The following is a 60,948-nucleotide window of genomic DNA, read 5'->3' on the forward strand; positions in this document are numbered from 1 at the left end:
TTTAAATACTAAGTGAAGATAGGTCAGTTAAACCTAATTCTCTCCAAAGTGTCCAAAATCTTTCCTTGTCTAAAGGTTTTGTAAAGATATCTGCTAATTGGTGCAAAGTATCAACAAATTCTAGAACTAGAACTTCCTTAGCGACATGGTCTCTAATGAAGTGATGTCTTATTTCAATGTGCTTAGTTCTAGAGTGTTGGATGGGATTTTTAGTGAGACAAATAGCACTACTATTGTCACACTTGATAGGAATGTTACCTACTTCAATTCCATAATCAAAAAGTTGTTGTTTCATCTATAAAACTTGTGCACAACAACTACCGACTGAAATGTATTCCGCTTCAGTGGTAGATAATGCAACACAATTTTGTTTCTTTGAAAACCAAGAAATCAGCATATTTCCAAGGAATTGGCAAGTACCGGAGGTGCTTTTCCTATCTAATTTGCAACCTCCATAATCCGCATCAGAAAAGGCATGCAAGCTAAAGCTAGAGTCTCTAGGATACCAAAGTCCTAAACTAGGAGTGTCCTTAAGGTATCTAAAGATTCTCTTAACAGCTAGTAAATGTGATTCCTTACGGCATGATTGAAATCTAGCACATAAGCAAACACTAAACATAATGTACAGTCTACTTGCGGTTAGATAAAGCAAAGAGCCAATCATTGACCTATATAATTTAACATTCACACATTTACCTCCTTCATCTATGTCAAGCTTTGTTGATGAGCTCATTGGAGTATCATGAGCTTTCCTATTTTCCAGTCCAAACTTCTTAAGCATATATTTGACGTATTTAGCTTGATTGATGAAGATGTCATCTTTTCTTTGCTTGATTTGGAGTCCCAAGAAAAATGAGAGCTCCCCCATCATGCTCATCTTGAATTCACTTTGCATTAGCTTAGAAAATTCTTGGCAATGAACATCATTAGTAGAAGCAAATATTATATCATCAACATAAATTTGAACTACTAATAAATCTTTACCTTTATGCTTTAAAAACAATGTAGTGTCAACCTTCCCTTTTGAAAAACCTTTTTCAATTAAAAAATTTGACACTTTTTCATACCAAGCTCTAGGAGCTTGTTTTAAACCATAAAGAGCTTTTGTCAATTTAAGAACATGATTTGGAAAATTTGAGTCTTCAAAACCAGGAGGTTGTTCCACATACACTTCTTCTTTTATAAAACCATTCAAAAATGCACTTTTAACATCCATTTGATATAATTTAAATTCATGAAAACATGCAAATGCTAATAACATTCTAATTGCTTCCATTCTAGCTACGGACGCATATGTTTCATCATAGTCTATGCCCTCTTCTTAAGTATACCCTTGAGCAACAAGTCTAGCCTTGTTTCTCACTATATTACCACTCTCATCAATCTTATTCCTAAATACCCATCTAGTACCTAAAGTAGATTTATTACTAGGCCTTTCAACTAATGTCCATACTTTACTTCTCCTAAATTGATTTAAATCTTCTTGCATAGCCATAATCCAATGTTCATCATTTAATGCTTCTTTAATATTCTTAGGCTCTATGCATGAGATAAATGCAACATAATTACAAATATTTCTAAGAGAAGATCGAGTTGTTACCCCTTTAGATGGATCACCTATTATTTCACATCCTTGACATAGTTGTATTCCCTTGGGTAAGAGACTTCCCTTTCTTCAATGGTTGTATTCTCGAGAGGATATTGAGTTTCCTCATCTTTCGTTTCTTCCTTTGATGATGGGTCTCCAACGTCATGTCCAACGTCATTTATATTTATAATGCCTACATCATCATTCACACAAGAATCCTTCCTCGGAAGGGGATTATCATCGAAAACAACATGTATAGACTCTTCTACAACTAAAGTTCTTTTATTAAATACTCGCTAAGCTTTAGAATTCAAGGAATAACCCAAAAAAATTCCTTCATCACTTTTAGCATCAAATTTGCCAAGATTGTCTTTACCGTTGTTTAAAACAAAACATTTACATCCAAAAGGATGAAAATAGCTAATGTTAGGCTTTTTATTTTTAAAAAGTTCATATGGAGTTTTCTTCAAAATATGCATAATCATTACTCGATTAATAACATACCAAGCGGTATTTGTGGCTTTTGCCCAAAAATATTTTGGCAAATTGTTTTCACAAAGCATGGTTTTAGCCATTTCTTCTAAAGTTTGATTTTTCCTCTCAACAATTCTATTTTGTTGAGGGGTTCTAGGTGCTGAAAAATTATGGATAATACCATTAGAATTACAAAATTCAGTAAATCCAAGATTTTCAAATTCAGTTCCATGATCACTCCTAACACTAGTTATAGAGTAACCTTTTTTTGTTTTGGATTACTTTTGAAAACGTGATGAATTTTTCTAATGCTTCATCTTTAGCAGTTAAGAATAGAACCCAAGTATATCTAGAATAGTCATTTACCAAGACAAATGCATATTGTTTTCCACCCAAGCTAGTAGTCCTAGATAGCCCAAAAAGATATATATCGATTACTAGTTGATACATCATTAATGGACTTAAAGGAAGCTTTTCTATATTTTCCTTTAGCACAAGCATCACAGATTTTGTTGTTATCAAATTTCAGCTTTGGCAACCCTCTAACTAAATCTCCTTGAATCAATCTTTGCAAAACACTCATACGAGCATGTCCTAGTGTCCTATGCCATAACCAACTATCATGCTCATCCTTAGCAACTAGGCATAAATTAGTCATATTAATAGAATCTAAATGCACCATGTAAATGTTTCCTATTCTATGACCAACAAGCATAATCAAAGTAGATGCAATGTCAATCAATTTTGCAAACACTTAATTTAAAATAAGACATTGTATCTTTTGTCAAATTCATCTAATCGGATTATGCTTTAGTCCATTCACATACAAAACATTATGCAATGTTGATTATCAAGATTAAAAGCACATGCATAAAGTTTTTGAAAATGTTATGCATTAAAACTAAAAAAATGCATAAACATTAAGAAAAATTTAAGGTCAAAATTTTGAAAAAACCAAAGTTCTTGAAAAAAACCGATATCAATTGTTAAAGATATATCAAAAACAATTTTGACCAAAAATTAATATGATGAACTAGAGTTTATAAAACATTACCAAAAATTACTATGTTCATCAGACAATATTTTTCAACATACATGAGATAAAGGATAATCATTTAGAATTATTCAACATTTAAAACCTCATGCATGCATAAACTAAATGAGCAACCAAATAAAATAAAAACATTAAGTTTAGAGGTTACCCATTCCTTTTTCATATGTGGCTAGAGCATCTTGAATATCATCATCTTCATCATCATTGCTCCCACACACCTACAAGAGACATTTAAGTAGATTTTGGTATCCAAATTACTTTGGATCCTTGAACATTAGTTTCAATGCCTCTTGTTCCTTTTATAACCCATACTTGTCTAATTTTAAATCGTTTTCCTTTCTTTAAAGGAAAAGTATGTTCCTTATGACCATGATAATGACAATGTGAACATATTGTCATTATTGAACTAGATGAATTATTTAAAATGATATCTTTTCCTTTTTTTAAGCATTCAAGCTTAACTTTCAAATCAAAAATTTCTTTTTCAATACTTTCAAATTTCATTTTTGAAAGCTCTAAATCCTTCTTCAAGATTTCATTTTGATTTTCAAAATCCATTTTCGTTTCTAGAATAAGTTTGTTTAATTTGAAAATTTCTTTTTCAAAGTTTTCAGATTTTATTTTTGAAAGCTCTAACTCCTTTCTCAACATTTCATTTTGATTTTCCAAGTCTGTTTTAGCTTTCAAAAGAAGATCATTTTTAGCAATAAATTTATAAATCAATTTATTGTATTTGGAGTTCATGGTCTCAAACTCCGAAAATAATTCATCATAAGCATCTTGTAACTCATTAAAAGATTTTTGAATTTAATCTATTTGAGTTAGAAGATACCTTTGGCTCTGTGAAAGCTAATAGAGACGTCAATTTTATTGGTCCTTCTTCTTCCTTGTCTCTATAGATCTCCTCAAGCTTATCCCACATATCCTTGGCATTTGAACAAGAAGAAACTCCTTTATATTCATTAGGATCAATTTCACAACACAACATGTGCATAGCCTTTGTATTTTGTTGAGCTTTCTTACGTTCTTGATCACTCCACTTCTTTGCCTTCTTTGTAGGAGAAGAATATCCTTTCTCGATCATCATCCAAGCTTCCATATCAAATGCTTGGATAAATATCATCATAAGCTTCTTCCAACGACGATAATTTGTTCCATTAAAGTGTGGGGGCACGTCAATTGGTCTGGATTCTTCCATGGAGAATGAACCGGAAGTGGACGGCATCTTTATCAATTATTGAGTTAATCGATCGATGGAATTGGCCAAGAGGGGGGTGAATTGGCAATAAATATTTTTGTGGAAGCTTTTGCAGAAAATTGAAAATATTTGCACAACGATTTAGAGTGGTTCGACTTTCTCAACCAAAGTCTACGTCCACTACCTTAGCTATCCAAACTAAGGATTTTCCAACAAATTCACTAATTTGTTCTTTCTTTTGAGGACAAATAGTAACCTTGCAACTCCCTCAATAATTATACCCCAAATTCTTGAGCACACTCTTTTTCAAAGAGAAATACACAAATTTGCAAACTTACAAGGAAAACCTCACAAGGTAGATTATTTGCACAATTCTAGAATAAAGAAAGAACACTCAAGGATAAATACAATAGAGCTCAAATGGTGTTCTTGAAAGCACAATGAATATTGAATGAAAAATAGGCTTGAAGTACTCAAAAAATGAGTTTGATGCTCTCTTTGATTCTCTCTCAATTCTTGATAATTGTTGTTTCTTGTTTTTGATCAATGGCTTCTAAGCTTGTTTAAATACTCCTTCAATTGATTCTAAACGTTGGGGATGATTAGTGGAGTCAATGGAGTCGTTTTAGTGTGAAATCAATTAATAAAACAACTTGGAGCGTGGGGGGAATATGTACCCCCTCATAGGGAATCGATTCCCTAAGTGTAAAATTTAAATATTTCGACCGTTGATCAGGGGGAATCGGTACCCCCTTGGGGGGGAATCGGTTCCCTCCGAGCATTCTGTTTTTCTCGGAGCCAAACCATTCAAGGGGGAATCGTTACCCCCTTGGGGGGAATCGGTACCCCCTTGGTGGGGAATCGGTTCCCTTTGGACAATCTGGAATTTTTTTCTTTGAAATGGTTCAAATACTTTGTAAAATTGTTTTGAAATTATTTTAAGATTAAAACTTAATTTTACACTTGAGTAAGGATTAAAAATGACATTTGAAAGATTTGGAGTAATATTTTGATATTCGAATAATTATATCGAATTTACTTAGAAAATATTTTGTAAAATATTAAAATTCTTTTAACTTAATTTGTTATATTGAAACATCAAAATGTTTTCAACAGTTATTTTTCTAAATTAAATCAGAACTTAAGATGTATCTGGACTGATTTCCAGCTTTGTTCATGGGAGAGACAAGCTATTAATATCAGGAGTTACAGGAGTTATCTGATTTAATTTTAGGAGTTATAACTGTTGAGTTTTTATGCAATGAACCTGGTCTCTTTTTTAGCTGGATTCATTAAGACATTTCAGGAGTACAAAAGAATTTAAATTCAGAATTAAAATCAAATTTAATTTGATTTTCTTATTGGATGAATTTACCCTTACTTCTAGCCTATAAATAAATAGCTGAATTCAGCTTCTCAACTCACTCTCTGCATTCAGAATTCACTCTCCAAGTGTTTTCTAAAATTGTTCTCTTTGTGCTTTTCGATCATAAGTCCAGCATTCCACTCCGGTTTCGAGTGTACAAAATTTGGAGCGACCGTGTTAACCTCGAGCGACGATTTGCCTATTGGAGCGATTACACACATTGGGGCGAATTTGTTTCTAAGGTAGTGGTTAATACCACGACACAGTAAATTGGTTCTTTATTAATATATTTCAGTATATATATTTTCCAGTCAATACTAATGCCTCTTTTTGCATCAATATATTTTTCCAACATTATAAACATCAAACATAGAAAGAGATGGGTTTCTATAATCATATAAGTCACACTCTCAACATTAGTCAATTTTAGAGGTGTAAATAAATCGAGCTTCAATGAATAAGGTTATGTCTACGCTTTTTAATTTATTTTTGAAGACGTTCGCTTTTAATTAAATTTTTAATATCGTGTTCATGTTCTCTTATTTATTTTTGAAGATGTTCGTGTTCGTTTATTTATTGTTCGCGAATATGTTTGTTTAATGTTCACAAACACGTTCGTTTAGTGTTCATTTATCATTTTATATATGTTCAATTTTTAATTTCTCTTTTATTTGCAACCTAAAGGAAAATAATAAAATTATGCCACTAGTACTTAAATTCCTTAAAATTTATAGTTTAAATTTCAACTTTTACCATATGTTCAATTTAGTCCCTATTTTCACTAATATTTAAAAAATAAAATGAAATGGAGAACCGGGTAAACGAGTTGATAAACGAGCTTATAAATGAGTTTGTTCATGAACATTAATGAATTGAATACACATATGTTTGTGTTCGTTCATTTATTAAACGAACATATATTTTTTTGTTCATACTCATTTATTTAGTTTAGCAAAACGAACATAAATGAACATTATACGAATGCTTCACGAACAGTTCACCGAATGACTTGTTCATTTATACCCTAGTCACTTTCCTTTTCCCTTCTCCTACAAGACGCAAAAGAAGAAAAAATTAGCTTTAAAGTTTCCATTTTCAAGTTACATTGACCTTTAAATACTTTTACTTTTTTTTACTCGGTAAATTCATTTCTCTATTCTGATGTTTTCAACTAAATAAGCTTTGCTTCTGGTTGATGCTGGTGAATGTGTGCCGTAAAAGCAACCGCGTACGCTTTTTATCTGCCTTATATTGGTGTTTGTTTATTGTTTCAAGGAACAAAATAGGTCATCAATTGATTTTGTTGCCTGTTATTTGTTAGTTTTTGATATTCTGGTTGAAATAGAATTCTGGGTTTTGATAAGGTTGTCGAAGTACTGTAAAATAAAAACTGATTTTACTAAACTAATTTGTAGTAATAGTGAGATCAAATCGAATCCCAAGAGAGTTGAAATTAGAATCTCAATTTTAAAACAATAAAAGTAAAATGGGGGTTTTGGTTTATGAAACTAAAATCAAGAAATAAAGCTAAAAATAAAATAACGAAAATCAATTATTACCAAACGTCCAATTCAAAGGGATTAAAAGATCGATTTTTCAATATCCGAGTAATTAGTCACTTGCTTGGAACCATAACAAGTACGATTCCCCTTTTATAATTGATTAGCCTACTCATTTGCAACAAGCATTCAAATCAAATCTTACCGTTAATGATAGCATTAAGAATTCTGGGAACAAATAAAACAAAATCAATTAATTTTGAACTTTTGTTTCCTCAGAGATTATCATGTGCGATGCGAAGTTGGGATAATAAACAGTAACAAACACAAATAATGAGACTTACCCCTTGATACTTATGATTAGCGATAGAAAACTCAATATTGAATTAAGGCATCAATTTAATCAATATCAAGAATTCATAAAATAAGAATAAGAAATAAAGATTACTTGGATTAAAGGAGAAATACTAGTTTAGCACAAGGCTCACAAAATTACAACGGAATCGTTTCACCCTTGAATCGAAAATAAAAGCTTAGCCTCATGGTGGAATAGAAATACCATATAGAAGAAGTTGTGCGGTAGAAAGATATATAATCCCTAAAGAGGAGAATGAACACTTTATATAGAGAGCCAAAACCCTAAAAGAAAGATAGATCCATTTTAATAAAGTCTAAATGAAATAAGAAAAAAGCTAAAATAAAGGTAACTCAAAATAAATAAAGTCCTAATAGAAAAGAGATTTGATTCTTGTCCAGATACTTTCAAAATAATGGAAATATCCATAAAAGTGAGTTTCATGCCATATTTGCTTCCAAAAAGTCAACTCTTCATATCAAACAACAGTCGCATGTAAGTCAAGGCGTGGTCACGCCTTATCAAAAATGGTCTTCTGACTAGATGCATATTAGACATCAGTCGCGAGTTATTTATAAGGTGTGGTCACATCTTATCGAAGGTAGTCTTCTACTCAATTTCATATTCACCCAAAAGATTTGATTCTCACATAAAAGGCTAAAAGTATGCTTTTGAGTCAATTATCACCATTACATCCATATTTCACCTCCTAAATCAAAACAAACATAATCTTCATACTTAAACTCAAATTATAATAAGGATATGGAGGAATTAAACATAAAAAGATGTATCTCATTGCAACTTATCAATATTTCATCCCATCCTTTTACTAGTGTATCCATTAATCACTTTAACCTGTTGAATATTTATGTCTTTCTTTTTTTTTATTAGTTATGTTGATCACCTTGGGTTTTGTTTAAATATTTTTACTTTTTTTACTCGGTAAATTCATTTCTCTATGTTGATGTTTTCAACTAAATAAGCGTTACAAAAGAAAAACAATCTAATTGGAGACTATTTTTTATCCAATCTCCTTATAGATTTTGAACAACTCATCCGTCTTCTTTTCTTTGTGCATGTTGGCTGCTGATGAGGAGAAATCTTCTAGGGACCACTGCTTTGTTTGTTGATGGCGTGAAACACTCAAATGAAAGGGAATCAATGCTCGGTTGCATGCGTAGAGGAATCTTGCTGGGAAAGGGCCATCGTGGCGAGGGGGACCATTGCTGAAGGCTTCTTGCCTGGACGTGGGAACCACCAGCGTGGATAGTCCAGGAAGGCTGTTGGTGGCGGGTTCTCGTTCCATGGCAGTTAGGGTTTTACCGTAACCCTAAATCAAATATTAGGCAAATAGGCCTCCTTTGGGTCTGGGTTTTTTGTGATGGGTTAGATGTTTAATGGATGAGTTAAGTTATAATGGCTTATTTGAATGTAAACGGATAAAATGTTTGGGCTTTATAATGGGTATGGGTTTTGATTTGGTTACATGTAAAAGGACTTTAATATGGTGTTGAATTTTTAATTTTTTGGGTATTTGGTTAATGGTTTGTTTGGTTAAGTTAAATTGACTGTTGTCGATATTTAATTTTTGGTAATTGGTATTATTTAGGACCTCAGTTTCCTAAAATGGATATATTTGATCTCTAAACCCTCTTAAATGAATGCTCGAAACTCATCAAGTCCCAAAATTATTTCACTTCCATGTAATAAAGCCACTTAAACTAATTTGATGTCGATGCACAAAAATCCTTCAAAATTTCCCTCTAATATTTTCGGTCCGATTTCATTGGTCGGACAAAATTAGAGTATAACAATGTGTCTATAGATCCTTTAAAGAATTCATCATCAATTAAGTACTAAGATCAGAAGCTGAAAAGAGGCCTTAACAATGATGAATCACAACATGTAAGAAGCCGGTTGCGTATTTCTATGAAAGAGCACATACAATTGGTATATGTAACCCCCTCAGACCGTTGTGGATGGCCCGATCCGGGGTGTCACATTAGAGTCACCGAAACGACCCATCGTAGAAAATCTCAGAAAATTGAATTTTTTTATTAAAACATATAAAATCATAAAAATTCATTTATAAATACAAAAGTAAATTTTACAGTATTCGGAAGTAAAACAAATTTCAGACTCATATGTAAAACAAATTACAACCTACATGCTCCCTAATCACCTGCATCGTACTCTGCAAGCAATGCCGGTGGAACTCCCCTGTTGAAATAGCTAGTCGCACTGGTACAATTCTTTTAACCTGAAATGGTGAGTAACAGAGTGAGCTTTGGAAAGCTCAGTAATACAATACTACCAGTTGATGCTACGAACATGCAGATAAATGAAAAGCCGTAAAATTTCATTATTGACTAAACTTAAACACATTTTCGGGATAAGCTGCAGTACCACTGATATTTATTCGAGTAACAAGCATGAAGATTACAGTTCAAAGGAAACAATCAAAGATCCAGGTTCAGAGAATCATAATAGTTTGTCTAGTGTGTTCCAACCAAAACCAGTGAAAAGATATAAATCCTTTAGGACAATAATTGTTTAAAATATATTTTCAAAACCATAGTGGAACCCTTCAATCGAACACCGTTATGCAATTTCCCAGAACTGCATCCATAAGGGTTTTCCCTAAGCACACAGCAGAGGGAGCCACCCTAAGTGAATGCCTTGGAGCCCAAGAGCCTACCCAAGAAAGTTACTCGGGGCCACAGGGCCTACCCAAGAAAGATCTCGGGGCCTCGGAGCCTACCCAAGGGTCACCTTAGGGCCGTAAGGATTTACCAGCTGGATCAGGGTTGAACCTTCATTACTCCAAAATCCTACCCATATAAAATCCAGTAGAAATTAGTTTTAACAGTAAAACATAACATCTAGATTGTGATCCAGTAAAATCTCGTAAACGTGACATTAGAATAAACCATATAATTGTCCTCCACCTGTACACCGTATATAGTCCCATGATTAACCCAAGGGAGTGCCTTGGGGCCTGAGAGCCTACCCAAGAAAATTTCTCGGGGCCTCAGAGCCTACCCAAGGGTCACCTTAGGTCCGTAAGGAATACCAACTTAATCAGAGTTGAACCTTCAACCTACCCAGATAAAGTCCTAATAAAACAGTTCATGTATAACTAGTGAAAACAGAAAATCATAGTTCATAAATTAGTAAATTCCATGATTCCATAAATCATGAACAAATCATATTTTTTCGTTGAAAACCGTAATCGAAGAACACATACCGTGTAGCCATGGTTCATATGCCAGTAAATCAATAAATTTCGGTAAAACACATTTTAAAACATATAAAACATTCATGTAGTACATGAGGAACACACTAGAGGATTCAAGTATTTTTCAGAAGCACTTAGTAGTTATTAGTAAAACATGAAATTTTTGTAATTTGATCTGACTCTGGGAACGAGGTACTATTTAAAGGAATCGATTACTAATGGAACTAATCAGACATTTAAAGTTGATACTTTATAATTCCGCTATAATTTCAGGTGCACCAGAAAGGTGTTCAAGAACCTTTATACATAATAATTTTAGATTCAGATTTACTGAGAGTGATTTCATTACTTAACAATTCAGAGGTATTCAACATTATGAATTGAATTATCAGGATTTTAAGTCCAATTGAAACAAATGAGATATTCAGAATCATTTGCATCTAAGTTACTTGTGTGATCAGATATGACCGGAGTGATTTGAGTTGATAAGGGAGAAACCAAGATTTAGGACATTTACAATCTGTGTCAATCTATCGGATTATCGAGTTACTCGAGCTGAACAACTCCCAGAACTAATGCATGCTTATCAGTCAATTCATTGCCCTTCTATGGTATTCACTTTTTAATACCAACACTTCTTGTCTATAGATCACCTTCAGTATCATCGCTGAATATATCTTATGGAGACGAACATATATTCCAATTGCCTTTATTTCATTTCCACAGTGCAACAATATCAGAAATTGTTGACGTACTTAATTCGTGGTTCATAACCCATACAGACAGTACATCAAGCAAGATCGTTAGTGTTTCCAGACTTATCCAAGTCATTCAATTAATTCAAGGTCATCGGGATACTTAATTCAATTAGTATTCCAATTTACCTTGGTCGCTTAGGAGTTTCCTGAGTAATTCGGTCGTTTCCGCAAATTCGAATACATACAGTACTTCCATTCCTTAACTTGGTCAAATAATATAGTCATATAGGTATTCGAGGTTAATTTTTTTATTTCAGAGCTTGAGGCTTTAGACATTCCAGGTCTTGGAAATACTTTAGATCATTTTACATTTTAGGGGCATTTCTATAAATCCAATATAGATCTGGAATTTAAATAGGTGATTCCATGATTCAAGTGAATCAAGATATGAGTTCTCAGGTCGTCTCCATTATCATAGTCATCCATATTGCTTTTTTGCTCTTTAAAGGTATTATCGTAATTTCATCCAATTTCGGCAGTGGCATTACTTCGGGTAACTTAGGCTTGAAAGTATTCTAGTTCCATTAAAGTTCAGATTACTTTGCTCGTTTACTCACTGGAGGTTAATTTAACCATTAGGAAAAATCTTGGTCACTTTTTAGTACAAGGGCATTTTCATAATTTTATACCTTAGGGTTATTTTAGGTAATTTCTTATCCAAATAATCTCAATATTTAACTTTTAAAGAAATTTATTAGAATTTACGGATCTTGAAACCGATTCATTTATTTATTGGATCACTAAACTTATAATTATTTTCGATTGATCTTCCAATTTCTCTTTATCGAGCTGTCTAAATCTTATACCATGCTATGTCCTTATTTCAATTTACGTCTGATTCTAATGATAGTTAAATACATTTAATGGATCAATCTTTCCAACCAAACATTTACCACCCATCCATGAGTTCCGAATAACATACAAAGGGAGTAGAGTATTACTTCGATTTTTATGCCATATCGATCAACCATTTAACTCCATTCGATTTCCCTCAAACTTTAATTCAACTTCCAATAATCCCTCGGATACAAGGTAACCAAATTTACGTCAGAAACTGAACTCAATTTAGAAACCATTTTGAATTCTGAAGGTAAAACATCGAAAAATGATTTATCAGGTGCGAATTTGACAAAACGGACTTCGAATTCGGACTCAGGATGTCGAAAAACATAAAACGTGATCTTTTTGAAAAAAGTTAACCTTTTGGTCAACGGTCAACAGTCAAAGTCAACGTGTTGACTCGGTCAAGTTGACTCAGACCGAGTTGACTCGGTGACTGGACTGGACCAAGCGGGTCGGGTCGGACCGGATAGGTGAGTCGGGCAGACGGATCGACCCGATTCTAGAATCTTTCCCAACCAAAACAAACCCACGCGCAGGTGGCGATGTGCGACGCCGACGATAGGCTCGGGGCGGACGATCGATTCTTCCTGAAGCAGCTAATCACCAAATTAGACCAACATTCAATCTAACAACATCAAATAACCCATCCAAAACAATCGAAATAAACTAATAACTTACCCACGCCGGTGGTCGATGAAAATAATGACGGTGAACGACAACCCCGATCTGGTTTTGATCGAAACTGGAAGGGAAATATGTTGATACAGGCAGTGATGCAAGATGGTCACCGGATCGACCGAAATTAACGCAAAACCGAACAGCGATTGGGGTGTTTCTGTCGAAGCTATACTGTGCTCCACCCGTCGTTTGGCGACTGATCCGGGGAAGAGAGTTGAGGGGTTTTGGTCGAGGTGGTTCACCGGTTCAATTGGGACGAGTGGTGACACTCACTGGCGGTCGGAGCAAGAAAAATTTTAAGGGGAAGGCGACGGGGATTTTGGGTGACTTCTCTCTCAATTCACGATGGACGACAACCATTTTGGGCGATCTATGGGTCAGTCGAGGTAGCCAATCGATGGCAAGCTCGGAGGATGCAACGGCGTGCTCCAAAGACGGTTGGACTGCGACTAATTTTTAGGAAGGCCGACTGCAATTAGGGTAGACAACCATTTGGGAAATCTGGTTCGATCAATCGAGCAGGGTTAAATTTTACTGACCATGAAAAAATGGGTACATTCCAGAATGGATCCCTGAATTTCTTGAAATTCCTAAAACTACCCATAAGATTCAAAAACTCATCCCCTAATTTTGGGTGTTACAGTATATGCCTCTTACCAGAATCTGGTTGAGTTCTCCCAAGTGTCTTGATGTTATTATTATTCAACTCTTCAACCACCTCAATATCCGAAGAAGAAAAGAGAAATCCGCAATGGCACGCTCATGGCAACGCTGATCAGAAATCTGCTGGTGAAGACATTGATTGTTATGTTCTTTGTAACAGTAGCTACCGCCACAGGCGACGCCCCATTCATCATCGCTCACAAGAAAGCATCCTTGACCAGACTCAAATCAGGCTCCGAACGCGTCTCCGTCTCCATTGAAATCTACAACCAAGGCTTCTCGTGCTTTTCTCTATCTTTTTTTTCTCTTTAATTTTATCCAGATTTACCTATCATTCTGAATTGATCCTCAATTTTGAGCTGAATTCTATATATTCTTCTTGTACGTATTCAATTACCTTTAAGCCTTGCATGATATGCAGCTGATTTTAATGTGAGAAAAGATTGCTCTGATTTAAAGCCAATTTCATTTATTGTTTTAGTTATTTGGATCTAGGATAAATGAAATGAAATAGTAAATCTGACTGATCATTTCAATAAATTTTGAAAAATAAGGATATTGTATTCCTTTTTGATATTTACGCCTAGAGAATACTTTGGCACACTTCCTTTTCATTTTCCATAACTTTTTATGCTCTAAAGTTTTGCATATCCATGAATATTCAATATTATTGTTATATTTCCAATTCATGTAAAGTTCTGTTCTAACCTAGTTGACTATCAATTCTAATTGGAGGTTGGTTTTACTATATGATCCAAAATAATGCTTGAAATTTATTGCTGTAAATTATAGCAACTCTGGAGTGGTTGTAAGAAGCATTGTCTATTTTCTCTTCTTTTGATGTTCCTGCCAATTCACAAGTGGAGTATTTTTGGATGTCTCTTGCATTTTTGTGTTGTTGGGATATTATCTAACATGAGGAGCAATCTTTCTGAACAAAAAAAAATGATTCAGGACAGCATATGATGTGAGTGTCGTCGATGATAGCTGGCCCCAATAAATGTTTGATATTGTCAATGGTAACACTTCACAGACGTGGGAGAAACTTGATGCTTGAGTTTTGCTTTTGTTTAATTCTAATGAATATGTTCTTCCAGGATTGAATCAACTAAAACGCTGAACTTTACTCTGCAGTGGTGCTCTTCTATCTCATCCATTTGAATTAGAGGCCAAAAAGCAAGGAATGTTCTATGGTGCCCCAGCAGTAATTACTTTCCGGATTCCCACAAAAGCTGCTTTACAGGTTTCAGATAACTACAGAGTCTGTTCTTAAAATGTAAGAGAAGAAATTGTCGAAATAAGCTCTAATGCTCTAGTTTGTTGTGTTTTTAGGAGGCTTATTCAACTGAAATTTTGCCGTTGGATGTTCTTGAAAGATCTCCAGAGAAGTTTGAGTGGGTAAGTTTCGTTTGGAATAACAGTAATCAATGAACCATAGCTATTCAATATCTTTTTTCCCTTTTTCAATGTTACTAAATCATTTTTGTGTGTGTTACTTTTGGAACACGCCTTGGTGGTCACTAACTATTGAAGGCTAAGGTATAAATGATTCCTGTTATATTTGTTAAAATGATCATATATGCATCTAAAATTTGGACGGATAGGAATTTCTTTCAGGCATTGCCATAATTGTTTCAGGAGAAAATAATATGACCATCTAGTTCTTAACCTTTGCCTCTCAAAGTTTGATTTATGGAATACATAAGCTACTACCTATTACCTATACCTTGAAATCAATATAAAGCCCTGGCTAATTATGGATCTCAAATTTCTGTGATCTCGATTGTGGTTTTGTTCATCCACCTGATTGCGATCCCGTCAAAACCCAGTGCTGCAAAAGCAAGCAAGAAGAAGCGCTGACTACTGTAGTTGAATTGAGAATAGCTAAAATCAATAGCCTGCCTGCACTTAAGGCACGGACCTTTCTTTATGTTTGCACTCAGATAGGGTTTTCCTTTGTTCTTCTTGTTCTTAAAAAAAAAACTATTATGGTTAGAACATGTTTCTGGAAATTTCTAATGAAAACTGAGTTTAGCCGAATCTTAGTTCCTAGGCCTAGTAAACTGGATTGAAACGGGGTTGTCTCATGAAAGACGGATTAATATACGGCGTTATCGGAAGCATAATAAGATATTTAACAAATTCAGTTTAGCGCTATCGGAAATGTTGAGTAATAATAATGTTGTAGGTGGAAATCATGAAGAAATATTAAAAAATTTGACAATCGGTAAACTTAGCTTGTCGGTACGTATCGATACAAATAAAATATGTATCGATCCATAACAATATAACAAGTAAAAATATGACAAAACCGATTTTATTATGACAAAACCGGTAAAGTGCTACCAGATATGTTGAAAGTATCGATTCCATTGAAATAAGTATCGACACTTCTGGAATTTAAAAGAGAAGCAGTAATAGCGTCTAAAAAGTATCGATAATTTATAAAAATATATCGATCCATAACAATATAACAGGTAAAAATATGACAAAACCGGTAAAGCGCTACCGGATATATTGAAAGTATCGATTCCATTGAAATAAGTATCGACACTTTTGGAATTTAAAAGAAAAACAGTAATAGCGCCTATAAAGTGTCGATAATTTATAAAAATGTATCGATCCATAACAATATAACATGTAAAAATATGACAAAACCGGTTTTATTATGACAAAACTAGTAAAATGTTACTAGATATGTTGAAAGTATCAATTCCATTGAAATAAGTGTCGACACTTTTGGAATTTAAAAGAAAAGCAGTAATAGCCCCTATAAAGTATCTATACTTTATAAAAATGTATCGATCCATAACAATATAATAGGTAAAAATATGACAAAACAGGTCTCATTATGACAAAACTGGTAAAGCGCTACCGGATATGTTGAATGTATCGATACTTTAATAAGTACGCGTAAGAAATTATCAATACTTTTAAAAGAAATAGGTAAATATCCTATCGAAAGTATCGATAGTGACATAAAAGTATCGAGACTTGGGTAAATGTATCGATTAAATATAAATAACATATACGGTTAAAATATAAAAGGCATAGCTAAATTTCCTCTGAAAATAGATAGAACACGACCGAGTTTTTGAATTCGAAGCGTAATTGTTGCTGCATTTCAGAATGCATTTTTAAAACGAAGTTTGTTTGTTGCTGCAGTTGAATCGAAAAGTACGTTGTTAAAACCCTAGTTTTTTTATTATTACAGGAATCGAAAATAGGGGTTTTATGTGTTTGGGATTTTCGAAGTAAAGAAGCATTTGAGACCGATTACAGGTAGAAAGTGATATTCTAGGTAGATGATAAATACCGATACTTTTATAAAATATTATAGGTAGAAAATGATATTGTAAGTTGTATAGAGTATTCCCATTTGTTTGAAGGAAATAGGGATTAGAGTTTTATGGTTTGGTTTGGGGATTTCAAAGCCAAGAAGGATTTGGGACCGATTATATAATATTATAGGTAGAAAATAAATATCGTAACTTGTATATAATATTATAGGTAGAAAATGATATTGTAGGTTGTATAAATGTGCTGATACTTATAGTAGTGTCATTTAAATTCTTTTGAAGGAAACCGTTTTACTTCAAGAGTAGTTATCGATATTTGCATATTGAATAAATTGTATGTAACCAATATTTGATTTTGATTTGCGTAAATTGATATATAAAGGAAAAATGAAATCAACGGATCTTGCAATTGTTAATTGTGAAGATGACTTTGAAATTGAGGACGAGAGTCGAAAGCAACCAAAGGGTGGATATATGTAATTCTAGTAAGTATCAATGTATTTTTGTTATTATTGTTGACATGGTAATTAGATTAAAGCATTTAAGAACTTTAAATTGATTACAAATTTTAAATATTGACAGTATGACCGAATGCCAAAGGATGAAGGAAGCTGGCAATCACGATATGTAAAATGAAATTGACATTGAGTATTATTTAGCGTTAATGTATTGATTAAGAAACATTTATGCTTAATTTTAGGTGAGAAATGATGTGTTGGAGAAATGGAAGTCGATGACTGATGCTGAGAATGAACCTTACTTGACACGGTAAAAGATGGATAGACAATAATACAAACCTTGGAGGAAAACACGTGAAAAGAAGGTATTCATTAAACTTGTAAATACTTTGATAAAAGATATATAAGAACAATAACATTATATATTTTTAAAAAATGTAATAAGTGTCGACAAGGTGCAGCATAAAAAGAGTGAATTCATTAATTGAACACCTTAAGGAGAATGAGCAATTGAATGTGCTGAAAGAAATGGGGTATGGATCTTTGATAGGAGTAAGGGATCGACCAATTCGGAGGGAATTGTGTCGATCCTTGGTGGAGCAATTCGATGTCCAACAATATATGGTTAAATATGGTGATTATTCATTTCCTCTGGGGGTCTCATGTGCTGCAGCCGTCTTGGGGGTAGAAAATAAAGGCAAAAGTGTTGTAGAAGTCAATAAGACTAGTAACTGGAAAGCACTTGCCTCCAAATATGATTTGAAGCACAATGTGACATATGCTGAACTTGAAGAGGAAATCAAAAGTGGATCTTACGAGGGGGATGACCTAAAGGCCCGAGTTTTATTGTACCTTGTCGGGATCTTTCTTTGTTCAATGGGTGATACATCAAAGAGCAAGGACAATATGAAGTTGATTTGCGATGAAGGCTTGAAAGGTAAATTCAATTGGGCTGAATATGTTCATTCGAGATTGATTGAATCAATAATCAACTTTCAAAAGGGCCACCAAAGATACTTCAAAGGGTGCATAGCAATCTTAGAGGTAAATGAGTCAAAGAACATTTTTATTTTTTATATAAAATGATAGTATAGTTATTATATAAAATGATAAATTTAATTATAAATGCAGGTTGCACTGTTCGATTTTTGGACAGACTCTAATAGTATGCCGGCATATGAAAGAACCAGAGTGGCATGCATCTATGCATGGGGGAAGGAAGAGATGATGAGAGTGATGGTGAAGTTGATATTGGATAGACCGACAAAGCAAGAAAGGGTAATAAATGTAATTAAATAATATTAAGAAAATCAACGTAATGTATTAATATTGTAATTTAATTTTGAAGGTTATTGGCAAGGAGGTATAGGAGGCAGTGGAGGAAGAGGAGAAGGAGGAAGAGATGATATTATAGGGAATGACGGTGAGGGAAAATAGAGTAAATTCGACATTTTGATGTCTGGATTGGCGGATGTAAAAAATTCCTTTTTGATATTTTTCAAAGACAATCAAGAGTCGAAGAGGCAATTGAGAGGCTTAAGGAGGAAGTGGGTGGAAAAATAGATTGAGTGGTGAAAGAAGTTGTGGAGTTAAGGGGTGAAGTTGAGATGGTGATGGGTGGAAAAATTGATGGAGTGGTGAAGGAAGTTGTGAATTTAAGGGGTGAACTTACGGGGGTGAAAGGAGTGGTTGAGAAAAAGTTGGATGAAAGGAAAAAATGAATGGTGAAATAAAAGAGATGAAGAGTTATGTAGAGGAAAAATACGATTAATTGAAAAAATAAATGATTAAGGAAGTGAGGAGGAAGGATATGGATGTGATTAATACACCAGAGAGTGTTATAGATGCAGATTTGGATTTAGAATGTCCTGCACCCAAGAAGAATAAGCAGAAGTAAAGATGAATAAAAGAAAACTTAATTCGATTTTTATTATATTATTGTGACAAAAATTTGTATGCAAAATTGTAGGTTGAAAAAGCGGAAATTCTAAGAGAAATTGATGATTACGAAGCTGCAATGTGTGATTATTTATGGAATAGTGGGTTAGAATCGTCTTAAGTGAAATATATTGTTTTGTGAGTGATATTTAAATATTTCAAGACAAAATATTAATCCTAATGCTTCATACAAATATGTTGTAATCGCAATGGGAAATCAATTCGCTACTGTATCCGACGTTGAAATGTTGAAGTCTATAACAAAAGGGCGCGATGATGTAAATATAAGGGAAATTTTGTATACGCTTTATAATTTTGTATCTGAATGTAATTATGTATGAGATGATAAAAGTTAGCAATAGGTTGTTGTACATATTTCTTATACATAGTAGGAGTTATGTTGATACTTACGATGTATGGAGATCGTTGTCTTCATTATTCCAAATATCACTAACATAATTGTCATCATGTGCGGGACTGATGGGTCTTTCCATTCCATCTAATATATCGGTTTTATGACAGAATAGGTCAACATAATGTATCAGTACTTTTTACATTTGTGTCGATACTTTTGGTCCAGAATGAATGCCTAATGAGGTGCACACATAAAGTGTCGATACATTTATTAAAAGTATCGATCCCAAAAACATCGAAACTGATAATTGTAAAGTCATAGGTAAATTTACAATGTAACCGATAAAAATATACATGTTTTATGACAAAATAGGTCAACATAATGTAATGATACTTTTTACATTTTGTGTCGATATTTTTTGTCCAGAATAAATGCCCAACGAGGTGCACGCATAAAGTGTCGATACATTTATTGTAAGTATCAATCCCAAAAACATCGAAACCGATCATTATAAAGTAATAGGTAAATTTACAATGTAACCGATAAAAATATATTGGTTTTATGACAGAATAGTTCAACATAATGTATCGATACTTTTTAAATTTGTGTCGATACTTTTGGTCCATAATTGATGCCCAACGAGGTCTATGTATAAAGTGTCGATACATTTATTGTAAGTATCGATCCCAAAAACATCGAAACCGATAATTATAAATTAATAGGTAAATTTACAATGTAACTGGAAAAATATACTATTTTCATGACAGAATAAGTCAACATAATGTATCGATACTTTTTACATTTGTGTCGATACTTTTGGTCCAGAATGAATGCCTAACGAGGTGCACGCATAAAGTGTCGATACATTTATTAAAAGTATCGATCCCAAAAATATCAAAACCGATAATTATAAAGTAATAGGTAAATTTACAATGTAACCGGTAAAAATATACATGTTTTATGACAAAATAGGTCAATATAATCTATCGATACTTTTTAAATTGATGTCGCTACTTTTGGTCCAGAATGAATGCCCAATGAGGTGCACGCATAAAGTATCGATACATTTATTTCAAGTATCGATACATAATGATATAAAAGGTTAAAAATTGATAAAACTGGTTTCAATATACAATGTAACCGGTCCATAAATATCGGTTTTGAAAAAAACGAAACGTCAACAAAGTATCGATTCCTTTATATAAAGTATCGCTAGTTTTGTAAGAGTATTCAATATAAATGCTATATCGGGGTTACAAAGGAAACCCTAATCCAGAGAAATATATAGAAAACAACCTTAGTTTTCTCTAGAGGGAAGTTAGTTGTTGTAAATAATGGTAGCTCATTTTTCGAAGGGTACTTGTTTGTTTGTTGATGCAATTGAATTGAAATGTATGTTGTCGAAACCCTAATTTTTTAGAATTTTAATTTTCAAAAATAGGGGTTAGGTTTTAAAGTTTGTTGTTTTCGAATGGACCTATTATAGGTTGGAAGTTCAATCTTTGTTCGCGAAGATGATGACCTTCAAATGGAGCCCCAGCGTATCAACATTGAAGAAATTTGAAAGCAACCAATAAGTATCAATGTATTCATGTAATTGTTCTTGAAATGGTAATTGGATTAATGTATTTAAAAACTTTTAATTGATTACAAAATTCAAATCTCTACAGTCTGACTGAATGTCAAAGGATAAAGGAAGCTCATAATCATGTTGACATCATAACCAATAAAACCCCCTTGCAAGGTCCAAATGGTAAGCTAGGAATTGGTAAGACAAGCTTCCTTTGAGGGTTTAGGGATTGAATACCTCCAACGAAAGGAGTGCATGATTAAACATTACATATAATAGTTGTATTCAGTTCTTGAAGAATTGTTTTTCATTGTATATAAGGATAGTTGTAATGATATTTGTTCACGTTTCTAGACCAATTAGTTAGATGCATGCAGTACCCTATATCCTCGAGGCAGAGCACAAGAAATCTGGCACTTAAAGATTTACCAAGAGCAGTAGCTTCTGCTCTGCATGAAGACCAAACCTAGAATCAACTTTGCAATTATGCCTATATTGCTGAAGAGAACATGCTGAATGATAGGATTTGCACACAACTGCAAGCATTTTATGGGAAATCCTGAGACCTCTGTTGCATAATTTTAGTAGAGTAGTTGGGTTTAGGGTTTAAAATTCTCACAGTTGTGTGTAAATCCTATAATTCAGTAGGTTCTCTTCAGCATGGTAGGCATAATTGCAAAGTCGATTCTAGGTTCGGTCTTCATACAGAGCAAAAGCTACATTAAAATGTGAACGAATATAGGGTACTGCATGCATCTAACTAATTGGTCCCGAAACGTGAACGTATATCATTAAAACTATCCTTATATACAATGAAGAACAATTCTTCAAGAACTGAATACAACTATTATATATAATGTTCAATCATACGCTCCTTACGTTTAAGGGATTCAATCCCTAAACCCTCAAAAGAAGCTTGTCTTACCAATTCCTAGCTTACCATTTGGACCCCCGGGTTTTATTGGCTATGCAGTCAACATAATTAATAGGCCTGTAAACTAATCGAATGCACACGAACGAAGGTATGTTCATGTTCGTTTATTTAATAAATAAACGAACATAAATGAACAATTTTTTTTTCATGTTCGTTCGTTAAGGAATATAGCTTGTTCATGTTCGTTCGTTAAGGAATATAGCTTGTTCATGTTCGTTCATTTAAATGATAAACGAACATAAAAGAACACAAACAAACGAACATAATAAATGAACATAAACGAACACAATGAATGAACATAAATGAACACAAACACAAAAAACAAACTTATTCGAACACAACAAATGAATGTAAAAAAAGTAAACAACAAGAATAACAACTTAAAATTCTTTAATATAACCTGCAACTTTAGAGTTAATTTGTTCGAATACGACAAAAACATACATAAATCATAAATAAGCTATATGAACATAATAAAGTCTTAAAGTTAATTTGTTCAACAAAACAATCTTCTTGAAATCCAAACAACTTCAATAATCTTCGTAACATATTCAACTTGCCCTCTGTTCGAACATAAATAAACGAACATAAACGAACATATAATCGAATGTTCACGAACGTAAATGAACGAGTCATTTGTTTGTGTTCGTTCATTTAATTAAATGAACACAAAATCTTGTTCATGTTCGTTCATTTAATAAATAAACGAATATAAATGAACTTCCCGCCGCACGATTCATGAACGGTTCATTGGACGTTCAGTTCATTTACAGGCCTAATAATTAACCTGGATAATCCCAATTACAGAACTGATTCCGACCATGATTTACGAGAAACTTTATTCTACAGATTATTTGGCTAGGTTAAAGCATCGATACTCCAAGAACCGGTTAAAAGTAAGCAATTACTGCATTGACACCCCATTGACGAGTTCCTTTGCTTTACATCTTTGAAGTGCATTGTATATGTCTTTATGTGTAAATCCAACATTATGAAAACCCTTTATGAGCTTTGTATAAGTAATAGTTAAATTTACAAGGTACACGGTAAAATTATACCAGTATAATGATAATATAATAAACTTTTATATATGTATCAATACTTTGTTATATCGGTCTCGATACTTTAATTTCACATGAAGGCTATTACTTTTAAGTAATATTATACACGGGAGGCTCAAACGCACGCAAAATGTATCGATATATATATATATATATATTTCATACTTATAATTCCAAAACCTATTACTTTTAAGTAATAGGTTAATTGACAATAAAAACGGTTAAATTCATTCGATATTATGAAAATATAAGTAAACAATGTTCTAAGGCTCCATCAGCTTTAACCACACACACATTATATATATATATATATATATATATATTCCATACTTATAATTTTGAAATCTATTACTTTAAAGTAATAGATTAATTTCCAATGAAAACGGTTAAAGTCAATCGCTATCATTATAATATGCGTAAACAATTACCATGTTGATAAAGCTTGATAACAAATCAAGTGATTAATCGGTTATGTTATCGTGGGATTCCTAATAACTCCATCAGTTCAAATTTTGTTAACATTTATTCCTAAGGTAAGTTTATTATAACTGATAACAAATTAAGTAAGTAATTACCTATTTTGTTATATTCGGATTTCTAAGGCCTTATTAGCTTTAATAATGCGTAACCTATTACGTTACATAAGCGCTACCTAATATGTTATTATGCTTGATAATGTTTCCAGTAATTAACCGGTTATGTTATCCTTGGTAACATTTTAGGCGTTTACCTAATATGTTGTAATAACAAATTAAGTAATTAACCTATTTTATTATATAAGCGCTACCTATTACGTTATATAAGCGCTACCTAATATGTTATTGTGCTTAATAATATTAATGGTAATTAACCGGTTATGTTATCCTTGGTAACGTTTTAGGCGTTTACCTAATATGTTGTAATAACAAATTAAGTAATTAACCTATTTTTATTATATAAGCGCTACCTATTACGTTATATAAGTGCTACCTAATATGTTATTGTGCTTGATAATATTTCCGGTTAAATGATATAACATAACCGATCTCAATTTTAACCGGTCACTTGTTTAATCAATCACGCTATTTATTAGCCGTCTTTTAATCGCTGTACATCAGAACTTCCCTATTTAAACAAGTAATGGTAGAAGTGGAAGAAGGAATATATGGTGATGAGGTGACAATTTCGAAAAGAGAAAATAACCTCAGTGACCAAAAATCCCATATAATATACGATTTTAACCAACTTTTTCCGGATTTGCCAAAATGACCAACAAAATCGCAATGCGATCGCTAATTCGCAACGCGATCTCCATTATCGCAAATTCGCGTTGCATTTTCGTAATGCGATAGTTGAAAATCACGTTGCGATGGTCTACAGTATCGTTGCGATTTTCCTAATTCGCAATGCGAATAAGTAAATCGCAACGCGAATTGGGAAAATCGCAATGCGAATAAGTAAATCGCAACGCGAATTGGGAAAATCGCAATGCGATAATACAAAATCGCAACGCGATACTGACTTTCGCAACGCGATTTACATAGCGCCATTCGTATTAACGCGTATTTTTTTTTTCAAATTCCAAACACGTATTTTTTCTTAATAAATCGGAAAATGAACCGTCCACAGTAATCGCAACTCATAACCTCAAACCCAAAAAACACAACACTCAGTCCCATCTCCATCTCTCACTCTCTACGGCGAAATCCGTACCCATCTCCGAAGATTTCCGTCCCCATCGCCGGCGAAATCCCTCACAACCATTCACAGTCAAAAATCCCTCACAATCATTCAGAAATGGAAAATCAACCTACGAGGGTTAGTTTTTTTTATTTTTATTTTGAAATTTTTGCATTATTTTAGGTTTTTCATATTGAGATTGATGATAAGTTTACTGGTAATTTCAATAATAGATTAACCATTTCACTTAGATTTCTTATTAAATTCATTCGATTGCTGCCAATACTGCTAAACTGTTTAGCCTGTGAAGTTAGTATTTGTCTTTGCTTTGTCTTTTGGTTGAAGTAATGCAGAAGAAGAATAGTTTCGAGAATGAAAATCGCAACGCGGAAATAACTATCGCAACGCGAAATAAAAATCGCAACGCGAAACCAAAATCGCATTGCGATTTTCATTTCGCGTTGCGATTTTCATTTCGCGTTGCGATTTTTATTTCGCAGTTGCGATTTTCATTTCGCGTTGCGATTGTCTGGTCGCGATAGTCATTTCGCGTTGCGATTTTCATTTCAACCAAAAGACAAAAACAGTGTTGCAAATTTTAGTTTCAAGAATAAACTACTATTTATGTTTATTGTTTTGTTTTTGGTATATCTTGACAGTATAATTTTTGGTATATCTAACTTGGTATGTTTATTGTTTTTTTGTAGAAATTTTTTTCGGCTTCATTGACATTAAGGAATAAAGTTAGCCTAGCCACTACAATTGCTTCGAAGCTTTCACCTGCACAAAGAAAATTGTTTGAAGAAACCTACTTCGGGCCATGGCTGAGAGTACAGCATCCGGGTGGAGATGCTAGTTTGACCCATTTGTGGCTTCAGACCATGACTAGCGATCTACCCGACAGTATACAACGTGGTGAGGAAGAGATATGGTTTCATTTTCCACCGGCGTATACTTGTTTTGGGCGGAAGGAGTTCTGCTTAATCACTGGTCTACGATTCGGACACGATAATGTAGGCCGGTACACTCGTCATATCACCCGCCCATCATGGTTATCCAGGGTTTTTCCTGATGAGTCAATAGAGAAGCCGAACTTACACGTCGACGACATGAAGAAATTGTTTAATAAGAAAGATGGTTTTACTCGGATGAATGACGTCGATGTTGTCCGAGTATGCCTTCTACTACTTTTGTATGCCGGCTTTCTAGGCAGAGAGGCCAGACAACCTATTCCTCAGGAGCTATTATTGGTAGAGGACCTAAATGCATGGAATCTGTTTCCATGGGGTTCGTATATATGGAAAGCTACCTGGACTAAGTTGTCGTCTGCCTTTGATGACCGCAAAAGTTTGCGGGGCGATGGGTCGAAATACACTTTGTCAGGCTTTGTTTGGGCCTTTAAGGTAAGAATTCTATATAATGTTTTCAAAATTATAATTAATTATTTAACAATTACTAATGTTTGTTATTATATTGTTTGTAGATTTGGATATTCGAGGCTTTCCCCAGTATGCGGACATATGCATTAAAATCCTCAGATGATATTCCTAGGGCTATTTCCTGGAAGAGGAAACGTATGTTGGATTGGGAAGACTTAATACCATATGCGACAATAAATAATGTAAGTTAACACAAATACTATCATATATAAACAAGTTATATAGTAGACGTTTAACTTTGTTAGTTTTTATTATATTTTTAGGAGGCCAACACTCCATTAATGAGACTGACACCCACGGAGGCTGAGCTTGCCACTGATTGGTGGCAAGCTAGTCAGCGTTTTTTTGATGGCACGAATGATGAGCAGCCTCCACTTCCTCCACTTCGAGAGCCATCACCTCACCCAGAGCCATCACCTGATCGACCCGACTATACACCTCTACAACGAGAGCCATCACCTATCCCGTCACATCATCGAGTCTCTTCTCCACCATCACCTCATGATAGGCGACCGACAAAGATGCCACGACTTCTATCTCCCTGTTCTCCACCTCCACGGGATGAGTAAAGGGAGTTACGTGATGAGGTCAACGCCTTGCGTGAGGAGATCGGTACTCTACGCGATAACGATGGTGCATGGCGTGTGGAGGTGTCTACTTTACGTGGTGAGGTTGCCGCTCTACGTGAGATGGTAGTATCGTTGCAGAATGAGGTTCATACTCTACGCAACGAGGTAAGTTTAAGATTTTCCATATTTAACTTGATGATAAATTTACTCGTAATTTCACTTAAATTAACCATTTCACTTAGATTGCTTAGTAAATTTATTCGGTTGCTGCCAAAACTGCTAAACTTTTTACTTTAACACTGTGAAGTTAGTATTTGTCTTTGTTTGTCTTTTGGTTGAAAGTTTGAAATATATTTATCTTTGTTTTCACTGTTTAAATATCATGTCTGTTTATTTACTGATATTTGTATTTTTATTTAGCGGACCGATAAGGTGGATGCTTTACGTCGGGTTTTTCTTGCACGACAGAGTTCACACATCAGACGGCGTGCACGTGCTATTAAGTCTCCGTATACCCCAATAGTGCGAAGACACCGCAAGAAGAAGCCGACTCGCCTATCATCCCTCAAGAGTCCACTCCTATCGTTGAAGAAGCCCCTATCATTCCTCGAGAGTCCCCTCCCACCGTTCAAGAGGCCACTGTCATCGTTGAAGAGGTCCCTCCCACCATTCAAGAGCCCGATTCACATGGCGTCATATATAGGATTCTTGAGAAACCCTGACGTGTCGGACATGATGGATTCAAGTTGGCTCTCGTATGAGTTACCGGCCAGTACCATACCGGTATCTGAAGAGGAGAGGAAACAACTACCGACACAATTCTGGATAACACCCTTTGGGCTAAGACTGCAGTGATTTTTATCTATATGAGCGAAGCCAGGGGTGTTTCACTGACATATGCAAGCTCAATGATGATATCTATTTGTTGCTTGATCGTCTTGGTGGGGCGTATTATTAGGGGTCGAAGACAATGGCTATTTCGATGGAGGGGTAAGTCTTATATTTTTCTTATATTTTCATTTGATTAATTTGTTTAAAAATTAATGTAATTCACTATATATGTATTTTTTTGTAAAACAGCATCGATGCGTGGGTGTCACGTCTACTAATAATTAGGAAACTTAAGGAAAAAAAAGAAATACACGGTATACAATAATGCCGACGGCTTTTAACGCAGTTCACTTGAAGAATCAACGAGATGAATCATTTGCGTTGGGCAATGGACAAGCTAAACTTTATCCTGCATGGTGGGAGGTCGATAAGGTTAGTGTTTATTTTAGATTGAGTTTAAAGGTATTCATAAATAAGTGCGCAAATGAATGAATTATTACTTATGATTGCAGGTGTTTATCCCTGTTTTGGAACATAACCATTGGCTTCTCGTCGAGCTTCAGATCCCATCCCTTAAGGCAATAGTATATGACAGCATGATAAATTACATATCATTGGCTGATTTAAGAGATATTATTAAGGGATGGAGCTCTTATTTGGCTAAATACTTGGATGCGATAAATTATTGGACTCGTTCTGGAAACAAGAAGCCAAAGAAGCTCAATATTACAGTTAGCAGAGACGAGACCGCACCACAACAAACGAAAGGACCCAGAGGGGATTGTGGTCCTCTCGTATGCTTGGCGTTGGACCGTTTGATCACTGGAAGTATAAAGTATCTACCTCCCACCGATATAGATAGAGCTGTAGTAGGCTTGTGGTTTCGACATTATATGGCTAGATCGATATATACGAGACGCTGCCTACCTGCATCCGCGTTATAAAAATGTCCATAAACAATTGGTATGTTTATAGGCTTGTGGTTTGAAAATGTTTGGTTAAGTACCTAGAATTCAATAATTTGCTGTTTGTAGGTTTTAGATGTGTAGAAAGTCTTGTTTGAGCAAATGTTTGGTTTATGCAGGTTAATCTCAGAAGTGAGCTGCGTGAAAATGATGTATGGCTGCAAAAGTTGATTCAATAGTATAAGTGTTATTTTCTCTAATAATGATTGCTTATTTTTTTATTGTTTAATTGATTTGTAAAAGGTGATTTGTAAAAGTTGATTTGTTTAATTGATGTTAACATAATTCTTATTTGTGCTTGTTTAATTGATTGAAATGTAATGGTTGATTTTGTTGATTTCAATCTGCATTATGTTTGAAGGCAAAAAGTACTATCGCAATGCGAAATGAAAATCGCAACGAGAGAATCGCAACGCGAAAATGAAAATCGCAACGCGAAATTAAATTTGCGTTGCGATTTTCATTTCGCATTGCGATTCCCTCGTTGCGATTTCATTTCGCATTGCGAAATTAGCGTTGCGATTTTCATTTCGCATTGCGATTCTCTCGTTGCGATTTTCATTTCGCATTGCGATAGTAATTTCCGCGTTGCGATGGACATTAAGATGATTGCCTATTAAGTGATAACAAGGAACAGATCATAGCAATTTTCAAACTCAAGTTACTAATACATGCCTAACTGAAAATGTTAAAAGTTCACACATAAATTACATAATACAACGTTTGCATTTAAAAATCACCTAAGTTAACAGTCCCAAAAGCTGAAGCCAGTTGTGATTGGGATTTTAAAGATGATTGTGATTTTGATTGCCTTTTCTTGACACCATATGAGCTTTGGATTTTGATGATGATCCATATTTTGGTAGAGGAAAAGATGATTGTGATGGCACTGGTGATCTACATGTCAACCTTGTATGACCACTTTCCTTGCACCGACTACATGTCGATCTCTTCTTCTTCACCCTTAGACGGTATACGATCGTGACTTTTTGGTCGGCTAGGTAGCCTTCTGTCCATGGCTGGTGGCAAAACTGTTTGTAAGTTATCTGGTATGTCCCACTCAGAAGGATGTGAAATAGGGTAGACAATCGGCATAAGTCTGTCGATATACTTCTGTAGTGTAGCAATCCATAGCGTATGTGCTTGAATCATCTTGGTTTAGATGAAGAGCAACTTTATAACATGGCCACATGGATAACCAGATGTTTGCCATTTCATACAACTACACGTCCTTGCATTTAGATCGACAAGCCATTTAAGTTATCCATTACTTCAAACAAACCTGCATGGTTTCTTTCTTGTAGTACCACTATTGAATAGAGGCTCGAAAAAACTCCATTAACATAGTAATGGTAATTTCCGTGAATGCGACTTAGAGCGTTAATTGATTCTGCACTATTAGACGTCATGAAACCATCTTGCTCCAAGTTGATGTACTCTTGACCATCTTTCAAACCCGACATCTTCTAGTGTTTGAGCACACTGAGGCAAAAGTCTTAAACAGTTTATATGCTTATTGAAATCCACTTCCCGATAAGCCTTTACAGCCTTCAGTATGTCCATTTGTGCTTTTTATACCAGCAGACCTTGATTTTAGATTTCTATACAATGAACACCACAAAGTCCATGAAAAGCATCTGGAAACCCTTCTAACAGCGTTGTCAATTGAGTTTGCCCTATCTGATATGATTGTCAGATGCTAATAGGACCTATGCAATCCCTAAGATGCCCCATAACCATGTCCATGAATCAGAGGTTTCAGATTTGCCAACCCCGTAAGCTATTGGCAATACCCATTGTTAGCATCCATGGATACTGCTAATAAGTTTACTCCAAGGTATCGACCTTTCAAATGTGCTCCGTCAACTATAATAACTGGGCGCATGCAAGTAATAAACGAACGAATCTACAAAATAATATACACAAGAAATATAATCATTTAAATGTGAAATGCATAACTAACAGAAATGAGTCAACAGAATTATATTGATTTACTAACCGCAGCACCAATGGCGATAAACAGCAACTCAAAGCGTCCATCTTATCTGTTTTGATATGAGTTACCGACCCGGATTTTTCAGCTTTAAATTGTGACAATAAGCCGGCAGTTGGGCAAACGATGCTTCTGGCGACCCCTCAACAATTCCAAGGCATAACATTTGGCTCTCCAAGCTTGAGATATGATACTAATCTTGAACCGAGCATTCATGTCAGTCATAATTTCATGTCCCCGATATACTCTGCCATTCAAAAACATTAACTCAGCCAGAAAACCACCCAACACCTTTTGTTTGCCTGTCTATGGTGAGGAAAAACTTGGGTTCTTGAACATGTATGTTTATCAATAAAAGTCCTAACTTGAAACATTGCGCAATCTTTTATGCTCTTTGCAATCATACGCCACGTACAGTTTTTGTCAATCGTACACCTTGTTTCGAAACGATCTTTGCTTGATTTGTTAACTTTTAGTTGATAGACATCTTCCACACATTTCGTATACAAAGCTATCTTCAAGTCTTCCTTTGTATCAAAACAATCATCTTTCTTGATACGAATAACTTTTGTGTAACAATCAACTGCTTTCTTTGCCAACTCTTCTTCCGGTAACTGAAGTAATTCTGGCATATTCCAGTTATACTCCCGTGGCATTTTCTTTTCTTCGGGGACTTTTTCTTCTTCTTTTTCTTCTTCAGGATTATATGAATTACAGAATGGATGTTCAACATGTTCATTCACAGTCGTAACTTCCTCCTCATTATCATCAACAACATCTTCCTCGGCAACGGGTGTTTCATCATCAAAATTCGGGTATTGACCAATATCAAAATCATTACACGCAGGGTCTGTTTCTTCTTCTGAAACATCATTAAAATCGGTATTGACCAATATCAAAGTCCGGGTATTGACCAAGATCAAATTTCGAATACTGACTAGTACTCACAATTTTTTCTCTTGGCTCATCATCGTCTAATTGGTCAATACGAAAACTGAAATTTGGTACTGAAAGTTGATTTGGATTTGGATTAGAGAAAGGCTGTGGGTTTTTTGACCCACTTAGTTGATTACTACCCGCTACTGACCCAACAATACTACTTCTAGGTTCAACAACATACAATGTAACATCATCACTTGAAACATTAATATAAGCAATGAATCGTTCAACATCTACATTGTCGGTTAACAAATAAACTTTACCATTTCTCTGATAAGATAGCCTAAATCCACTTAGGGGCTCTAAATTCAATTTCTTTGAAACACGTAACATTAGGGTTTCATAAGTTAACTTCTTTAATGACAGTTTTAGTTGAAGATTCATGGGTAAAGGCATATATTGTAAAACACCATGACCATTCTCCCATGACCCTCCAAAACACAAATCTATCCAAACATGATCAACATTAGATGATTTCATGGTTGTAACTAAACAAACGAGATGCGAAACTAAGACCTGTTGCCGGATGGGGAAGGATGTCGTTGGATATTTGAACGAATGTCGCCGGAGAGAGTGATAGATGGAGATGGAATGAGTTGCGATTTAGGGATTTAGGTTATGAGTTGTTGCTGCTGCGTATATATATACACTCAAAATTTGGCTTGCGAAACTAAAACCTGTTGCGAACTTTGAAACTCGCATTGCGAGTCAGAATCGCGTTGTGAAAGGCAATCATTTGACCATCGCAATGCGAAATGCAAATTGCAACGATAGAATCGCAATGCGAAATGAAAAAGGCAACGAGGATTAACATGCATAAACTTTTAACAATTATTATTGAATTCTAGGTACTTAACCAAACATTTTCAAACCAAAAGGAGTATATATGTTAACAAAACTTGCATTATGTGTATTTTATGTGTGCACTTTTAACATTTTCAGTTAGGCATGTATTAGTAACTTGAGTTTGAACATTGCTATGATATGTTCAGTTGTCATCACTTATTAGACATTCATTTGACTATCGCAACGCGAAAATGGCTATTGCAACGCGAAAATGGTTATCGCAACGAGAAAATCGCAATGCGAAATGAAAATCGCATTGCGATTTTCTCGTTGCGATTTTCATTTCGCATTGCGATTTTCTCGTTGCGATTTTCATTTCGCATTGCGATTTTCATTTCGCATTGCGATTTTCATTTCGCATTGCGATTTCCATTTTGCGTTGCGATAGTCTGTTTTGCCTTCAACATAAAGCAGATTGAAAATCAACAAATCAACTATTACATTTCAACACAAATTATGTACACATCAATTAAACAAATCAAGATTTACAAATCATCTTTTACAAATCAATTAAACAATCAAAAAATAATAATTATTCTTATTTCTTCATCAATTATTGAATCAATGAATCAACAACTTTGTGACCCCGTACATCCATTTCACGCAGCTCACTTAAGGATTAACCTGCAGAAACCAAACATTTGCTCAAACAAGACTTCCTACACATCTAAAACCTACAAACAACAAATTATTGAATTCTAGGTACTTAACCAAACATTTTCAAACCAAAAGGAGTATATATGTTAACAAAACTTGCATTTGACTTACCAATTAACAATGGACACTTTCATAACGCGGATGCAGGTAGGCAGCGTCTCGAATATATTGCTCTAGCCATATAATGCCGAAACCACAAGCCTACTGCAGCTTTATCTCTATCGGTGGGAGGTAAAAACTCTGTGATTCCCGTCGTCAAACGCTCCAAGCAAAGGCATACGAGAGGACCACAATCCCCTCTGGCTCCCGGTGATTGCTGTGGCGCGGTCTCGTCCTGACAACTGTGACATTGAACTTCTTTGGCTTCTTGTGTCCAGAATGACTCCAATACTTAATCCCATCCAAGAATTTAGCCAAATGAGAGCTCCATCCCTTGAAAATATCTCTCAAATTAGACAGTGATATGTAATTGATCATGCTGTCATACACTATTATCTTCAGGGATGGGAGCTGAAGTTGGACGAGAAGCCAGTGACGACGTTCCAAAACAGGGATAAACACCTGCGATCATAAGTAATAATTCATTTATTTGCGCACTTATTTATTAACACCTTTAAAAAATTTAAAAAATAAACACTAACCTTATCGACCTCCCACCATGCAGGATAAAGTTTAGCTTGTCCATTGCCCAACAAAAATGATTCATCTCGTTGATTCTTCAAGTGAACTGCGTGAAAAGCCGTCGGCATTATTGTATATAGCGAATTTTTTTTATTTTTCCTAAGCTTCCTTATTATTAGTAGACGTGACACCCACGCATCGATATGCTGTTTTACAAAAAAAATACATATATTAGTGAATTACATTAATTTTTAAACAAATTAATCAAAATCATATAATACAAATATAGTCTTACCTCCCCATCCAAATAGCCACTGTCTTCAACCCCTAATAGCACACCCCACCAAGACCGATCAAGCAACAAAAACATTTCATCGTTGAGTTTGCTGATGTCAGTGTAACACCCTTGGCTCCGCTCATGTAGATAAAAATCAACTGCGGTCTTAGCCCAAAGGGTATTATCCACAATTGTTTCCGGTAGTTGTCTCCTCTCCACTTCAGATACCGAAGGGTACTAGCCGGTAACTCATACGAGAGCCAACTCTCATCCATCATGTCCGGAACCGTGGGGTTTCTCAATACTTCGATATATTACCCCATGTGAATCGGGCTCTAGAATGGTGGGAGGGACCTCTTCAACGATGACAGTGGCCTCTTGAACGTGGGGGGGAATCTTGAGTGAGAATAGGGCCTCTTGAACGATTGGAGGGGACTCTTGAGGGATGACCGGTGAGTCGGGCTTCTTCTTGCGGAGTCTTCGCACCATTGGGTGAACGGAGACGTAATAGCACGTCCACGCCGTCTGATGCGTGAACTCCGTCGTGCAAGGAAAACCCGACGTAAAGCATCCACCTTATCGGGCCGCTAAAAAAATTAATACATAAATCAGTAAATAAACAGACATGATATTAAACAAAGACAAATATGTTTCAAACTAGCATTGTATTCACCCAAATCATTATTCTATCATAGTTCACAAAATGCTCAGATAACATTCCAGAAGTAAGCACTTATATAAACATTTAAAAGGACAACATATATAAACATTCCAGAAGAAGAATAGTTTACTTTCGCAACACGAAACTTAAAATCGCAACGCGAAATGACTATCGCAACGCGGAAATGGCTATCGCAATGCGAAATGAAAATCGCAACGACAAAATCGCAACGCGAAATGAAATCGCAACGACAAAATCGCAACGCGAAACACAAATCGCATTGCGATTTTCATTTCGCGTTGCGATTTTGTCGTTGCGATTTCATTTCGCGTTGCGATTTTGTCGTTGCGATTTTCATTTCGCATTGCGATAGCCATTTCCGCGTTGCGATAGTCATTTCGTGTTGCGAAAGTAAACTATTCTTCTTCTGCAAATTGAAACTTGAATGGATTGCATTACTTCAACCAAAAGACAAAAACAAAACCAAAAACAAATACTAACAAAAACAGATTGGCAGCAACCGAATGAAGTACGAGTATGAAAAATCTTAAACTTACCTCGTTGCGTAGAGTATGAACCTCATTCTGCAATGATGCTACCATCTCACGTAGAGCGGCTACCTCACCGCGTAATGTAGACACCTCAACACGCCATGCACCATCGTCTTTGCGTAAAGTACCGACCTCCTCACGCAAGGCATTGACCTCATCACGTAACTCCCCTAACTCATCCCGTTGAGGTGGAGGTGGAGAACAGGGAGATAAACGTCGTGGCATCTTTGCCGGTCGCCTATCTTGCGGTGATGGTGGAGAAGAGGCTCGATGATGTGACAGAATAGGTGATGGTTGTCGTTGTGGAGGTGTATAGCCGGGTCGATCAGATGATGGCTCTGGGTGGGGTGATAGCTCTGGGCGAGGTGATGGCTCCCGAAGTGGAGGCTGCTCATCAACCGTTCCATCAAAAAACGCTTACTAGCTTGCCACCAATCAGTGGCAAGCTCAGCTTCCGTGGGTGTCAGCCTCTGTAGAGGAGTGTTGGCATCCTAACAATATAAAGCTCAAACAAAGTTAAATGTGTACTAGTAATAACTTGTTTATAACATATGGTAGTATTTATGTTAACTTACATTATTTATTGTCGTATACCGTAGTAAATCTTCCCATTGCAAGGTTCGTTTCCTCTTCCAGGAAATAGCCCTGGGAATATTATTTGAAGTTTTTATTGCATATGTCTTCATGGCGGGAAAGGCCTCAAATATCCAAATCTACAAACAATATAATAACAAACATTAGTAATTGTTAAATAATTACTTATAATTTTGGAAACATTATATAAAAATTCTTACCTTAAAGGCCCAAATAAAGCCTGTCAAAGTGTATTTGGAACCATCGCCATGCAAACTTTTTCGATCATCCAAGGCACACGATAACTTATTTCATGTAGCTTTCCATAAATACGAGCCCCACGGAAACAGGTTCCACGCATTTAGGTCTTCTACCAATTTGATTAGATCATTTGGAATAGGTTGTCTGGCCTCTCTGCCTAAAAAGCCGGCATGCAAAAGAATTAGAAGGCATACTCGGACAACGTTGACGTCATCCATCCGAGTAAAACCATCTTTATTATTCAAAAATCTTGTCAGGTCTTCTACGTGTAGACTCGGCCTCTCCAGCTCAGGAAAAACCCGGGATAGCCATGATGGGCGGGTAATGTGTCTAGTGTACCGACCTACATCATCGTGTCCGAAGCGTAGACCGGTGATTAAGCAAAACTCCTCCCGCCCAAAACACGTATACGCCGGTGGAAAATCAAACCATATCTCTTCATCACGACGTTGTATAGTCTCTGGTAGATCTCTAGTCATGGTTTGAAGAAACAGGTGTGTCAACATCGCATCTCCACCGAGATGTTGTACTTTCAGCCATGGCCCGAAGCATGTATCCTCAAACATTTTTCTTTGTGCAGGTGAAAGCTTCGACGCAATTGTTTTGGCCAGGCTGACTTTATTTCTCAAGGTCAATTGAGCCGAATAAAAGTTCTACAAAAACAATAAACATACTAAATTAGATATACCAAAAACTACACTGTGAAGATATACCAAAAACAATAATAAACATAAATAGTAGTAGTTTATTCTTCAAACTTAAATATGCAACACTGTGAAGTAATCGCAACACGAAAATGACTATCGCAACGAGAGAATCGCAACGAGAGAATCGCAACGCAAAACTAAAATCGCGTTGCGATTTGCATTTCGCGTTGCGATTCTTGGTTGATTTAATAAGCAATCTAAGTGAAATGGTTAATCTATTATTGAAATTACCAGTAAACTTATCATCAATTTCAATATGAAAAACCTAATAATAATGCAAAAATTTTAAAAAGAAAATAATTAAAAAAACTAACCCTCGTTGGTTGATTTGGTTGATTTTCCATTTCTGATTGTGAGGGTGGCTCTGAGAGATTTAGATAGACGGATTTCGCCGGAGATGGGGACGGATTTCGTCGGAGATGGGTGAGAGAGTGAGAGATGGAGATGAGACTGAGTTGTGATTTTAGGTTTTAGGTTATGAGTTGCGATTACGGGATATACTGTGGACAGTTCAGTGTTCCAATATATTAATATTCATGTTTGGAATTTAAAAATAAAATACTTGGCCAGGATACTAATGGCGCTTTGAAAATCGCATTGCGATTATGTAAATCGCGTTGCGAAAGTCAGTATCGCGTTGCGAAAGTAAGTATCTCGTTGCGATTTTGTATTATCGCATTGCGATAGTAAGTATCGCATTGCGATTTTCCCAATTCGCGTTGCGATTTACTTATTCGCATTGCGATTTTCCCAATTCGCGTTGCGATTTACTTATTCGCATTGCGAATTGGGAAAATCGCAACGATACTGTAGACCATCGCAACGCGATTTTCAACTATCGCATTGCGAAAATACAACGCGAATTTGCGATAATGGAGATCGCGTTGCGAATTAGCGATCGCATTGCGATTTTGTTGGTCATTTTGGCAAATCCAAAAAAAATTGGTTAAAATCGTATATTATATGGGATTTTTGGTCACTGAGATTATTTTCTCTTTTGAAAATTTAGTTCCCGTTATGGTTATGATTATTATTGTTGTTCTGTTAACTTGTTAAATGTTGGTGAGTGGTGAAATGAATACGGCATTGCGTTAGATGTGAGGGAAGTGAGTTATGGATGACACGTGATTGTGGAAATCCTAGACTAGACTTGACTCATGAGTTGACAATGAAAGGAGCTTTTGTTTTCTGTATCATCGAAATGGTAGCTCGAAGAAGAAGCCCCTGTGGTTTGTGAGCTATTATATGCATAAGAATCGCGAGGGATACATTCTGGTTGGAATTCAATTAATTTCAGGTTTCTCATTTTTATATAGGATTATTATTTAGTTAATCTACTTTAATTCTTTTAAGGACGTCTGAGTCTGTGGTGGATCCACAGGAGCACTTGCACACCTATTATTGAGGGAAAATTAAAGTTAGTTTATTTTGTTAATGGAAATAGAAAAAAATAAAAAAAAATGCATACTCATTTTTATTTATAAAATAGAGTATTATAATTTTGGATCCCCACTTTTTAATTTTAAGATTCGTCACTGGCCTGAGCGCGTCCGGATGATTGGCTTCTCTTTTTGAATAGGTCAAATTACAGATAACACCGTTCCTTTTGAGGATGACTATTCATTCATTCATTCTTGATAAAACATCTTGCCTAGAGATCTTATATATGATCTAAATGACTTATCATCTTGTTCGAAAGACTTACAAATAACTCGGATGACTTAACATCAAGATTTATTAATTGTCCGGAGGATTTAAAATAATTTACTAGGCAAGAGATTTTGGAAGTCGTTCTCTTACATGTCGAAACAATCCTTGAAAATTTGGATCGAATCTCAACTTAAGTAAAAAAAACTTACCTTTGGAATCATCACTAACCATTTGGGTTAAGTTACAAATTGAATATCTAAATATTTTATTTTTACTGGATCTATATGTAGATTACATTTGAGGAAGGATGTGCATTCCATAACTTTCAAAATCGGTACCAACATAATTATAGGTTGCCTTAATAGTAAAAAATAAAAATTTGAAGCAAAAATTTAAAGAAAAGACCCGTTGACTTACTTTTTGAGAATATATTAATAAAAAGATATAAATAATAAAAAGATATAATAAATAACATGTTAAATTGCAAAGCAATAATAAATTTAATTAGCTAATATGGATTAAAATATAAATAGTATAAAATTAAAGGGCAAAACTAAAAACTACGGTAAATAATACAAATGATCCCCGATTATAGTATATTATTTTATTAAGTTTATTGACTATTAAAAGTTACAAAATGGTCATTCGACTATAGAATGTTGCTTTTGTTGAGTCTCTTGGCTATTAAAAGTTACAAAATGGTCACCTGAGTATTCATTATGTTTCAAACTCATCATTTTTCGTTAAAAAATTGATAGTATTCTGAGTTGAACGTTAACCTACTGGCTGTGATATAATAAAATATGATCCAAGAATCTAATACGACTATCATATCTAAGCCACCATGTTAACATACAACTTAGACAATCGTCAATTTTTTTAAAAGAAAAGGATGAGTTTGAAATATAAGAAATAGTTGAGTGACCGTTTTGTAACTTTTAATAGTCGAAAAACTTAATAAATCCATACCCTATAATCAGTGACCATTTTTGTATTTTACCCTAAAAACTAATGAATTAAAGTCATTTAGAATTAGGCACTAAATTACATTAAAAATGAAATCAGAAGGCACAACTACAAGAACTAAAATTAAATTATATGGAATAGGGATCAAATTGAATTTATTTTGAAACCCTAGAGGATTATCCCGGAGGCTGCAAAACACGTGAGTTTATCCCTGGTTGAACCAACCTACCGAGCTGAGTATTTAAACCCAAAAATCCGGTTTTATGCTTCATTTGCGCCTTCCTTCAATAGAATGAAGAGAGAGAAGTTTTGGCTTTTCTCTAGACTCTTGGTCAATCGCTGTCATTCGTAGTCGGTGCTTGTCGTGGGTTATTATCCATCGGTAATTATCGTCTGTAGTTTCATTCGATGGCTATTCGCTTAAAATAATAATATTAAAAATGTCAAACATCTCCGTTGGAAAAAATTGAAACAACTAACATAAATAAAAAATATATAATTTGGACACTTATATTTTTTAATTAACTTTTTAATAAATATTATTTATTAATAACATTTTAGATTTCTTAAAAGTAATTTTTAAATTTTTACAAAATGAATAAAAATAATTAAAATATCTGAAAATTATTCCATTTTCCTAAAAGTAGAGAAATTCCTTGGAGAAATTTTACCAATTTGGGTTTGTAAATGTGACATGACAATAAAATGGAAGAAGATGATGCTTCATAAGCTTGGCAGCTAGCTGCTGCACATGAGCATTCCTAGTACTTGCAGACTCTCACAATACAACATAATTTACGGTACACGATAAAATAATTGTATGATAATCATAAATAGCAGGGAGATCTCACACTTCTTCAATGGAAGTTATCATTAAACCCCAGCATGCAATCTTGGTGGCCACTTAAAGGTGCTTCTCCCGTCTGAACCGTCTTCAAATGAGATCAATACCATACAATACTTCAAATCAAGAAAAACTAAGACCAGCTGAGTGACTAATCAATATAAGAAAATTTGAGAACAAGTACTTGCATAAACTTAAACAAACTTAACCCATAAATTATATAGTAATCATCGTTATGTTAATGATTGAGTCCAGAATATTAATTAAAATGTAAACATGAATGGATAGAAGAGACAGATGAGAGTTACCTCCTGAAAGTTTTAAACTAGTATACCTTTTAGATATTATCTTTGTTTTTTCAATTGATAATTTGTTTTCGTCTTTTAAAATTTTCTCAAAAAAATCATCATATCCCAACCAATAGGTTGACATTCAACTCAGATGATTGTCAATTTTTTTAACGAAAATGATGAGTTTGGAACATATGAATACTTAAATGAATATTTCCTATTTTTTAATAATCATGGACTCAACAAAGTAGTGTCTTATATTAGAGGATCATTTTATAACTTTTAATAGTAGAGGGACCATTTGTCTATTTTACCCTTTTATTAGATCATATAATTTATCGAACTATTTAAAATATTATGTGTCAATTTTTTTAAACTTTCTAATGAAATTAAAAATTTTAGAGTGAAATGGATAACTTTTATAAATATTAGGGGACACTAACAAAAAATATTAAATACTAAATTGAGCAAACATATAAACCTTAGAGGGGCAAAATGTGGATTAATCCTTTTGTTTTGTTTTATGATCCTTCCTCAATTCATCATTGCCTCTTGGCGACTCGTAGCCACGATAAGAGCGACCCTATGGAACTGTGTTCCTCACCATTGCCTATCGCCGTGGCCACGACCAGAGAGACGTTCGACCTTCTTCTCTGTTTCTATTAAATTTGTGCTTTTTGTTATCTATCAATGGCCAGCAGATACTGGGTTGTGTCTCTTCCTGTTCAGAACTCAGCCTCCACTGTTTGGAACAAGTTACAAGATCAAATCTCCAAGCATTCCTTCGACACTCCTCTCTACCGAGTATCTTTCTTTCTTTCTATCTCTCAATTAATCTCTTCCCAATTAGATCTGATTTTCTAATCCTTCTTTCTCTTTTTCTATTGCAGTTCAATATACCCAATCTCCGTGTTGGAACTCTCGATTCCCTGCTTGCTCTCAGCGATGATCTCTTGAAAGTAAGTAATTTCCCTCTTTTTTACTTCAATAACCCATTCTCTATTTCTTGTCTTTCTACTTTCTGTTCACCAATTCTTGTTTTTTCTTAGATTTGTTCACTTTTTAGAGCAAAAATAAATGAAATTAAGAGAATTCCTTTGTTTGGTTTTGAGTTTTAATCATTTAATTCCTTTCTTTTGGTGATTTCGATGTATTTACAGTCGAATACCTTTATCGAAGGAGTTTCTCACAAAATCAGGAGGCAGATCGAGGAACTGGAGAGGGCATCTGGCTTGGAAACCAATGCTCTCACTGTTGATGGAGTGCCTGTTGATTCTTATCTCACCAGGTAAAAAGATAATTGCTAAACTCAATTAGTGGATGTGGCATTAATTATGAATCTGACAGGATACTATTATGGACGATGTGTTTTAATTCAAGTTGGTTTTTGGTGATCTGATGACAGGTTTGTTTGGGATGAAGCAAAGTACCCAACAATGTCCCCTTTGAGGGAAACAGTTGATGGTATTCACACTCAAGTGGCAAAGATTGAGGATGATCTCAAGGTAGTTCGTATACCTTTCTATACATGCTGCTTTGTAACTCGAATAGGTTGATTGAAACTTTGGGTCCTAAGTGTTGTTTGTTATGTTAGGTTCGTGTTGCTGAGTATAACAATGTGCGTGGGCAACTTAATGCCATAAATCGAAAGCAAAGTGGAAGGTATGACTACTGCGTTACTATGATTTTGTATATGCCAGAATGTTCTGCCATTAATAGCTGATCGAATTTGGCCTACTTTAGCTTGGCTGTTCGTGATCTGTCTAATCTAGTGAAGCCAGAGGATATCATTACTTCAGAACACCTGGTGACTCTCCTTGCAATTGTGCCCAAGTATTCACAGAAGGATTGGCTGTCAAGTTATGAAACATTGACTAGCTATGTGGTAATGGAATATCATTCTTGGTTAACTCTACCTGTCAACTCATAGCTACTTGTTATATCAAATATCAAATACTACCTGTCAGAGACGTTGTTCGTCTTGTGATGTTTTTCAAGCATATGTGATGCAGGAGCTTTTTTTTTTTTTAAAGTGTTTAATTGCTTATGTTATTTTATCATTCTTCTTATGTATTGATTATTGGACATATGACAGACAGCTAGGATTAAAACTTTATTTGCAAGAAAGCCAGCAACTTTATAATTATTATTCTTATTATTTTCTTTGAATTAATAAGGAGAAACTACATGTGTTTATAATCCTATGTTTTCTAGAGTTCCAACTTCTTTCCAGCCTTAATTCTATCGATTACTGCTATTTTCTCCTTAAACAACACGGGTCTGTGAACACCAATTTTGCTATCAGAGCCTAATTAGATAGATACTGGATTTATAGCTACATTTGTTTTTAAGCCATGGTTGGGCACATGCTAGAGGTCAAGGAACAGGAAATCAGGGTCAAGAAACATAATTGAGTGGTGTAATACAACTTGCAATTGAAGAACTTTTCGTGTGCACTTTATGCTAGGCTTGGGAACCCGAACGAAGATTCCAAAAATTCTCAACTGTACCTCTTATCGCAGCCAATTCTGTTCCTTGACCCACCAGTCTGAAAGAGCTGAATATTTTGATGTTGACTTGCTATTCCTGTTTATTACTAGTGATGAGAAAAATGGAGTTTAAAATTTTTGGGATAAAGTTTGCAGCTTTATTCATGAAAGAGCTGTTAGTTTTAGCTTCTTATTTAGAAACATTTCTTATTCTGATTGTAACATTCACTTGTATCAGCAGATTAGTATATATAGTTATTGAACTTTTTGTATGTCGAGGTTGTTTTGTGTAACAAATGCGTTTTCAGGTCCCTAGGTCCTCCAAGAAGTTGTATGAAGATAATGAATATGCTCTTTACACTGTCACCTTATTTGGCCGTGTTGCGGACAATTTCAGAACTAGTGCACGCGAAAGAGGCTTCCAAGTGAGTGCATTCTATGGTTGCATTTTTATTTTCTATCTGATATATTTTTGCCATTCCATGCATGATGTAATCTAAAAATTAAAAATATAACACTTTTGGAGGGTATTATATTCCTGTTGGTGCATTTCTTTTGATACCAGGTTCGTGATTTTGAATATAGTCCAGAAGCACAGGAGAACCGAAAGCAGGAACTAGAAAAATTGGTACAAGACCAAGATAACTTGCGAAGCTCTCTTTTGCAATGGTGCTATGCTAGTTATGGAGAGGTATCTCATATTTTCCTTATCCTTCGAGATTCTTAAGCCTTTCTATATTTTGAACTGGATTCTGAATATTTTGCTTGCTTGTAGGTTTTCAGCTCCTGGATGCACTTTTGTGCTGTACGTGTCTTTGCAGAGAGCATTCTGAGATATGGTTTGCCACCATCTTTCCTGGTAACAATTACTAAACGATTCCCATAATTGTTTGTGAACACCAACATTTGTTTGACATGTCTGACTGCTTGTTTTGAACTGATTATCAGGCATGTGTTTTGGCCCCGTCTGTGAAAGGTGAGAAGAAAGTGCGGACCATCCTTGAAGGGTTATGTGATAGTGCAAACAGGTAAGCTTAGAAAGCCTCTCTATTTTTTCTTTTGTGTGTGTGTGTTGTAAAATTGTTGAAAGTTGAAACCAGAGTGAACATGGAGTTGATCAGGTATCACGTCTATATTTTACAAACCTTCTCGGTATGTGTTTTTGTTAGAATTCCTAAGATTAAGGACAAAATACTTACCTCAGTCCTAGGAGTTACCTTGTATAGTAGGATCTAATCTTAGTCTCTAACTCTTAGGAAGTTATTGATTTTTAGGGATTGTTTCCTTATTTGTACTTAGTTCTCCTTATAAAGGCTGTAAATTAATTAATAAAAAGTAACAATCTTTTGTTTAAGTTTGTTCATGGCATTAGAGCTTTAAGAATTTTTTGATCCTGTCATCTCTAATCTCTAATCTCTCATCCCAAACGTCCCTCCTCTTTAAGCTCTCTTGCCTCCTGTTTTATTCCTTCCCATGGGTGACATTGTCGAAACTTTATTTAAGACTGAAACCTCACAAATGATTCCAAATATCAATCAAGGAACTCCTCAAGGGGAACTTAATTCCTCTCTTATAATCACTAACCGTCGACTAGATGGAAAAAATTTCCTACAGTGGTCCCAATCGGTTATTATGGTGATTTGTGGTCGTGGCAAACTAGGATATATCAATGGAGACATCCCACGACCAGCCACAACAGACCCAACTTATGGAACTTGGGAACTCAACAACTTAATTGTAATGGCTTGGTTAATTAATTCAATAGAAGGCTATATTAGTCACACCTACCTCTTCTTCAAAACTGCAAAAGATATGTGGGATGCAATCAAAGAAAATTACTCGGATCTTGGAAATGCCTTCCAAGTATTTGAGATCAAACTGAAGTTGAAGGACATTTGGCAAGGAACACTTGAAGTAACTCACTGCTACAATAATCTGAAAATTTTGTGGCAGGAACTAGACATGTACTATGAGGCAGACTGGGGAGAAGGCGTGGAACACACCAAGTTTATGACTCACCTCAACAATGAACGTCTCTATGAGTTTCTAGCAGGACTGAATCGAGAGCTAGATGAGGTCCGTGGTCGAATTATGGGCAGAACCCCCTGCCAACCATTGGTGAAACATTTGCAGAAGTTAGAAGAGAAGAGAAGCGTCAACTTGTCATGATGGTTGATTCAAAGGGAACCTAAACCTGTGACAACTGTTAGTTACTGTCCCACTGAAAACTCAACCCTTATATCCAAAGGCCCACAACCACAAAGGCCCTGTGCTGGAAATGATTCGGGCTCAATCAGGCCATGGTGTAGCCACTGCAACCGTGTAGGACATACCAAGGAAAAATGCTTCAAACTCCATGGCTAACTTGGAAAAAATCAGAAGGACAATAAGGTTGCACTAGTGTCCTCTAACACCTCCACTGTTGCAGATGAAGCTCTCGATGTTCGCTTAACCAAAACTCAACTTGAGGCCCTGCGTAGGATACTTGGTATTTCTACTGCTCATGGATCCCTAGCCACTAAAGGTATTGCCCTCAACATTGCTTTTGAACCTAACAACCAATCTTCTTGGATACTTGATTCGGGTGCCTTCGATCACATGACAGGTAACTCTACCTTGTTTCACACCTACTCACCCTGTCGTAATTGGTCCCGAATCCGCATTGCTTGTGGCTCTTACTCACCTGTGGTCGAAGTTGGAAAAATACAATTAACAAAGAATTTTTCTCTTGATGAAGTTCTACATGTCCCAAACCTATCTTGCAATTTACTTCCAATCAGTAAACTAATTAAGGATGAAAGTGTTTTTGCTGAATTTTCTGCAACTAGTTGTGTGGTATAGGAACAGAAATCGGGGAGGATGATTGGCACTGCTAAAGTTGATGACGGTCTCTATGTTTGGAATAAAGACGATGGACAAGAAGGGTTGGCTCTATCTAATTCGAAAGAGGACACAATCATGTTATGGCACCCTAGACTAGGATATCCAAACTTCTTGTACTTGAAGAAACACCTTCCATTGTTATTTCGAAATAAAAGTATTAATTCCTTGAAGTGTGAAATTTGCCAATTGTCCAAACACACCCATGTACCATACCCAGTAAAACCCTATAACCAGTCTCAACCATTCTCTTTAATTCATAATTGACTTATAGGGAGCCAGTCGAGTAAAAAAATATTATAGAAGCTAGGGTTCATAACTTTCATTGATGACCACACTAGGGTCTGTTGGGTTTACCTTCTTAAAGAAAAATTAGAAACACCTAAAGTTTTCCAAAACTTTCATTCAAATGACTTGAACCCAGTTTAACTCTACCATACATACTATCCGCACTGACAATGGGAGAGAATATTTTAATTCTGTCCTAAGTCCTCATCTTGTTGACCAAGGCATCATACACCAAAGTTCTTGTCCCGACACCCCTCAACAAAACGGGATATCCGAGAGGAAAAATCGTCATCTCCTTGCTGTGGCTCGAGCACTGATGTTCACCATGGGTGTCCCAAAATATTTGTGGGGAGAAGCTGTCCCCACAGCTTGCTATCTTATAAATTGACTACCATCAAAGGTTCTAAACTTCCAAACACCTATAACTATCCTTCAAAAGGCTTTTCCCTTATTTCGTGTTCCCAATCTTCCAACCAAAATCTTCGCTTGCAAAGCTTTTGTCTACAATCACCAAACAAATCAGTCCAAACTTGATCATCTAGCCCACACTTGTGCTTTCATTGGCTAGTCTCCAATACAAAAGGGCTATAAGTGTTATTCACCTACCTTACGCCGAATGTTTATCTCTCGGGATGTCATATTTTTTGAGAATGAACCATACTTTGCAGCAACTCATCTTTAGGGGGAGACTTTCAATGAAGATGAGACCCTTAACACCCTTCTCATGATACCTCTTGATCCTACCACCATTATCACCAACAAGCCTTCAAATCAGGGTGTCATTGTAGTTCCAAATTTAGACACTAGTTCCCATATGCAACAAGAAATAAGCACGATCAATTAGCAACAACCATTTGATCCAAAGAGACAACAAGAACAAGCTCCAAAATTGCAGACTTATTCTTGACGATGGCATTCTCCTAAAACTGAGACAACAGTGCCAATTTCATCCCCAATCGAGGACTATTCTGAAACATAAGTCTCACCTCTATCGTCATCCATATACCTACCAGTTGCAGTTCGAAAGGGCAAAAGAAGTTGCACTCAACACCCTATTTCTTAGTTTGTGTCTTATGAAAACTTATCTAAGTTTTATAAAGCTTTTGTGTCTAATGTTGATTATATAGAAACACCAAAGAATATAGAAGAGACTCTTGAATCTGTTGAGTGGAGGAAAGCTGTGATGGAAGAAATAAGGGCTCTCAAGGAAAATGAAACTTGGGAAGGCTCGAATCTACCTATTAGGAAATAGATAGTAGGATGCAAATGGATTTTCACTACAAAGTTTAAACCTGATGCCAGTATTGACCGACGTAAGGCTCGGCTCATTGCTAAGGGTTTCACTTTAACCTATGGCCAAGACTACAACGAGACGTTCGCACCGGTTTCTAAGCTAAACACCATTCAAGTTCTTCTATCCCTAACTGTCAACATGGACTGGCCTTTGACTCAATTGGATGTAAAAAATGCATTCCTCTAAATGAGGAAGTATACATGGATTTCCCACCCGGGTTTGAAGAAAGCAATGGTCAAGTATGCAAGTTGAAGAAGTCCTTATATGGGCTGAAGCAGACTCCAAGGGCGTGGTTCAGCCGATTTGCCATAAGTAGGAGCTACACCAAGGGGCATGCAGACCATACCATGTTTTACAAGCATTCAGAAGGCGGGAAATGTTGCATCCTCTTTGTTTATGTGGATGATATAATATTAAAAAAGGATGATTCAAGCGAAATTGAAAGTTTAAAAGAATTTCTTAGTGCTGAATTTGAATTTAAGGACTTGGGGAACTTTAAGTACTTCCTTGGAATAGAAGTAGCAATGTCTAAAACAAGTATTTCCATTTCCCAAAGAAAGTATATTCTTGATCTATTATCTAAAGTTGGGTTGTTGGGGTGTAAACCAGCTGAAACTCCTATGGAATTTAATCTTAAATGGGGAATTGATAAAGAAGGAGAAGAAGTCGACAGGGGGAGATATCAAAGACTGGTAGGAAGACTCATCTACCTATCTCACGCCTGTCCTGACGTAGCCTTTGATGTGAGTGTTATCAGCCAGTACATGCATGCCCCAAGAGAGAAGAACGTGGAAGTTGCTTGCAGAATTTTTAAGTATCTAAAGAGGGCCCCTGGTAAAGGCTTACACTTCAAGAAAACTGCCAACCGTAGTGTGGAAATTTACACTAATGCAAACTGGGCAAGGTCTGTTAATGACAGACGTACTACAAGTGGTTACTGTAGCTATGTGTGGGGGCAATCTTGTGATGTGAAGCAAAAAGCAGTCTGTTGTAGCACGCAACAGCACAGAGGCAGAGTATCAAGCACTATCCCATGGCATATGGGAATGAATCTGGATACAATGACTAATGGGAGAACTAAAAGTGCTCTACACTAGACCTATAAAGATGTATTGTGAGAACCAAGTAGCTGTCAGCATAGCTCATAACCCTGTTCACCATGATCACACCAAACATGTAGAAATAGATCGCCACTTCATCAAGGAAAGAATTAACTCAGGAGAAGTGTGCATCACCTGCCTACTTACCAGACAACAAGTTGCATACTTGCTAACTAAAAGCTTGAGCAAAATCATATTCAAGTATCTCATCGACAAGTTGGGATTGATAAATATCTACACTCCAGCTTGAAGGGGAGTGTTAGAATTCCTAAGATTAAGAACATAAAACTTACATTAGTCCTAGGAGTTACCTTGTATAGTAGAATCTAATCTTAGTCTCCAATTCTTAAGAATTTACTTATATTTAGGGATTGTTTCCTTATTTGTACTTGGTTCTCCTTATAAAGGCTGTAAATTAATTAATAAAAAGTAACAATATTCTTTTTAAGTTTGTTCAGTTTTGGCCCCATGATTTGACACTGATCCAATTCTAATTAAAAATCCAGTACATACTGGAAGACCGAAGATGAAGGAGGAGCGATGGCTGGTTTAGGAGGTGATGCCGACGCTCATCCCTATGTCTCCTTCACAATCAATATCGCTTGATGAGTGCCGACGTTACTTTCTTCAAGCATATTCATCTAGACAGCAATAATCATAATAATAGTAATAATAATGATAATAAGGAAAAGTGTGTGAGATGCATTGCTGTCTGTATATTTGGTTTAATAGATTGATTCTTTTAGTTATTTATGGGCATCCTCACTTCACCTTAGCATATCTTTTATGGAATATTATTTTTGCATTTAATATTTTAATTTAATTAAATGAAAGACTTTAAAATATTAATTAAATATTTTATTGTTATAATTTTAATAAGTGGATATATTTGATGGGTAAAATTAATTAAAAAATCTTCACATATTACATGCTTACTGCAAATCACAATACCCTATCATAGTTCTATTTTGAAGGCCTCTCTATACGAAACTACAGCTATTGAAGTGATCAAAAGAAAAATCATAATTTCCATCCCAATATCTTAAAAAGGCAGATAAATCAACTCGGGTCATGTTCAAATCAAACTAAATATGTAGCAGTAAAGTCTCCCAAGTTTAGAGGATAAGAAGCGAGTATATAGAGGATGAGAAAAGTTGTATTCCGCATCTTCAAAAAATATTGTTGTTCCACTACAGTCGTTTTGCTTTGTATGGTTTCGCCACTGAGAAATTTCTCAATATTGTAGACTTCGATATTGATATTACCGGTTTCGTGTTAATATGATAGTCAATGGATAGGACTAGGGGTGCACAAAAAATCCGAATATCCGATTTTACGAAAAAAATATCCGAAATCGGATTTGGGAAAAACCGGTTTTTTTTTAACCGGATCGGATTTTTTTAAACCGGTTTGGAAAAAAAAACTTAGCCCGGTTTTTTTACCGGATAAAAAACCGGTTTGAAAAAAATCGGTTAAAAAACCGGTTTTTATCTGGAAAAAAAACCGGTCTGGGTTTAAAAAACTAGCCGTTAATATAGCCGTTGGGAGGGTTTTGTGACCGTTTTTGACCTTTTTTTTCTTTAAAAAATTACTATTTTACCACCCTAAACATGTATAAATAGGTTGGGGATGTATTTAGTTGATTACAACTTTCTCAAATCTTATTACACAACACCTAAACATCTCTCAAATCTTATTTTTGTAATTTTTTGTTCATCATGAGTAACACGGCTGAATCTTCCGTCGGGGGAAACCTTGAAGTCGTGAGAGTGATCGAACACACTCGAAACAAAGATATTTGGGATCACTACGATTTATGTGAGATGTCAAATGGCTCGAGGAGGGCGCGTTGTAAACTTTGTCTAAAGTTGCTTGCATCGGAAGGAGACACAACGTTGGAGAACCATTTGACAAAATCATGCAAGACACTTCGCTCAAGATCGGATCCTAGTCAATCGAATCTTACACCGCAAGGTGGTGTTTTTGTTTACGACAACGAAAAATTACGAGAAGCATTTACAAAGTTCGTGATTACAAAAGCATTGCCGTTCGACCACTTTGATGATGAAGATTTCACGACAACAATTCAACAACTAATGTAACCACGTTATACTCAAGTAAGTCATACTACCCTTAGAAGAGATGCTATAAAAATGTGGCGTACGGCGAGGGAAAAAATGAATTTAGGATTCCAAGAACACCGTTATGGTGTGTCGCTTACATGTGACGTTTGGAGTTCCCCTCATAATACCGGAAATTCTTTTTTAGCCGTTACTTCACATTGGTTAGATCAAGATAATTGGCAAATGATGAAAAGAACAATCACGTTTGAATTATTCGGTGAGCCGCATACCGGTGCTAATTTATTTACACTTTTAAAAAGGGTAATTTATCTTTATAAATTAGAAAATAAAGTTTTTTCTATATCCTTTGATAATGCATCGAATAATACAAACGCGGTTCCAAGATTGAAAATATTACTTTCACCGATTTTAGACAGTGCGTTTTTTCATACCCGTTGCGTTGCACACATAATTAATTTATCCGTGCAAGCCGGTTTGGAGGTTATTGAGCCGATTATATTAGAATTTAAAACAATGATAAAATCGGTTCTTTGTAACAACAACAAAAGACTAAATGATTATAAACGATTTTGTAAGTCCGTTAATAAAAAAGCTTTGGGTCCTAATTTGGATTGTCCAACTCGTTGGAACTCAACTTGGATGATGATGCATACTGCCTTAAGGCAAAGGGAAACATTGCAAACATTTCACGATCGGCTTTTTGAGAGGGGTCATGTCCCAAACATTTATCCGGATTCGAGTTGGGAAACTATAGCCAAAATAACCGATTTGCTTGGGGTTTTTAAAAATGCAACAACTTTTTTATCCGGTGTTTATTACCCTACTAGCCCATTGGTTCTTAATCAAATATTTTTGTTGGCTACCTGACTAAATGACTTTGAATTTGAAACCGAAGTTTTTCAAGAAATTGACTTTGCAATGAAGGAAAAACTTTTAAAATATTTTAAGGAGATTCCCCCCATTTTTACTTGTGCTGCCGCTTTAAACCCAACGTTAAATGTTGGCGGGGTTGAAACACTAATTGAACAAATTGCGTTTGCTTTTAATCTAACCGATGATGAACCCAACTTTGTCCAAAACCAAATAAATTATTTTAACAAATGTTTTCGAGACATGTTTGCAATTTATTTAACTAAATACGGATCAAGTAGTGTAATACACGATCAAATGAGAATGAATGCGGAATCATCTAGTAGACGTCCAAGTAACATAAATTTGAATCTTTTTAACACTCTTGTATATTCCCAATCCAAACGATCACGTACTACCACCCCAAGTAGCGAGTTGGGAAATTACATGTCATGCGATTTTCTATCAAAAATGACATTTGAAGAGTTTGAAAGTTTGGATATTTTGGCTTGGTGGAAAGAAAAGGAAGCACAATTTCCGATTCTAGCCGCCATGGCCCGTGATTTACTAACCGTCCAAGCTTCTACAGTAGCTTCGGAATCCGCTTTTTCTGTTAGTGGCAGGGTTATATAGCAACGGAGATCAAGACTAAGTCCCGAGTCGGTGGAAGTATGCATTTGTTTAAAGGATTATTTGGATGGAGCGGCTCGTAAGCAACATATCACCACCCTAGAAGATGCAATTGATGCCGATTTAGAAGCAAACTTACACATTGAAGAAGTCGAACTTGGAATATCCCCTCCAAACGAAGAAGGCGAAGATGATGAAGAAGAGATGGCAATGTAGTTTATTTTTAAACTTTATTTCAATTATCGTAAACTTTGTTTCAATTATCGAACTTGAAGTTTTTAAGTATTTGAATTTATCAAACTTGGAAGTTTTTAAGTATTTGAATTTATCAAACTTGGAAGTATTTAAGTATTTCAATTATCGTAAACTTTGTTGCAATTGATGACGATGTAATTTTAATAATATTAAAATCGGTTTTTTATAACCGGTTTTTTAAAAAAACTGGTTTTTTTAAAATCGAAACCGGTTACACCGGTTAGGATATCCGACCCTCCAAACCGGTTAAAAACCGAACCGGTTATTTTATAAACCAATTTTTTTTCTATGGGAAAAAACCGGATCGGATAAAAACCGATCCGGATCGGATTGAAATCCGACTTCTGTGCAACCCTGGATAGGACTACGAATGTTAAATGTAAACTACTTTCATTCAAGGCGTTTTTCTTTTAAAAAAAACTCAGATTCATTTTTAGCAAAACAATCCCAAACAACATTAATTAGAAAAATACCTCCAAATTGTCCACATAGGACTACCTCGTGTTCTACAAAATACGTAAAATGAACTTACGTTACACAACCCGCGAGATACATTCTACGTGGATGAATTTTTCAAATCACCCAATTTAATATTTCTATAAATGACCTCACATTCTGCGTAGCACGAGGTCCCCAAGAATTTGAAGCGTCAAATTTAATTATCGCATGATTTGAAATGGACCTCGTTGTATGCATAACATGAGGTCCCTATTGCAATAATAAAAATATCAAACTATTTTATGAACTAGGTTAAATTAATCATTATATTTTTATTGTATTATAAAATATATAATAATAATAAAAAAAGCTCTATTGTAATAAATAGTCAATACTTATTAAAATTAAAATTCATTCTATTGTAACATCTTACAAAAAAAAGTTGCTTCATGGTTCCAAAAACAAGAATCATAACAAGTACAGAGGGTGTTCCCTAGTTGCCAAACTTGGTCAATTGAAGCACGTGGACAATTGTTATCACAATTATAGTATTCAATTAGTTCTGGAAAGGCAAGGTTGTTACAACTGCACAATATTAAGCCTACAAAACATTAATCTCTGAACGAATAGCTTCTAAATTTATTTTCATAGAATTGTTGAGATTGAGAGATTTCACGGTTCGAAGTCCTTCATCTCTTAATTCACACCAGAGCAAATTAGAATAATGCTATAGACATATGTGGCCTTGATATTATCTTTATCGTCTGCTCTCTTCAAACAATGCAGACTGGACTCCAAGTTTCTTCCATTAAAATAATTATACATGCCTCATCTATATAATGCTTCGTGATTGTTACTAGCTTTGCATCTTTATTGAAAACTTATCTCGTTTTAAGTTAACAGAATGACACAAATATTCTTCATTGAAACATTTTGATAGATGTAATTGTGCTCGAGGCTTAGTGAAAAGTCTTGCAACTCAATCGCATATTGACGAAATCGACGATAAAATCAAACTCCACATACATAAGAATTTTCGATAACACTGCTTTTGTGAATAACTCCTCATTATTACTATACAATTTTTTAGTCATCATTTTGAAATATGTTGAGAAAACCCTACATATGGGCCCCTATTTATAACATTCCTTATACCCTTTTCGAAGCGAGGAATTGAAGGACCTCACATTATACAAGACGCGAGGTCCGTTGTAAAGATGTGACTTTTAATTTGAATAAAATCTAATGTATTAGGATTGACCACGCGGTCTTCAAAATGCGAGGTCTATTCATTTCCAGGCCTTGATTTAGTTGTTTATATGCATGTTCGAGGCATTTTCTCGGGTTGTAAATTAGAAAACTTTTGTAATTTATAAGATTAGTGGCGTAGTATTTGAACTTATCTTTTTGTTGAGTCTAATATAGGCACATAAAAGACATTATGAACGGTAAAAATCGCATTAAAAAATGATTTCAAAGCTTGATTTAGTTGAACTTATCTTTTTGTTGAGTCTAATATAGGCATGTTCATGGAGTATTTATGGGAAGTTAATCAAAATATTTGTGTAATTTTTTATCTTAGAGGCGTAGTATTGCAATTTATCGTTAAATTGAAACTGATATCAACACATACGAGACATTGTAAGGGGTAAAAATTGCGTTAAAAATGGTTCCAAAGCTTGGTTCTTACATGACAAAACAAGCTAAAATTGCTTGATAGACATGTTCGTGGAGTATTTCCGAGAAGTTAATCAAAACATTTGTCTAATTTTTGAGCTGAGAGGCGTAGCATTGCAACATACCTTTCGATTGAAACAATACTAACTTAAATAATATTACTATATTTAAACTTAAATAATAAACATTTAAAACATAATTTATAAAAATACTCACTACTAGAAAACCCCCCTTTAATGACGTGCATTGCGCGTCATCTATGGGTGCAGATGACACACAAATACGCATCGTTGAAGCCACCGACATAAATCTTAGATGACACGTAATTGTGTGTCATAAATCTATGACGCGCATTTATGACACGCATTTATGAAACACATTTACGACGCTCATTTATGACGCTCATTTATGACACGTAATGCGCGTCATTGAAGCCCCCGTCATAAATGAAGATGACACACATTTGTGTCATAAATTTATGACACGCATGTATGGCTTACATTGCGTGTCATTGAAGCACACGTCATTAAAAAAGATGACACACATTCATGTGTCATGATTGTATTTCTTAAATTATATATATATATATATATATATATATATTATAGATTGACAAATAATCAAACTAAATCACATTTAATGCCTCATAATACTAAATATATATATCATATTATATATAAGCAATCCATTTGCATACAATATATTCACTTTAAGTTATCAAAAATATTGTAATCATATGTCGATACAAGGAACAAATAAAACAAATTAAAGAATAAAAACCTGATTCAACCATTAATCACACAGTAACTTGATAATCATACTAAAGTAAACTTGAACATCTAAAAACTAACAAAAGTAAAATATATTCATTCAAAAGCTGAAGGAATATAATGAATTGTTACAAGACATTTTACAACAAAAAGTACCTTAGTCTCATCTACATCCAGAAGAAACTGCAAGGAAACAAAGAAAACAATAGTCAAACAACATGAACAATGAAAATGGCATCACCTTGAAAGTTAATGTGTTCATTGATGACCCCTTATGCAAATATTGCAACAAAAGATCATAGGAATACTGTCAAAGTGATTGACAACAAATTCAACAGTAAATGAGGAAACGAATAGATTCTTTTCTTATCTATTAGCAGTTACCAAAGAAACAATTTACGGCTTTTACCTGACATATCTTGATGTTAACTTTACTCGGCCTAAGAGAACGAGAAAATTCCATCTCCTGATTAAGGAAACAACTGATGGTGAGTACAAAAAAATAGAAGTGATTAGTAAGTAAAAAAAAAAGGAAGAAAGAACAATATGTTCCACTTCCAAATGAGACTGAGAAAGAACCCCTTCCAACTTTTGAAGGTGTCGTGAGTGCATCAACTCATGGTCTTCATGAAAGGTATTGAAGAAAATTCTAGCTGCAATAGAAATCAAAATTATTTGAGACAAACTTATCAAAGGTCACCAACAACATAGTCTCGGAACAACACATGACCATTTGGCTGGAAAGACAACAAAAAATTTGAAAATGAAGAAAGTTACCAAGTTTAGTTTTAAAAGCAAGGTATATAAGAAATATTTATAAATATTGCTATTATGCAAAAATATTATCAATGACCTTGAGAATTTTTTTGATATTCTGTAAGACTAAAGGCATCTTCTCTGGCGATACTACAGATAACACAAAAATCTACTTATAATGTCAGCCATCGTCGATAGAAAAAAATACATGAGCACTCATGGCAGATAATGAAATATCCAAATGATTATTCAAATACCATGGTTACAACATTGACAGAGGCAAGAGAAATATGTTCGCTAAGGTCATCAGTGGCCAGGTCACAGACGAAAGCACTTACACGAGTCTCATCAAAGTATTTATGCGCCTACAATAATATGGGAAAATAAATCATTCAAGCTGATATACCTATTAATACTGAATTTTAAAATAATAGGAACTCAACCTCCTATTATGAAAAATGGAGCAATTAGGACAAGAAACTAAACCTTAACCAAATTAATTGCTCGTTGTGAAAAGTCACATGCATAAACAAAAATCTCTGGGTATGTAACATTTAGAGGGAATACATCATTTCCAACACCACAACCAACCTGATTACCAAGGTCACAATATTAGTTCTATAATATATAGAAACCTTACATGTGAATTTAAGAACCTTAGACAAGAAGGGGAACTACTTAACACACACTATAGGGAACAATAAAGTCAAGTTCTACCATATATAGTGACCAACATTCAATAAGGTTTGCCACACCATTCACTTCAACAATAAGGGCATCTCGAATAAGATTACCAGACCATTTAGAGGAATAAAATAAGAATTCATAGGGAAAGCATAAATGTTAGCACTATTCTCATTTACTCAAACTCAATTAAAACAAGTCCATTTCCAAATAACCTAGCATTAAAAGAGAACTTATTGCGGATTCAAACTCAAGAAAATAGTATTAGTAGGAAGACTATTTATTTACCACAAAACAGATATTGAACGGATAATATGTAAGTGAATATGTTAAGTGATTTACCTCCAAAATAACTTTTCTTCCGCTTCTCTGATTTAATAAAAAAAATAGTTAAAAAAGGAAACTAATAACCTTGAAGAATTAAAAAATCAAAAACAAAGAGAAGAAAATAGTTAGCTTCGACTCACAGAGAAGTATTGATCCCATTCCTTGTCCAGGTAGTTCCGATCTTTAAAAAACTGAAACGATAGGAATTAAACAATTTCAAAATCATTATACCAAAGAACATAATAAAATTTCTGTAGCAGTGGTTCTATATAAGTTGCAACTTTTCGAAGTGATCCCAAAAAGAACCTTGCTGTTTGTCACAACCATTGCTAGTACAAACCTGAAATTTAGTAACATTCAATCATCAACCTTATGTATCTATTATAGCATTTAACATTATTTAACAGCCAGTCCAAAATCTAGGTTTGGGGAGTAGATGTAGTGCATTTAAGTAATAACACAACATCTCAACAATGACCTTAGTAGATATAAAAAGGGGTGAAAACAACTTCAACAAAACTGCAAGAGGACTAACTTTATCTTGATACCGTCTGTAGAACTGATCCCAATACTTCTTAGCATCTCTTTCATACTTAACTGAAAAACAAAAGATCAAATTTAAAGCACCATGTATCGACTCAATGCAGGCCCATAACTGTGAGTAAAAGAGATCTAATTTGAGCACCTATCCAAAAGGGGGAAACTCCAGTGGTAGTGGATGGGTATATTTGTATCCTCTGCGCTGGTTGTTGGTTTTTCACACCATTTTGCATTTCAGACTCCATTATTGGACCAGCCTTAATGAAGAAAAAAAAGCAGAGTTTTGAACTTCCTGAAATATGAATTGTAATTAACAAATCTTAGAAGCGGAGAATTAAGATACCAGACATGTAATAGTGGACTCAGGGATTATCTTTTTTTAACTTATTAACAACGATATGTGATCCTGAAAACTTTGGTAGGAACATAATCCACGAACATTTGTAATTTATAAAAAAAATAAATACAAGAACGATTGAAGACAGTGACTTCACCAGACCTAATTTTCTCGTTACAAAACTGCTAACATGAATCAAATAACAAAATGTTGCTTTAACTTACCTACTAAACCAAGTCTTCAAAAAAAATTCAACATGCAATGGCGGGAGTAAAAATTTGCAAAGTATCAACACACAATAACTTGGTTTTGAAACAATAAAAACAATTCAGGAGCTAAATATTTGGTGGCGGGTCCCGACAGTCAATGCCGACAGCAAGATACAAAGCACTCAACAAGTGCTAATATCATGGATGCATTGATAAATGAGAAATGATAGCTTAGAAGAAGTCAACCCACAATCACTAGAAACACAGTTTTTAAATCTTAACAATCTTGTACATAATTCCATAGGATCACCCTGCACCTACATACACAAAACACCACCCTATAAATACACTAAAACACGCAAAAATATTGCACCGCCTACATAAAGATGAGAGGCCAAGTTCTAATTTACATTCTTCTACTAGCATGGTTCCTGCTTATAGATTCTCAACCCGAGGGCTCCCAAATCGATGTTCAAGCCATTGAATCAGGCAACCTTCTTTCTCTCTCTCAATTGTTTAAAGCATTCAACGTATATCATACACCTACAGCAAGCACATTTACAAACTTATGTAGTTTCTAAATTGTAATGCATTAATGTTTTTTCCTATAGTGCCAACAGTTCACTTCAAGTTTAGACCTCGAAGCCTAATATTGAGACTAGGCCTGTAAACGAACCGAACGCACACGAACGAAGGTATGTTCATGTTCGTTCATTTAATAAATAAACGAACATAAACGAACACGAACATAAACAAACAAATTTTTTTTTGTTCATGTTCGTTTATTAAGGAATATAACTTGTTCATGTTCGTTCATTTAATAAATAAACGAACATAAACGAACACGAACATAAACGAACAAGAACATAAATGAACACGAACATAAACGAACATAAACGTTGGAGACCCTACCTTCCATTGTTCTTTCATGAAAAATAGTCGACAATGCAAATCAACCAAATCTACAGTGATAAATAGCGTAAGAGTTTATTAGCAGTGATGAAATGTTTGAAGATATCAAATATTTCGATCGATCTTTTAAAGATATTAAATGATTCACACGACTTTAATTTAACGCTATAACATTTATCTTAGTGTTCCATGATTACATATGAACAATCATTTTCCGCTATTACACTCTTTTTCAAAAATTGCATAGAAATCTTTGTTTTGTTTTCTGGCAAATTCTATATATTTTTCTTTTTACTGATGCTCATATACTTCCGATTTTTACATTTATCTTCCCATTTATTTCTAGAAAGAAGTATTATGTTTTCTTGAGTTTTAGATGTGAAGATACCCACAATAACTTTACATATCAACTATTAAGTCAAATAAAACAGAGAAAGAGATGAAAACAGACCTGTAAAACTTCATATTGCACTATAATATAACTTGTTTTGAATTTTTCAGAGATCGTCTCCACTCTCCAGTGAACAATAAGATTTGGGAAAAAAAGGGGGGAAATGAATATAAGTGCGAGGTGTCTCACATGTTAACATATTGGATTTAATCTCCAAATAAAATTGGGTTAATTATGGAGTTGGTCATCAGAATATCAGATTAATATTTTTAAGATACTTACAAATTGGTCACCAAAATTGATTTAAGAAGATTGTGTTAAACATAAATGAATGAACATAAACGAACATAATCGAACGAACATAAACGAACATAACCAAACGAACATAACCGAACGTTCACGAACGTAAATGAACGAACGAGACCTATGTTCATGTTTGTTCATTTAATTAAACGAACAAAAATCTTGTTCATGTTCGTTCATTTAATAAATAAACGCACATAAACGAACTTCCCGCCGCACGGTTCATGAACGGTTTGTTGAACGTTCAGTTCATTTACAGGCCTAATCGAGACCATGTGCTAGAAATGCATTACCTACCTGGGTAAGAATCGTGTAATCTCTTTCAGCTTAAAATTGTTGTATTTATCTAGCTAGTATAACTAAATCCATTAGCTAAAAAAATCCTTGTTGCGGTGAAAAACAGGTTGAAATGAAGAAGATTCATAAATCCCCATCCGGACCGAACCCATTAGAAAAAACAGTTGATTGACAGCCAAGCAATGAAAAGGATTTTTCCATGAAAAAGCAGTAAAAGCAAGAAACAATGCTTTTTTCATTGAATTGAAACAATGAGAATCATGAAAATGACAACTACTTCGTGAATCTAATGAAAAAATCAACAGATCTGCGTCAAAAACTCAACTCAAATCCAGATTTTTAGCATTACGAAGAAAGAATCAAACTTCAATTCCAAAGGAAACAATTATATAAATATTCGTGTAGTAGAAGATAAGAAATGGAGATTGACCCATTATAAGACCCATTAAAACTGCCATAAAGACAAGCAAAACCCATAAATCAGATCTCTATAAAAGAAAGGATAACAAAATTTTAGTTAAACCCCATAAATGTTCAAAAAAGAAAATGAATAAACCTTGGAAGGAAGCAAGGAAAGAAAGCGTACTGGGATTCAATCAATAAAACGAATAAGCAAGTGTAGGAGGGAAAAAGAGAAAAAGGGGGAAGCATATGCGTGCGTGAACTGATTATCGAGGAGACCAAGGGAAGAAGCGGGAAATGATGAAAATAATGGGGGAGGAATTAAAATACTACTTTTATAGATAACGCACAATTAAAAGTATACTCCGTGTTTTTGAATTATGACTATTAAATATGACACACATTATT

The 60,948-nt window shown here is 34.9% G+C and overlaps 2 protein-coding genes and 1 long non-coding RNA gene across 3 annotated transcripts; 2 read left to right on the forward strand and 1 right to left on the reverse strand.

Annotated features, from left to right (window-relative positions):
• Positions 1 to 13,726: 13,726 nt before the first annotated feature.
• Positions 13,727 to 15,230, forward strand: LOC120187456. The gene is made up of 3 exons (XR_005522291.1): positions 13,727 to 13,995; positions 14,669 to 14,957; positions 15,047 to 15,230. It is a non-coding gene; the product is annotated as an uncharacterized LOC120187456 (long non-coding RNA).
• Positions 15,231 to 41,262: 26,032 nt separating this feature from the next.
• LOC120187349 (V-type proton ATPase subunit C) lies at positions 41,263 to 49,459 on the forward strand. The gene is made up of 11 exons (XM_039191087.1): positions 41,263 to 41,432; positions 41,519 to 41,587; positions 41,789 to 41,916; positions 42,034 to 42,133; positions 42,223 to 42,290; positions 42,372 to 42,513; positions 43,426 to 43,542; positions 43,683 to 43,808; positions 43,893 to 43,976; positions 44,066 to 44,145; positions 49,186 to 49,459. The coding sequence occupies exons 1-11, from the start codon at positions 41,319 to 41,321 to the stop codon at positions 49,283 to 49,285; spliced, it is 1,128 nt and encodes a 375-aa protein (XP_039047018.1). The 5' UTR covers positions 41,263 to 41,318; the 3' UTR covers positions 49,286 to 49,459.
• Positions 49,460 to 56,071: 6,612 nt separating this feature from the next.
• LOC120187761 (uncharacterized methyltransferase C3H7.11-like) lies at positions 56,072 to 57,922 on the reverse strand. The gene is made up of 8 exons (XM_039191390.1): positions 57,835 to 57,922; positions 57,685 to 57,746; positions 57,290 to 57,340; positions 57,165 to 57,191; positions 56,625 to 56,729; positions 56,396 to 56,503; positions 56,236 to 56,307; positions 56,072 to 56,119 (listed from the first exon to the last, which is right to left on the reverse strand). Exons 1-8 carry the CDS (start codon positions 57,920 to 57,922, stop codon positions 56,072 to 56,074), a joined length of 561 nt encoding a protein of 186 aa, XP_039047321.1.
• Between the last annotated feature and the right edge of the window lie 3,026 nt (positions 57,923 to 60,948).

The sequence above is a fragment of the Hibiscus syriacus genome, unplaced genomic scaffold (genome assembly GCF_006381635.1).
Source record: "Hibiscus syriacus cultivar Baekdansim isolate YM2019G1 unplaced genomic scaffold, ASM638163v2 tig00113725_pilon, whole genome shotgun sequence".
Lineage (NCBI taxonomy): Eukaryota > Viridiplantae > Streptophyta > Magnoliopsida > Malvales > Malvaceae > Hibiscus > Hibiscus syriacus.

Coding starts and splice junctions, on each gene's coding strand:
- LOC120187349 (XM_039191087.1), top strand. CDS start 41,319: ATGGCCAGCAGATACTGGGTTGTGTCTCTTCCTGTTCAGAACTCAGCC. Junction 41,917..42,033: donor GTTGATTCTTATCTCACCAG/GTAAAAAGATAA, acceptor ATCTGATGACAG/GTTTGTTTGGGATGAAGCAA. Junction 42,514..43,425: donor AAACATTGACTAGCTATGTG/GTAATGGAATAT, acceptor ATGCGTTTTCAG/GTCCCTAGGTCCTCCAAGAA.
- LOC120187761 (XM_039191390.1), bottom strand. CDS start 57,922: ATGCAAAATGGTGTGAAAAACCAACAACCAGCGCAGAGGATACAAATA. Junction 57,192..57,289: donor AATGGGATCAATACTTCTCT/GTGAGTCGAAGC, acceptor TTATTAAATCAG/AGAAGCGGAAGAAAAGTTAT. Junction 56,730..57,164: donor GAAGAAAAGTTATTTTGGAG/GTAAATCACTTA, acceptor CTTGGTAATCAG/GTTGGTTGTGGTGTTGGAAA.